The sequence below is a fragment of the Schistocerca gregaria genome, chromosome 4 (genome assembly GCF_023897955.1).
Source record: "Schistocerca gregaria isolate iqSchGreg1 chromosome 4, iqSchGreg1.2, whole genome shotgun sequence".
NCBI lineage: Eukaryota > Metazoa > Arthropoda > Insecta > Orthoptera > Acrididae > Schistocerca > Schistocerca gregaria.
In genome coordinates this window covers 525,401,034-525,473,122 of record NC_064923.1, presented here as the reverse complement: position 1 = coordinate 525,473,122, position 72,089 = coordinate 525,401,034, and the positions used below count along the sequence as shown (strand labels likewise).

The window sequence follows — 72,089 nt, the reverse complement described above, 5'->3', positions numbered from 1 at the left end:
GGAAAGTGCTACACCTTCCTCCCTCCGAAAATGGTGGGAAGTTGAACTTCCAACATGATAATAATAAGGTAAGAGAGACTTGTCTTTATTATTTAACCAATTTCAAGCATTTGTGTGTTGTTCACGGTGTCTGGAATCCAACTGGCTTAGTTCATATCTGTGCCACCAGAGGATGCCACCGTGACATCAGATCATGACACAAGTACCGTCATTCAAGATGGCTGCACCTGGGGTATCCACCACAAGCTACAGAGCCCAACTGGCTTAGTTCATATCCGTGCCACCAGAGGGCGCCCTCCTGACATTGGGTCATGACGCAAGTACCAGTATTCAAGATGATGGCACCTACTGTGATTACCGAGAGCTCCAGAGCCCAACTGACTTAGTTCATATCGTGCTTCCGTGAAGTCACACGTGAAGACACAAGTTCATCCACTCTCTCTTGCAGGGCACCATTGGCACCCGGGTGGCCGATCGCTTACATCAAACACCCTCGGCTGCCACCTCCGTACACACACTGGACATAGTCTTTTGTAAATATGCTAACTAAACTAACACCCACATTGCACATCTAACCTATCAGTTACCTAAGACTTTAATTCCATTTCAATTTTAATCATATTCAATAAGTCAATTTACAGGTTCAATATTCAATGATCAAATGAGAAGTTCCACAATTTCCCACTATCAGTGCGGTGTTCATTCATGACCTAGCATGCCCCACCCCTAGAATGCTGCACTCCTATTAGTCACGTGATTCGACTTCATATAGGCAAGAAAGGGGTTCACTATACTTTCAGCTACCTAGTTTCAACTACTTCTCAAGGTCCAGACCGCTAACTCTTGTTAGGAACCGCCGCTGAGTTTGAATTCTGGCAGTAAAGAAAGGTCACTTGCGCTATCGCCACAAACCCAAGAAAACTGTTGCAAACATAGCCCACCACCACTAACCTAAGCCTCCAGGGAGCAACCTCTTCCTAGGAGTTGCTGGTAAAAGGACTCAGCCTGCACTAGGCTGATGGAGAGAGGAAGGAGTGTACTTAATTTATTTGCAAGCAATTTACTTAGGGACATGCGAACCACTTGTAAATAATGCAATACATTTACATCCAATTAGCCAAATAACTCCTAAACTGTCAAAATAATAATCCATCTAAAAGATTCTGCTTGCTAGTCGTCAGCTCTCGAAGTCACACACCAGTCTTAATTTAAACAATTAGAGGTAGCACCATCACCAAGTGTATTCGCCACTGAGTCCATAGCCCAACTGATTTAGTTCATATCGATGCCACTAGTGGACGCTGTAGTGATGTCAGGTGATGACACAAGTACCGTAATCTAAGATGACGCCACCTAGCGCCTTCATACGAGCCCCAGACCCCAACTGGATTAGTACATTTCGTCGCCACCAGAGGACGCCACCGTGACACCAGCTGATAGCGCAAGTACAGTTGTCCATGATGGCGGCAAACAGTGTGTTCTCCATAAGGTCAAGTACTCAATACAACCAGCAGAGGAAGCTGTCGTCCGTTTCCTGACGTAAACTAAGATGGTTAGGGAAAGTGGTAACAATAGGACTCAGCCTGCTCTGGGCTGCTGGGGAGAGTAATAATTAACTGCACTCTATTTATTTTGAAACAACTTATTTAACGATAGACTATATCTATCACACTGATGCAAAAGATCCACCCTGATGTGCCTGGGGCCATGTTGCACAGCCCACAGACATGCAACCAACTCGTAATTTCCGTACACAATAGCAAACTGCTGCTAAATAATTCTTCACGCGGACATGTAGACACGCTCAGTACTCGTGAATTGTCAAAATAGCGCATAGCACGGCCTACAGAGCCGCTTGCGAATAATGCAGTCAAAGCTCGCTAGCACCGTCCAACCCCCTGTCCACTAGAGTAAACAGGAGGTGGCGATAAGTGACGCATCAGTCAGATGTCGTACCACGCACAGGCGCCTGCTCAGGATCCGCAAGCATGAGGTGGCGGCACCCTCATTGATACATAACACCTGAGAAATTCCTAACCTCTAGACACCAATGATGATTTGATCGCACGTACGGTCGATGTAGCCGTCAGCTGTCAACGCACTCACAGACCTCCATTTAGGTTCGCGCGTGCCATAAACCCGACGAAGTGAGGCAGCCGCAGCTTGGGTCTCGCACGTTCCGTCACAGTCCCTGAGCCTGTATGGTCGAACACCAGTGAAAGTTGCATGCCTCTATACAGTCATCATTATACTGTCACAGTATTCTAAAGCACGTTCACGACAGTCTCATATTCAAGGCATCTCTACTTGTCTTTACTAATGAAGGCAGAATAGATCAGAGTGTGTTGACACACGTACCCGTCTCAGCGTGACTGACACATCGCCATCTAAAACATTCTCAATGTTATTCTTACGTCACATGGCTCTGTGGAAACAGAAAATATCAGCCATGTCCAGCTCTCCGTAATTTTATAGTGCTTAAGAAATAGTTAATGCTCGCTTTCTTGTTGTCTCAGCTTGTATGCGCCAAAATTCCTACCCTAACAGAACCTGTTTACCTAACTATCGCCGAATCCAGTCTTCCTCTCGGACATAACGTGATAGCCTTCCTGCTCGCAACATACGCAAATGTTCCCACCACTCCTATATGCCACCACAATCAATCGAACATTCTCATTTGCTCTTATCGAATTACCTGTCGAATTACTAACGCTTTCGGTATCAAAGCACTATCTATCTTTTCTTTCTGGGGCTTTCTGTCGTTATTTTGCAAAGATTGCTATATTACACCGACAGTTCCCTCGGTCTATACACCCCCAACCTGTTCTTTCTTTCTACAGACGCTACACTCAGTGGTAATAAACTATTTTACACTGATCACTATTTTGCACCGACAGCTAAACATCACAAATTTGTCTACGGTTCATCAAATACATACGATACTTGCAAGAATATTGGAGCGTCAAACTGATCTCCAACCAGGGAATATATCACTGAATACCGTGTCGATCTAGTAAACATGCAGTTCGTATCCCACAACATACCAAATCACCTCCTTTATATCAGTGAACCGAATTCACTCTCAGAACAGATGTGCAAAGACAGGTAGGTATCAGTAATACATGTGAATTGACTACCGTATTTGGTGCTTTTGAGGAGTACAGAGATTGTTTCACTTCTAAACTTACTTGAATCTGCATTATATGATAACAGAGTATGGAGGGGTTGATTGACTGAGAAAGAGCTGTAATGAGGTACGATTTAAAGGTTGAATAATTCATCTAGAGAAGGAGAAGTTGGTGCAGGTCAATTTTTTTCCCCAGTGTTCTATCCGGATGCATGAGACACGTGACATAGCCTGCGTTCTACTCGTATACAGCTACATGTTCCATATGCGGTTTATAGCAGTGTCTACTTGAGATTGTTAATGGTAAACCTCTCGGTCATGAGAGGACTTCCATCTCATGTGTGATGAAACTTGACGCATTCCTCTAAAATAATTTTGATTTTATGTGATCCCCCTGTCGCAGCTTGGGTGTAAAATCGAGACTTCAGGGTCGTAACTAACTTAGCGGTAAGAGCTTATGATGCGCTGCAATCCGTGTGTACACATTTGCCCGACTGATGTGCTGTTTACAGAGTTTGTGAGGGAATGGCTCGTAATTTTCACATGTCGGACGCTGCTGCTATGCATTTATCTGTTTCCTTGTAGGATGTATCCCCCGCTACTAAATATCATTTTATACAATTCGATAGCACAGTTCAGCGTAGAGAAATCGATAAGAAAGATTTGTGTCTGATAGGTCTGAGAAGTATGCGATCTAACATTATAACCAGTTTTTAAGTGCAGAACGTTGTAATCTTAGCAGTGCCTTTGTTTATGTTCTCTCTTAGGAATACCTTCCAGGTGCGGATCCTGGACTCAAGAACAATACTTTGGAGTTGATTTACATAAAAATGCGTCGAGCACCATCCATATGTGGCTCCATCGCGTTTAAAAATCAATCGTTTGTTGCTCTCCTTAACTGTCTGCTATTGTACGACCGCACTTTGGAATCTGTTACTATACAGACATGGTCGCATCTCGAGAAATCTCGTGCGGTTGGACGGGTTAGGACTCAGAAAGCTAAATTTATTCATGAGATGTGGAGCGTAGAGGTCTTCTTCTGGTCGGTTGCAGATTAATTCGCTAACTGTGCTGCCGGGCTGATTGGTCAATGACAGTGTGAAGATGGTCTTTTACCCTAAGACAGCGAGAATGCTCTGTGACTCCCATACGCTGAGATATAGATCGTATATTAAACACTATGCTCAAGCTGATAGAAATATGTAGAGCGCTGTCTCATATACGTTGATCATGTATGGGTTCAGGAATTAAGAGTTAATGGACGAACTGCTTAGTCATCTATCGATGTTCGCAATGATACTCACAACGTGGAGAGGGCGTGGTTTAGCTATGATACTGAAATTGGGGGAAATATGCTGTCACATCATTGGCCTGTGCTGAATTTAGTGTAAAATTCTTCGTGCTATCAGGTCTGTTGCTTAATATGACAGTACATCAGCGGTGTCTTTTCCATCACATTCGTGCACTGGTTGCCACATAATGATTGAGTGACATCGCTTGTTTGAGTTGGGGAAGAAGTTTTGTGGATGGGCGACAACTTCTGGAGGTTGCTACCAGCTAAACAGCGATCGCGTACATGAGTGCAAAATTGGGAATAACTCGAAATTGAATGAGGAGCCGTCATCTATTCCATCACTGTGATATATGAGTTTAAATGTAGATGTCTTCAGTCACTTTCGGATGGTAGTTTGGAAATTCTCCACAACGCTGCCAAACTCTTCTAATTTCCTTATATTGTAAATGTGTTTTATTTAAAAATGATCCAGTGTTATGCTCTCTGCCATAAGAATATGATTTACACCATGTGATGTCTAGTTTTCTGCGGGAGGTCGTTGATCAGAGCGTCTTAATGTCAGTTTAGAATCTGACAGAAACCTCAAACTCGTGGCAGAAAACGAAATGTTTGGTAATGTACTAAAGCGTGTCAGAAAGCAGTGTTTGGATCAGGACCAGAGGGAGCGTCTCATACGACAAATCGCTTAGAGTATGGGTGGTGAAAGTTTAAAGTGCTCTCTGTGGTGTTTGTATATTTAATATGATCGTGTACACATAGGTAGCTGCAGTTTGAGGTGTCGGAGTTGGTGAACCGTTAGGAATGCCTGGATGGCTGCACGCTACGCTATTCTGGCGAAGCATTGTGAAATCTCTTTCTTTGCACTAGAGGCCTACCATAGCTATACGTCATTGCGCCCGCATGGACGCTTAGGTGACTTGTAAATAGGATGAGCTTTTATTGTTCGTAATTTTTCTATGTTGGAGTGGGTATAGAATAACGAAAATAGCATGTTAGGGATCTGTAGTACTTGTATCTAGTTTGGGTACGTACCACATTGCTCGCATTTCCACCTAATGCTGAAAACACGGTCCTGTTGCAGTAACTCAGATCGATCTGTTTCTACACAGGTTGCAGAAGGTGTTGGATATGTCTTTCAGTGACTTAAATTGGTTCAAGCACTTGTGGAAAGCGGTAGAAATGGATGCTACTGCAAGATGTGTAGGGTGTGATTAAAACGGGGTTGTAATTTTACTATAACAGACAGGTTCGAGGAAGGTGACTCGTTTAGAGATATAATAATGTCATGTGCTTAGGGCCTCCCGTCGGGTAGACCGTTTGCCTGGTGCAAGTCTTTCGATTTGACGCCACTTCGGCGACTTGCGTGTCGGTGGGGAGGAAATGATGATGATTAGGGCAACACAACACCCAGTCCTTGAGAGGAGGAAATCTCTCACCCAGCTGGGAATAGAACCCGGGCCCTTAGGATTGACATTCTGTTGTGCTGACCACTCAGCTACCCGGGGCGGACGTTTAGAGATATGAGAGTGCATGAAATATGATTGACTTATGGGTGTGAGCATATGCAAGTATGTGTTTGAATGGACGTAATTTCTGATATATAGCGTAAGGACAGAGATCTGAGAAGTTAGTGTATATTTTTCTTCTTAGGACCTCAATCGGCACATCATCTGCTACTACTGTGTCACCGCCTATTACTCAGCAGATATATTGTGGAACATCTGATATGATCTAGAGACAGAATGAGTTGCAAAAACTAATGAATCATGTAGTTGGGTGCGGTGTGATGGAGTGGCAAATAGCGCTTGTATACCATGTTTGTTAGCCGAATGACTTTCAAAGTTCATTGAGTTTATCGCGAGGTTGCATACACACATTTCTACGATCTCCGTCATGGTATTGGTCCAGAAAACACGATTTCATTCGGAGGTAATGTTGTACCTCTATTCGTAAAGCGGTTATAGGTTTTAACATGGATACTGGGGTGCACCTGTAGAACGAAGAGCGCTTGTGACAGTAACATGCAGTAGTTGTTGGGATTGGGATTTTTTTCTTTAACATCTGCTCGATTACGTCTATGACACGGTGGTATGACTCACAGGTAGAACGTAAGAGACATGCACACCCATCGTTGATTTTCGGTCAGTATTATTTGGTGTTGTATGCATCCAGTTATTGATGAGGTAATATTATACTTAGTATTAGTGCTGGGTGTGTGATATGTTCGCATTTGAGCATCAGGTTTATAACGTATATGTGTTAGTGTAAGGGAAATGTCTATGTGCAATTCTAGGGAGGGTATGGACTTGACTTGGAGTACTGTGATAGAGAAGGGAAGAGTATGTCTAGTCGTAAGGAAGGTACAGGTATTTCCAGAGCCACAGCGGTCAACAGAGTGTATTTCCAATACTCCGATCATTGCTGAATACTGTTCAGTTGAGGCCACTATCGTAATATTTAATTGTAAGTATGATGATAGAAGAAATATGTGAGGGGTTTTATAGAATGTGTCCATCTTTGCAATGTCTGTGGTGGTATTGATTCACATTCCCATGTTAATGGTAGCAGTATTCCGAATGCAGAGGCCTGTTGGAGTGTAGGAATGTATCAGAGTTAACTCTGCCATCTTCTAGACCACCAAATAGCGAACTAATACTTAATATGTGCTGGGCGGCTTTCATGATCAGTTGTAACTTTGAGAAGATGTTGCATTTGCAGTGGAGTGTTATTGACTCCCATGTAAATTGTTCAGTTGACTGGTTCTGCACATTTGGTGTATTTATTTAGTTGAGGGAAAATCGATTGTGGTGTGTTGGACACACGTTTGCCTGTTCTCTAGAGGTGGGAAAAACCATTGTTGGTTTGTAAACAATATTGATCATCTGGAATCTGTTACATCACTGACCTCTGTATTCGAGAGTGCAATATCAGTTTACTCTACTTTCTTCTAGTTAGTCAAACGTGTGATCAAATCGTCATTGGTGTCTAGCGCTTAGGAATTTCTCAGGTGTTATGTATGATTGAGGGTGCTGCCACCTCATGCTTGCGGATGCTGTGCAGGGGCCTGTGCGTGGTACGACATCTGACGGATGCGTCACTTATCGCCACCTCCTGTTTACTCTAGTGGACAGGGGGTTGGACGGTGCTAGCGAGCTTTGACTGCATTATTCGCAAGCGGCTCTGTAGGCCGTGCTATGCGCTATTTTGACAGTTCACGAGTACTGAGCGTGTCTACTTGTCAGTGTGAAGAATTATTTAGCAGCAGTTTGCTATTGTGTACGGAAATTACGAGTTGGTTGCATTTCTGTGGGCCGTGCAACATGGCCCCAGGCACATTAGGGTGGATCTTCTGTATCAATGGGATAGATATAGTCTATCGTTAAATAAGTTGTTTCAAAATAAATAGAGTGCAGTTAGTTACTACTCTCCCCAGCAGCCCAGAGCAGGCTGAGTCCTATTGCTACCACTTTCCCTAACTATCTTGGTTTACGTCAGGAAACGGACGACAGCTGCCTCTTCTGGTGGTACTGAGTACTAGACTTCATGCAGAACACACTTTTAGCCGCCATCATGGATAACTGTACTTGCGCTATCAGCTGGTGTCATGGTGGCGACCTCTGGCGGCGACGAAATTTACTAATCCAGTTGGGGTATGGGGCTCTTGGTGATGGCACTAGGTGGTGCCATCGTAGATTACGACACTTGTGTCGTCACCTGACGTCACTGCAGCGTCTTCTAGTTGCATCGATATGAACTAAGTCAGTTGGGCTATAGACTCAGTGACGAATACACTTGGTGGTGGTGCTGACTCTAATTGTTTAAATAAAGACTGGTGTATGATTTTGAGAGTTGACTAGCAAGCAGATTGTTTTAGATGGATTATTATATTGAAAATTTAGGAGTTGTTTGTCTATGTATTGCATTATTTATGAGTGGTTTGCAGTCTGTAGGCTGTACAATAGGCTATTTTTGACGGTTTACAATTAGCATGAGTGTGTGTAGAGCCTTATTAGATGAGTTATGTAGGGGTAGTTTGCAGGTCTGTATGCTGTGGGGCATGTCAGAGCTTGTTCTGTGATACATATACTCCATCCCTAAGTAAATTGCTCTCAAATAAATAAATAGCGCAGGCTGAGTCCTTTTACCAGCAATCCCTAGGAAGAGGTTGCACCCTAGAGGCTTAGGTTAGTGGTGGTGAGCTTCGTTTGCAACAGTTTTCTTAGGTTGGTGGGGATAGCGCAAGTGACCTTTCTTTATTGCCAGAATTCAAACTCGGTGGCGGTTCCTAGGAAGAGGTAGTGGTCTGGACCTTCAGACGTAGTTGAAACTAGGTAGTTGAAAGTATAGTGAACCCCTTTTCTTGCCTATATGAAGTCGAATCACGTGACTAATAGGAGTGCAGCATTCTAGGGGTGGGGCGTGCTAGGTCATGAATGAACACCGCGCCGATAGTGGGAAAATACGGAAGTTCTCATTTAATCATTGAATATTGAACTTGTAAATTGACTTATTGAATATGATTAAAATTGAAATGGAATTAAGTTCTGAGGTAATTGATAGGTTAGATGTGCAATTTGGGTGTTACTTTAGTTAGCATATTTACATAAGACTATGTCTGGCATGAGTATAAAGGTGGAGGCTTGAGGCTGCGATGTAAGTGGTCAGTCGGGGGCTGCTGATACAGCATGTGTCCTGTTATAACACGCGTGTTCAAGAGAGCAGATGATCTTGTGTCATCACGCAATTTTATGGTAGCGCCCTCTGGTGGGCACGATATTAACTAAGTCAGTTGGGCTCTGGAGCTCGCGGTGATCACAGTGGGTGCCTTCATCTTGAATACCGGTATGTGTGTCATGATCTGACGTCAGGGTGGTGCTGTCTGGTGGCAGCCATATGTAGTTGGCTATGGACCTCGTTGGTGGACAGAGTGGGTGGAGCCATCTTGAATGACGGTACTTGTGTCATCAGCTGACGTCACGGTGGCGCTCTCTGGTGGCGATGATATGAAGTTACGTCAGTGGAAGTCCAGACCCAGTTGTTAACACACATGCTTGAAACTGGTTAAATAATAAAGACAAGTCCATTTTCCGCGCCATTTACCTAGGTGTGACGCATTAACATATTGGAATTTGGACTTCCCGCCATTTTCTGGGGGGAGGGGGGTTAGGTTATTGGAGGTAGCCCAATTGACCCTCTTCCCACCAAAATTCAAACTTCCCGCCAAAATCCGCCATCTTGATTGATGTCACTGGGGGTGTGTCTGTGATGTCAAGGCCGACATCTTGGATACATCTGGCAACAGTTGAATGTGGGGCCATGTTCTTGTTGCCACTCTACTTACTACAACTGATACTATTCTTGGCGTCTGCTGAAACGTATAGTTATCGTGGAAATATACGTTATTGGAAAGTATGCTCGGATGAAAAAGTGTTAATAAATGATGTAGTTCAGTTCTGTCAATAAATACATAAAGGCTTTGCTAATGCCGTTAGAAAGAGCTATGGTGGGAGCAGTCGCTGCAGTACAATATTGTTCAGCCCTTACATGGATTAAAGGTATTGTGTACACTTATTATGCATTAACTAGCTACACAGACCCCAATGCTTTACATGTTAACTACTAGATTAAAACCAAATTTGATTTTTCCATACTAGTCTGTAAAATTATGTAATAGCAAATCTAATTCTGTGTTTATTCGTCTGTATTCAGTCGTGCATTTCATTTTTATTACTAACGCTTTCCTGTAGTGTCACATTTTAATATTGAACGTATTTTCTTTTTATCTGCTACACATTCAACTTATTAGATCGTAAAACGACAGTTTAATTTTAATTTTGATCCCATCTCTGTAAAAGTGCGCATTAATTTCTAATGTATGACACGTTTGCTTCAATTTTTAGATCGTAACACAACTCATTTTAGACGATTTCGTGTAAAAGAACGTCTCCTACAAGCTCTGCTGAATTTTTAGGCCATAAAAGAAAAGTTTTTTCCTTGTGTTCGTTTCTGTAGTCTTTCGACAGTAGACTGTGTTAGCACAATGCAGTTTTAAATTTGTTTTATCCCCTGCGGTACACCAAGTAGAGTTCAGGAACATATTACATTTTGATTGAGCGAGACCAGACAACTGACGCGTCCTTCAGAACAACGAATAGCAGAGTATGGAAACAGTTCGCAGTTCTCCATCACAAAACGGCAACTGTGAAGTGGTCGGGTTATAGTTAGTATTTAAAGCAAGTTTTTTTTAAGGGGGGGAGCGCATATAATATGGTGTGCTTAGGGGTACAAAATTTTTAAATCCGCCACTGCCCCCACATACATTGTTCGAAATAACCACAATAGGAAGTCGGAGAAATCAGAGGTAATGTAGAGGCTTACCGAGAACCATTCTTCCCATGCACAATCCGCGAGTGGAACGTGAAAGGCGGATCAATTAGTGACACCTGGCCACACACCGTTGGTTGCCGTCACAGTAGCTCCGATATCAGTGGATTCCACAGACGACCGATCTTTTCAGATCAGTACGCCACTACATGCCCAGTCACACTATAGCCGGTCCCATCTTCTGGACGTACAGGCCGACTTCGGACGAAAATCGGTGAAATTCAAATCAGTTTGTTTTCTTCGGTCAAACTGACTGACGTTCTGGCTCACGAAATATGGAGCGTGAGAAACTGATAAATTTAGTCGAAGAAATATTGAGTTTGTGGCATCCTGAAGATGAAAATATCATAATCGGGATATAGTTTGGAATGTATGGACTGAAATCACAGATTTATTTGAAATTTCAAATAGGCAAAATCTTTTAGGTCTAGATTATAACCTCAAAAATTAATTTGCTCAAGTGAAGAGGGTGGCATATCTTATATGCTTATTATTGTGTTTAGGAATCATGCATACTCGGTTTGATAGACAAACAATCAAACAACTCATGTTAATGAGTTTTATTACAAGACAAATAAAAATACTTCACTTTGATTGTGTCGCAAGCAAAGGGCGACATACAAAATAATCTGTCTTCTTCACAACAGACGAACACAAGTCTGTGTTACGTAGAGATAGCTAATGATAGAGGCTACGATGCGTCAGCTAACGAAGTGGCTGACGTTGAAGCTGCTATTGAAAGTGGGCTGTCACCAGTCCGGCGCGGCGCTTATGTCCCCTTCACCTAGGGGCGCTGCTGTCTCGTTTTCGTCTTGGAGGGAGGTCGCTCAGCGTGCGATTGGCTGACCTCTTCTCACAGCTCTCTCTTCTCTGTAATTCCTGACTGGCGTGCCGGCACTAACTTTACGCCGTAACACTTGTAGCCACTGTACTGGAGTTTTTGTTTTTTTATTTGGTTGTCATTAGTTGTCTACAAATTATTATTGCTGCTTACTGACATTTTATCCCAGTAGGATAGTGATATTGTTGATATGAAGTGGCTTGCAAATGTAGTGTACGGTATGTATTTCCACTTTTAATTGCTTTATGTTTGCAGAGTACCTTATGCCACGCTTTGTGCTTGTCTTTCACCCGTGTGCTAAATGACAGTCACTGAAGGTTAACTGACATACTTCAGCACAACTTTAAATGCATACAGCTAAACAGTGTATTTATAACTTGCATTTCAAGGTCACCACGAATTATCTCGAGTATGTACTGAATCTTTCTCCCGTCATCTCATATATTCGTAAAACTTGTCTGGTTATTCTGATAACTGAGGACAGAGATTTCAGTACTTGCCATGTTCCTTACGAGATAGGAAAGCATTTTTAGCTGTGACATTATAACCTGGAAAACTAGTTTGTTCAAGTGACAAGCATCGCTTATCTTTTGCTTTAAGTTACTGTAGTGGATCTTTCTGGATTGTGGTAGGTGGACATCAGCTGTCTGTACATTATTGCTACTGCTTATTAGCGTTGTTTCCATGGCAGTAGGGTGGTGATGCTGTTACGTGAAGTGGTTTGCATATGTGGTTTATGTATGTGTTCCCACTTTTCAGTGCTCTGGCTGTTCAGACTATCTTACACTAAACTTTGTTTGTGTTTCACACGTATACTGAATGACAGTCATTGAAGATTATTTTACGTATGCCTGACTTTAAATAAATTCATCAAAACAGATATCAAGTAGCCCCTACTTCTAGAGGTGTGATTCGAGATCTATTGAAAAATCCAATTCTCAAAATAAAGGTGCAGTTCTGGTTCAAGTAAAACGAAAAGTGACAGTCTGGTAATTGACATCTGTTGATTACATCCTTCTAATAATAGGCCCATACCACGTTCTGAAAAGTACACTTTCAAAGTTTTCGTATGATATATTACATGTTACTTACGATGTTCGAAATGCTAATTTAAAATCTAATATTTTCACCCTTGCACCTCAAATACCTGTTCTATGAAATCTTTAATTTTTGCTAAGACGGATTTTGAAGCCGTGCAAGTGCACTAAAAGACACTGTAATATTGATTTTCATTATTAAAAGCAACACTAAGTCCGAAATAATAGTGCCACCAGGAATGTTGTCACTTCCATTCTCAAATCCACTGGGTAAGTGTTCAGACAGCAGTGAAGTGTACTAGAACCTGATTATCTGAATATCCAGCCAGTACTGCATTAATCTTCACCATTTCTAGAATAAGGTGAGCTGCTGTGAAACCACAGATATATCTTTCATTAATTAGGTAATACTTGCTTCCTTACATACAAGTTTTGTTCATGCATCATAGAACAGAAATATGTACTAAACGCGCAAACAACGTTGACAATTGGCGCGGTGGCTGCTGGGAGCCACCGTAAAGGCATTAATACTTGCACCACGTGAATTAACCATTATGTGCTCATAACCTCATTGGCAAAAACTTTACAGACCGAAGTCGCACATCCTGCCACGGTAGCATAATACGCCAAACGCTGAACAATGTGTTTTGGAGAGATCATTAGTGCAGTGTATCAATGAAACTACATATTTTCGTAACACACGGGTGTAAATATGAGAAACATTAATTACGGCCTGTTAGTTTCTAAGGGGGTGGATCATTCTGACACTAATTGCCGGGGAGAGAAGGAAAGTGGCGTCACAAAGTTAAAGCGTTTTTTAATTTTTGTGTCATGGTGTTTTCCCTTCATATCATATATTTGTAAAACTTGTCTGTTAATTCCAGTAATTGAGGACAGAGTGTACATAACTCGCCACGTTCATTTCGAGCCATATACAACTCATTTACATGCATCTTATAATAGCGAAAGCCGCACTGTACTTCAAACATAAAATAGATTCTAACATAACCTAACATAACCTCCACGACCCATCAAAAACTGACAAATGAGGTCGGAAGCACTGCGACCAGGCTGTCGACTGATGTTATCGAATGACCTCTGGCGATAGCCTCTGACGACCTTTATCGGAGCCACTCTGACCGCAGCCTTAGGTGGCTTGCGGAGTGTGATGTAAATGTACGTTTGGGTTATTAAGTCGGTCTCGGGCGAACCATTGCTATAAGCGGTGTAAAATTAAAAAAGAAAACTTGGAAAAATTAATTTACCATTATCTGACTGCTATCAATAATGTTTCTACGCTGTGGGTGTCAGTAACCGCCAAAGAGTAGTAAATTATAAAACAGACTAAATAATGGTACCAGCTTCACGCAGCAATGGAAAAAAATAAAAACTACGGCCGCCCACCAACAGCAGGAGGTCATCCGTGTAGGCTATCACCTCTAGCATATCTTCACAGTGTTGCATGCAGTCCAATAATGGTTCCATGTGGATGTCCCAAAACAAGGGGCCCAACACAGAAGCCTGGGGGCACCCCTTTGTTGCTGATTTTCTAATTCTCCCTCTAGGGGATGATAGCCAGACCTCCAGATCCTCGCAATAACTCCTCCAACAACCAGAAACCATATAGTGGCCCTGGACACTCCTTCTCTCATAAACAGGAGAAGAGCGAAGGCTATCACAAGTGGTTAAAAGCGCCACTGATGTCCATCATGATGCCAACCATGTACCTGTGTGGGACTGAGTCATAGGCCTTGGCTGCGAGGGCGATTGTGTCAGCCGCCGACCACCCAGGCCTGAAGCTGAACTGCCTGTCACTCATCCCACACAGCACTCGATATGCAGCCAGTCTATCAGCCAGCGATTTCTCGAATAGTTTTCCGAAGATGTCTAACAAACATTTCTGTCTGTATGACTTGGTCACACATGGATCTTTTTCAAGTCCTTTCTTTATTATGACCACGTTTGCTGTTTTCACGATTTTAGGAAATTTTTGCAATCTGGGGCACTCGTTTTATAGTTTGGTAAGCGATGTTACCAACTGAGTTACAAGGAACTGCACTACCTCTGCAACAATGCCGTCAGGTCCAGGAGCTTTTCCACTCTTTAAAGATTTCATTTGTTAGCTGTTCTTATTTGGCATTGGCTGTCACCAGGCAACAGGGACTGGATGAGGACCTCAGCGGTTTCCTGCCAGGATTCTGTCATCCTGTCCCCAAGCCTGACTGTGGATAAAACCATTGGACAGCGGATCTTCTCACTCACCAACTTAATACAGCACTCCCCATGGGTCAGTAGTTAGTTGATTTATAACATACCAATCCCAACTTCGAACTCTAACCACCCAAAGCTCCTTTTGGGATGTTTCCTTTAATCCTTTATATCGTTGCAACCACCATTGCCTTTGCCACCAGACAACAGCGCGATGGTTGTGCCTCCTTATTCTTCTGATAGACTGGCGCATATGCTCCATTTCGGCAGAATATGGTGATGGAGAGGGCGCTATGGCCCTTCTTCTGATTGGTACGGCTACTTTCACTGCTCTGGTAATGGCCCCCCCCCCTCCATCTCTTTTGCGTACCTATCCATATTTATATTTTGGTATTGGTCAGTTCTGGTAATGTAGAAATGTCCCACTCCCTTACTAGGTGCTCCCAGTCTGTTCTGTTGTAATTCAATTGCACCCTCCATCCCATGTCCCAGTGGCACTCTTTGTCGCCTATCGTAAATGTGATCAAATTGTGGTCACTTGTGGTGGCATTATCTTCTACTTTGTCACGATGCTTATAGCATTGGGTGTGGTGCGTTTTCCATCGGTGTTTGTACCTTGCCCCCTACCTGCTGTATAGGTGGGAGAGTTACCAGGCTTGTTGGCCACCGCAAGTTGCAAAGCCATAATTTTTTCTTCCGCCTTGCCTCCTTTTGCGTCTCTTGTGCCACTGAACCATAAGGGCGATTTTGCATTTATGTCAGCAGCTACTATCACTTTGCCGACCGATGTGGCCGAGCGGTTCTAGGCGCTGCAGTCTGGGACTGCGTGACCGCTACGGTGCAGGTTCGAATCCTGCCTCGGGCATGGATGTGTGTGATGTCCTTAGGTTAGTTAGGTTTAAGTAGTTCTAAGTTCTAGGGGACTGATGACCTTAGATGTTAAGTCCCATAGTGCTCAGAGCCATTTGAACCATTTGAACTAGCACTTTTCGGCCTCGCAACGCCGAGATTCCCCGAGTGAGATAGTTCAGATGATGATCAATGTCATCTCCATACGGAAAGTACATGTTGAAGAGAGACATTACTCCCGCGGGAGACTGTATCGCCCCGACGTTGCAGTGACTGTTTGACAGCTGCGAGAGAACTGTTCACCACAGTGGTCTGTTCTCTCGGCTCATCTTCGCTACTGACTAGCTGCCATGTCGCGGCTGCAAAGACTATTCGCTCAGCTTGGGAGTACGGCTCCTGAAGGCAGAGAACATTTAGTCTCTTCTCCTCCACCACCTTGCGCAGCTCCTGCACCACGAGTCTGCTATTGTGTGTATTTAGTTGTTCAATAGTTACTGTTAATATGGAAAGTAGGTACGTATTTGACCTTCTGGCCAGTTCTTTCGCCAATTGAACACAATGCGACCATTTGCCAATACTGATTGTACGCAACTTTTCATCTAGAGGAAATTCTTTAACTCTTCTGTCGAATACTTTCTTGACCAGATCTTGCAGGGCTCCGAAGTCGGTGGAGAGATTCAAGAACATAAGCTGTATTCTGTCTGTAGCCTCCATCACCGAGAAGGTGATTTCTCTACCACATTTATGCCCCACCCGGACCACATGTCGCAACTCAGTGGTCAGGGTATTCGGCTGCTACAGCCTTGCCAGTTGCATAACATGTTCAAAGTTTGGGTATACTCTAACAACTCTAACAGGGTCCATGGGTGCTATTCTAACCGGAGAGGATTCGTGCACAGATGGAAGTACACTAGTGCTTGTTATTGTATTTTTATGGATTGCATGTTGTTCCTCTCTGCGCATTTCACTCTTCTGCGTAGCCACTGGTCGGGCCACTACCACAGGATCCCCTTGCCGCCCTTAGTCTTCAGTTGGCCTATATCCCCGGCTTTGAGAGGAGGAAGCTTCAGCCAGTGTGGGCAGCTCCATTTGTATTCCAATGTCAACCATTTCTGTTTTTCGGGTGCCTGAAAGCATCCTCAAAAATTCTTTGAATTTGCTTGCCCTCGTGTCCCTCCTCCTTCTGCTCGGGGATTTTCTCTTTGGCGTCCTGTTCCCGTTTATGGTCTCAGCCATAATAGATTCTTGAAATTAATCTCTGTTAAAGCATCCTGTAGGAGGACAGTTCCGCCCAGTGACACCGCATGATCTGTTTCCCCTTTCGTTGAATGCCATGCATACCCCTACTGCATTGCAATCTTTTCTTGTGCGGTTTCCTGCACCGCACTTGGAGCAAGCCGACCCCATGGTACAGCGCTTGAGAATGTGGTCCAGGTCCTCACAGTTGCGGCAACGAGGTACCACAAGTGTACGTTGACCACATGAAAGTCTATGTACAGCTTGCCCATTTTTGTTATTTTCTTCCACATAGCTCCAGCGACCTCAGAAACATGATGGACAACATCACGTTCCTCAGGTGCTGTTTTGAATCTCGGCTTAAAGCTCTTTCTGAATTCCTCATCCTCCTTGTCTTCAAAGTTATGTCTTTTTATCATTTCATGCAGTTCCTCCTCTTTCATTATAGAGGGTACATCATATAATATCACAAGAGGATTTCGCGTTCCAGCTGGTTCACATCTTACCACCTTACATAACTTTTGGTTACTTAACGGATTTTCTTTGTCTTCCTCCGTTGACATGTCTACGATTACATTTTTTTCCTGGTTTAACCTTGTTAATTTTAATTTTGTCTTTTACTGGGTTCACTACTGTTGTAAAAATCTCTTGGACCTTTTTATGTCTTGCCCAGGCAGAGGTCTGAGGAAGACCGCCTTGTCTGGCCGCTTGGTAGCTCTTACAATTGTATCTTTTGTAGTTTGTGGCTTCGGTGGCGCTTGCGGGTCTTTATCAGTTGCTTGTGCAGTCTCTTGTTTTCTTTCTCAGGTTCTTCAACACGGCCTTCGAGTTTGGCATTGGCATTGCCAATGGCCCATGCTGCCATCTCACTTTTGATAGTCATTAGAACAGCTTGACTTATCTTCCCGTTTTTAACATTCTGCTGCAGGAGCAGTCTAATTTTGGCTTGCCTATTAGTAACTTTTTCGTCTGTGACCTGTCCTAGCTCGTCCTGTGAGGAGGGATCAGACATCATAGATGCGCGTAAAGGCGCACCCGTATCACTCGTTTCTAAGTCAGCCATCATGTAGTTTGAAGAGTGGAAAACGGTGGGAGCCTGTCTGTTGTCCCCTACCGGCTGCTCTGGCGTGGGCGGGAGGGGGAGGAGGACTGCTACTGCTCGCCCACCGACCTCTCCCCCAGGCAAGGGCACTCCTCAGCTGCTGGGTTCAGCACGTCGTCGCCAACATCCCCTCGACAGCCCCGTCACCGACAATTTCACCCAGCGCTCCTCGACAAGTACACTCCGCACTCCGGAGAGGTGGATGCACCCCTCGTCCTTTGTCACCTACCAGCCCGAGCTTCCATCTCTCGGCCAAGGACCCACTCCTACTCAGGTGGTGGGCCGGTGATCCAGTCGTTCACTGTCTGAACCCAGCTAACCTGGCCCAGGCGATGTCACCACCTCCTGGGTTTGGCAGGACACTCCCCAGTTACCCACGGGCGCGGCGAAGCATCCTTGCCTACTCGCGCCGAGATCCCACGCCGAGCTTGATGTCTGGCCCCACGAGAAGGCGGAAAGAGCCATTCTATTTGGAAAGGAGAGGCTATGTATGATGCATCACTCCCCCATTGAGGCCTGTGCCGGTACGCCCGGCCAAGAAGCGATACGCCCTGGTGCGAGATGCTGTGCACCAAGCGCACCACACAAGCGACCGAGGAGATGCGAGCTTGCTCCCACGCTCAACTCATCCGACCTCACGCCAGACTTGTGGACTCCTTGCCTTTGGTCCACTGTTCCGCTCCTCCAGTAGCCGGTACTGAATTCCCTGGAATTCGAAACTGGGTGGCGGTTCAGAAGTTGTTTGCCAATTACATGGAATTTTTTTCCAAAAATCATTAATAAAAGGATTTTCCCATTTGTCACTCTTCTCCCATCTCACTGCAGTTATCTGAAATTAATAGTTTCCTAGTTTATTCTTGAAATTAACATTTTAGACCAGAGGGAAGTAAAAAAAAAAAGGTATATAACTGGACCGTTACGAACTTACGTAAGTCGCTGATGACTAGATGCTACAAAATTGTGAGAATATTGACTGCTATGTTTCAGCTACTGTTTCAAGTAGTCAGCCATTTTCTGTGGCTTAAGATCAGGTGATTTAGACTGTCAGTCGAAGAGTGACAGCGTTCCTGAGTGTTTGCTGTAAAAGCCGCTCCCACTGTTTATTGCCTATGTAAAAACCGGCATATAATTCTTTGGCGAGTCTAACTTTCGCCCTATAACAGGGACTCTTCGAAGCCGCGAGCTTTCTATTGAGCAAATACAGTACTGTTATTCTCAGAGTACCCCTGAGAGCCAAATATTCAGGACTTCAGTCCCAGACGTATTAAATGGAATTCAGCCCTAGCTTCTATTACAAAGAATAACGCACAACGGAAATATAGCGGCGGACTTCACTGTTTACACGTACTAAATTTTGGAAATTTGTGGTAAGGACTTATGGGACTGCTGAGGTCACCGGTCCCTAAGCTTAGTCTCTACTTAAACTAACTTACTCTAAGGACAGCACACACATTCGTGCCCGAGGGAGGACTCGAACCTCCCACAGGGGGAGCCGCGCTGACCGTGACAAGACGCCTCAGAACGTGCGGCTACCCCGCGCAGCCTGTACTAAATATTTCCTAGGAACTCCCTCTTACAGGATACATGATGTTAAAGATCATAGGAGGAGGGAAGGCTTGCTGGTATGCACGTTGTGGCGAAGTTAATGTAGTTATACAGGTGAGAGCTTTTCACTCTCATACAGCTTTTGCGAGTAATACATGTAGTGTAAGCAGCGCAGTCAGTTTGCTCGCCGATAGTGTTCGTGAGTGGCGCAAGATATCAGACAGCCGCGCTGTCCAAGTTTAGACCTCTTGTGTAATAGCACCCTCCATCTCTAGGAAGGTATTCCCCGAAGCTATCTGACAAGAAAAACCGTACCGGCCTTGTCATCCGATCAGAGAGTACTCGCCGAGCGCTGAGCGGCCATACTGCGTCCGAGATTTGTACCGTATTTCCCAGTTTGTACATTGCCACATCTTAGTAACATATTTTGCCTTACTTATGACACATTAAATACAAGTACCAACTGAACTTCGTGTTTTGAGTCTTATATGTGGCCGCGGCATGTTTGTGAGCGAAGAAACGAACTGCATCAGCAGTTATCCTATTTCAGAAGTTCTAGACTTGAACAATGCTACGCAGCAAATAACTTATGAAAACATCACAGACATACCATATAAAATTAACAAACGAAAGTAAAAAATGTGTCACGAAAGAGACTCCGTCTCACGTTCAAATGGTTAAAATGGCTCTGAGCACTATGGGACTTAACATCTGTGGTCATCAGTCCCCTAGAACTTAGAACTACTTAAACCTAACTAACCTGAGGACATCAATACATCCATGCCCGAGGCAGGATTCGAACCTGCGACCGTAGCGGTCACGCGGTTCCAGACTGAAGCGCCTAGAGCCCCACGGCCACACCGGCCGGCTCATCTCACGTTAATCCCAAAAAATAATAAGAGACTAGCACACTGCCACCACCTATGACCTTCGGGTTTTTAGTCAAACGCCCTGCCACCTGTTTTCCTTTTCCTTTTTTTTTTTTTTTTTTTTAACGAACTCTCAAACATCGGTGATCCGACCTAGAATCGACCCCACGACCTGTCCGTTTTCTGGAATGCGTTTTACTGATTTTTTTTTGCCATGGTTTTTTTCCTGCTGCTTCACCAAACTACCCCTCAGATGCCATATAAACGAAACAATACAACCAATATCGAGAAAAGGAATGAAAGGGTGAGACTCCATCGAGCAATCCACTGACTGCAGAGGCTCAATGCGAAATAAAATTTCTTTTTCCATACATAACAGAACACAATCGGTGAAACAGCTTTCCAAAGACAGGAGCGAGAAATGATAAGGTTCATATATCCCGATAGGGCGCCTCGACATCCACCCTCCCACACACACTAACGCACCAGCAACAACAAAATACTGTACAAAATGAACAATTAAACAAATCGGCTATTAGTCTTCGACTTCGGAAAGGAGGAGGAATGCAGCCGCAGGATAATGTAGGTGGTGTGAGCAGTGACAGCAGTTCTGACGGGGAAAGTGAGCTGATTACGCAGCCAGAGACAGTTCGCCAGGTAACAACTGCAGGGAAATCTATGCAGAAGGTGTCCAAGGAACCACAAAGACAACATGTAGCCATGACTGTAAATCTATTTCGGCGTAGACATTCAGCAGTAGATAATAGGTTGTTAATCATTCTGTACCAAGAGGAAACCACTTCCATCGTGTGAATCAGGAAACTGATGTTGGTCCATACAATCTTCCAACCAACAACTGGTGATAACAGTTCAACGGGATTGGAACAGAACACTCCATTCCCACGAGGGAGCAGGAATTGTGTCTAAACTTACTGGCAGATTAAAACTGTGAGCCGTTCTCAGACTCGGACTCGGGACCTTTGTCTTTCGCACGCGAGTGCTCTACCGAAATTTTTTTTACAGGATTTTTTTTGTTTGTTTGCAGGAAACTGCTCTACCACCATTTTTTACATTTAAACAGGAACAACAGAAAAAACTACCTTTTTGTTGGTATTACAAAATGAGATTAAGCTGAAAGGATAACTATAAACCAGACTGGCTTAAAATTAACATTGTGTAAGTAGTAAGTTTTGGAAAGGTAATCATACTTCGGAAATGAAAAACACAATAAAATTACGTTAAAAAGAAATACTTCTCTAACTACGCTTCAAATTTCAATGAATATCTTTCACAAATTAAAGCGAATCCTGGTTCACATATAACATTTAAGTGAAGTTAAATTTCTGTAACAACCACCGCATTGTCATATCACAAATAATATTTCTGTATTGCTTGAAAGTTGAACATTATTCATACATTACATAAAGAAAGAAAGTATGATGTTTCTACCGATTCTTATCTTCCGTTCATTCTTTCTTCGCATCGATAATTTAACTTCTTCTTCCCTGGACGTTCCAGCTATGCGGGGGCTCTTGAAACATACTCCATAGGAAGTTCGAGAAATATTATCTGTATTTCGGATTGTTCACAATCTTTAGATGTCATTCCTGTAAAAAGGTCCAGAAGTCCATTACATTCCTTGGGCCACCTCTGAACAAATAGAGCACCGTTTGGCCTCGAAGCCACGTTAAACCTTTCGTTTTGCTACGTGGGTAGTATGTCCCGCCCAGGAAGAATGTAATCCCTGGTTCAGTGTTGTGTTGTCCCATTCGAAGAAAGAAAGCGATTATTTGTATCACCAAACGCCACACTTCTCCCGAGGGGCCGCATATGAGGCGGTGCTCATCGTTGTCCAGAGTTTGGCACTGAGGGTACAATGGTGAATCTGTCATGTGAAACGCATGGAGTGTGGATCGGGTAACATTTTTACCATTAACTGTTAGGTACCACGTTGCACGTGTCTCTGTGTCTAAGGACACATGCTGTATCGATCGCCATACTACTTTCCTATTGATGTGTGAATGCTTCCTCTCAATAGGATTGCTATGTCCTCCGGTCGTTAGTATCCGATATAGTTCACGCGCTGTGGCAGGTGTGGTTTCTGGGAGAGCCTTTTGAATGTAGCTGTACTCTATAAAAAAAGTGCGTATGTGCTGGAGTGACTAGGGAATGTGCTGGACCGCCACTCGCGCCATACGAGAAACTGGTGCTAATTCTCCTATTAACATTCCTGTCAGACAAGTCTGATGTTGTCTCCAGAGTTGTGCTGATATATATATAGTGTCACCGCTCGATCACGAACATGCGCAAGACTAAGTCCACCCCTATTAAGAGGGCGGGAAAGGGCGTCGTATCTTAGACCTGTACTCACAAAGGAACCGAACGCCGCTAGTGTTCGTCGTGCTATCGTCACCAGCATTGGGAGTACTTGAGCAAAATGCGGAGTTTGTGACGCCAGGTAGGTGTTAACATACGTGATCCGCTGGATCATGTCTAATGCCCGTGTGATGTTCTCTCTAACGCCCGTCCGGGCTGACTGTAGTAGTCTCTCATAGTTGTACGCTGCTGTGCCACATATGTCGTTGGTAAAAAGGCATTTCAAGGTATCCATGAGCCGTAAGGGTGCTACACATTCTTCTGTTAGTCCAACATTAATATTCATAGCTACAGACTTTCCATATTTATACGGCTGCCAGTGGCAGTTCTGTATTCGCGCATCTAATCTAAGGCCACACTCACATCGTTTTCACTCTGCACTATCAGCAGCAGGTCGTCCGCATGTGACTTGCACGTAAATGTGTATCCTCGAGAAGTCAGTCCTGTCAAGCGGTGTCATAGGCCGCAAAGTAACGGGTCGAGAGCCAGTGCATATAATGTCGTTGATGGGAAATCCTTGTCTGACCGAACACGCTACAACTAGAGACTTTGCCGTACGTCCACTGAGGAGCAGTTTGGAGGAGGCTTTGCTGAGTAGCCGCATCACGACAGCGATAAATAGTCGTGGAAATCGCATGTGTGTCAGGACTTCTGCAAGACAGTTATGGCTAACTCTATAAAAGGCTCGATCAAAATCTATTGACGCCAGCTGCTGCACGGAGGCGGCACGTCTTTGCTAGGGCGATCAGATCGCGATATTCAACAAGCGCCGTCTGGATGTTGTTATCTCCGCCGAGCGAAGTTTGGTCGAGTGACAGTACTGGGCGGCGCAATACTCTGCTAAGAACCTGGTGAATATTTTAAAGTCGCAGATAAGGAGCGTCAGTGGTCGGTCGTTCCGTAACCGTGTACCAACCGAGGGTTTGTGTATCGGGATAACCAGCCCCACCACAAAAGCCAGCGGTAGGGGCACGTCAGGAGACATTAATTCGCGGCAGATAGTAGTCCATCGTGGTGCGATCACATAGCTAAAGGCCCTGTAGAATTCCAGAGGGAGGCCACCTGGTCCCAGCTATTTGTTCCCCGCTCCCCTACCAATGGCTTCCGTGACTTCCTCCTCTGTAATCTCCACCATCAGTTGCGCTTCCGCCTCTGGTTCAATGGTGCCGAAAATCACATGCGTAACTTCGTTCATGACCGCCATATTGGTATCCACGGCGGTGTAAAGTTGAGTGTAATGTTCTATAAAGGCATTGCCTATTTCTTGTTGCAAGTTAGATGTCTGCCATCATCCGTGTCCACGGCATGTACTAGAGCTCTTCGTCGTCTTTTGTTTTCATTGATGATGTGATACACCGATGTGCGTTCTCATGTAACCCGATCCAGGGTCCGCGCCCTGACCACCGTACCTTCGAGGTGCCGTCGCATGATGGATGTAATTTTGGGCTTTGCTCGTTTTACCGCCTCTTTCCGCTCCGGAGAAGTCATTTGTTCTGCGCATTCACGTAGAACCGTGAAATAGAAGTCCATCGTCTGACATCGCCACACTGCCTGCTCAGACCATATGTCATCACTGCATGGCTGAGCGCTGGTTTGGCGCAATCCATCCACCAACTTAGGGTCTTGGGATACGACCGAAGGCGTTGTTCCCAAAATCTTCAAACATCTTCAGTGACGTCTTGACAAGCTGGGTCCCGCAGTTGGGCGACGTTCACTTCCCAAGGACTGCTGCTACGCCACACTTGCTGCCGCCGAAGGGAGATGCTGTATGCTAAGTATAGGCTGTAGGCCACAGCTCTGCTTCCAGGACGTCAGCGTTAAGATTGTGTTGACATATATTCGGTCGAGACGGCTAGAAGAATGGCTCGTTGTATAGGTATATCCAGGACGGAGGCCATAGACATGCTCCCAGATGTCAACCAGATTTATTATTTTATTTTATTATTTATTGCCAAATTATAGACCTGTTACCTGACGTTTTAAAACAGGTCGTACATCTTACAATTTTCGTGCATACTCTGCACCAACATTCGTAATTCCGGGCACGGGGTATATCGAGGAAATTGGTCTTTCGGTGCAAGTACACAATTAAAATCGCCGCCCAGGATTAATCGATCGTGTAGATTTTGGAAGAGCGCAGCAATTTCGTCTGCGGGAACGCTCTCGCCTCCTGTCTGTACCGGAAGGTGCATAGATGTTGATGAGTCAAACTTCGAGTACTGTCATTGCTAATCCCCGTACCGACGGTAGGTACTGTACATCCTCTGCCCTGATGCCTTATTTAAGAGTATTGTTATGCCGCTGCCAGTTTTGGAAGCGTGTGATATGTAGGATACGTGCCCGTACTTGACAGGAAATTCATCGACGTATACTTCTTGTAGGAGGACGATGTCGATGTCCGCTGCTTGTAGCATGTCGTTGAGTAAGGACATCTTTATCTGCGACAGTATATTATTGATACTGATATAAGCAAGCCGATATGCTTGTCTTCGTTCCGTCGCATGTAAACCTAGGTAGAGGTTGGTTTCACTACCGCAATCAAGGCTGATAGTTTTTTATGTATATTATATCCAACAGACATCAATAACGAGAGAGGGGTCATTTGTTCTTCTTTCCTAGGCAGTTTAATACATTGTTTTTCAGCTGTAACACTTCCAAGCAGTGTATGGCTTCATCTCTGTGCCCCACCATTACTTTGTTTCCCTACCATGACTTTGAGATCTGTGTTAGGTGCTGAACCGAAATTGCATACTTTGATCCATTGGCTCTTACAAAAATCTGAACAGTGTATGGTGCAAACCATGCTGCTCCCGCAGCACACAGCATGGTAGAAATAAAACACAGAGGCAATGTTTCTCATTGACAGAAATATGGAAGACACCACAACACATGGAAACTGGATGATTTTGCAGCGTTTTCGAGTGTTTCCAAACAGCTATCCGGAGGTGGTGATCTACACTGTCAATCTCATTTCCAACAGTGACTGGATAGAAGACGTACTGGTGTTTCTTTACAACGAGCATTGTTTCCTCATTTTCCAATCATGCACAACATTACTGTTCCGGTGTTGATCATTGCAGGAAGGTGCTGTTCACAACATGCGGGAAGTAGCAAAAATAAAGAGGTACTGTTATCTTTTTAATGAAAAAAAATGTGGGGGGACTTGAAGTATTTGGAAACAGGATGAGCGCAGCATTGAGGAATGCTTCCAAACAACTGTCTGAAGGTGATAACTTCTACATTTAACCGCATGCTCCACAGTGACAAGTGGCAGATATCCAATAATCCGCCATCGTTCTTTCCAACTCAATCAACTGGTGTCATTCAATCATTATGTGGCAATCAACAGTCCAACAGTGGACAGATGGAATGGGAAAGACACCATAGATATGAGACATTGTTCTGTAATCTATAGTGCAGGTGAAAGCGCAATCAATTTTAGCAATTTTACCAGATGTTCTGCTTTTTCAATGCCCACCAATGACACAGCAGAATGCTTACCAGCTTCTGTATCGTCGCTAAATCACCACTTCACTACTATGCAAGTACCATATACTAGATTCCGAATATAGATAGATGACTGTCCAGTCTGTTTGCCAATATACACCATAGTATACCAGACAGCGTCCTATAACCTTGCAATTCGGTTATCTACAAATTTCCAGTACATCGATAATAGTGCAGAATTTACGATTACGATGAGACATCTTTGCCTGTGTGGATGGGCATCACAGAGTATTCTCACATTCGTAGGATGAAGTCAGAGACTGACCCCCCCCCCCCCCCCAATATTGTACTTGACCAATCCCCCCAGCAACACGCTAGCCAGTTTAATCTGCAACTGACCAGGAGTTTGAAGGTCCTATACTCACTACATTCCACGGCCTCTGAAGGAACAGAGTGAGCTGAGTCCGTAACTGCTGTTCAGCGAATACTGCTCCACGCCAAACTAATCCACAGCATCCATCCAAGTGCGTGAGATCTCTCCAGATGTGTGTATGTCGAGGAGGGTAACACCCCTTATCGTGTATAGTAGACATGAGAGTGTTGTGGTGATATTACGGACTGTTGAGAAGAAACGTGTGGTGTATACAGGATGAAACTACAGACAGATGGAGTTAGAAACATTCTGAAGTATTATTCCACTGTCTAGAGGCAGTACCAGTGAGGTACCAGCATGAGAGAAATGATTATAGAGCATAAACACACACATACATATGGCTACGCGGTTCTGCACCTAAAATGCCATGTTGTTAAAGCTATATGGTTTCTGAAGTTTAGTCATGCGGAATGCAATGCTCTTAATACTCGACTGCAGGAAACATTTGTCCAACATCAGCCACAGAACCACCCTGCAAGTGTCTTACTCCAATCACTAAGGTGACAAATTCTAAAATAATAAAACTACTTCCTTCCACACTATTCTGGTGTCATAGGAAGGAGTCATCAGTGTATATCCGCAACTCGAGCTGCTTATAAACCAACTAGAACGAAGTCAGGAGACTGCTGTTCTGTCTCTTAGGAAATTAATGGATTTTATGTCTTTTGAAGCTGGAAACATACATACCGTCAGTCACTATTCCCACTTCAGTCATATTTATTATTAGTCGTAGTATCAGTTTTGACAGATGCAGCTATGTCTCACCAGGAAACAGAGCGAGGAAAAAACATCAATATTTTCGATAGTTGATACCCCCACCACGCTGCACGAAAGCGCACACGAAGAAGCAGCGAGTTATTACGAGGGACTAAGCACCACCATCAGTAGACAAAGGAGACGTAACAGTCTGATTGCTGTTTACAGTAGCGTCACCACGCCTCTCTCAGCATTCCTGTTACACAAAGAGGTCCTGGTCTGAAGCAAGTGTGGTTAGACACTGGACTCGCATTCGGGAGGACGACGGTTCAATCCCGCGTCCGGCCATCCTGATTTAGGTTTTCCGTGATTTCCCTAAATCACTCCAGGAAAATGCCGGGATGGCTCCTTTCAAAGGGCACGGCCGACTCCCTTCCCCGTCCTTCCTTAATCCGATGAGACCGATGTCTAGTCTCCTTCCCCAAACAACCCAACCCAATTCTGATGTGGGGTAGTTTTGTTCATGTGGAGGATGACATAGCAAACGTTAGTTAGGTTTAAGTAGTTTTAAGTCCAGGGGACCGATGACCTCAGATGTTAAGTCCCATAGTGCTTAGTGCCATCTGAACCATTTTATTAAAGGTGATATGTTTGGTAACAGTCCACTCTCCTACAGAACACTTTAGGAAAAGGCTTAAGTCTGATAAAGGCACTGACTCTGTAATACTTAAGGAATAACATTGATTCTGAGAACCAATCATAATTCGATAATATCTATATTCGACTGCATGTGTGAGAATATAGTTCTGCATTGGGTGGCGTAAGTTTCGCCTGCTTTAGTATAGCGCCTCTATGTAATACTGATATCACCTTTGTTGAAGTATGTGCTATGAAAACCCACGTAGTTTACAGGGGGAGAGCGAGGGTTAAAACTGAATGCAGACAGAGCATAATTTTTAAGCGTTTCTCAGTCTTGAGTGTCCGAGAAACCCCAACCCACCTCAGTTCCCCGCATTTCATGGTAACTTTTTCTAACTTTATGTACTTTGTCAGTTTATGTAATTTTGCAAGTTTTTCGCGATTTTATATATTTCATCGTATTTCCTTCACTTTTGCGTATTTCCCATCAATTTTTCGTAACTATACCACGTAGTTCTCGATTTTACCGATTTTATGTTATTTTTCACATTTTTTTGATAGCTTTCCGTATGTATGTTGTCATATTGCTGGCACACCCATACGTTGTTTGATTTTGTCCGAAGATATTTGCGTCCTATACACAAGCCTAGTAAAAAGTCCTAAGAATTCCTCTCTTCCTGATGATCTACATGCATGCATTTTGAATAGGTAGATCATGAAATGTATAGAATCATTCGCCTCGTACTAGATGAGGCTCAATGAGTGGCGCAGATTGGAAACTCGAAGTCTGGGAACAAATCCGTGTACTGCTACGACACATCTGCTGACTCATGCAGCGATGCACTTGCTGAAAACTCCAAGTCTGGGCACACTTATACACGTTCATTTGACTTGGACTCTACCGTGCAGGGATCTGCAACAGAGAGCTGACATGGGTATAGAGTTGATTTCTGCTACTGCTCTGATATTTCTTCCCATAAGTATATGCGTATATTGCTTACCAGATGAGCTTCGCTACTTTTGTTTACACCTTCCAACTGTAATTCGCCCCTACAATCCTTCAGGACATCTACAAACTGTAGATCAGTGGTTTTTTTTTGTCTTACTAGTAAGATATTCGTTAGCTGACCGTGTGTCGAGTGCACTTAATGCCCTGGAACGTGAGAATTTCCCTTCTCCGTACATACAGAGTGCACATCCCAGGCAACGTAATTTATAGACGAACAGTTGGCAAGTTATGCATTCGAACCGCAACCATCCGCCGCTGACATATGTATAGAGACTATGCATGGTTGCACATTACCAATGGCTAAGACTTGATTTCAACCACTTGTCTGTTATTTTCGACAGTGCAACAGCCCCGCAAATAGCGAAAACCTCTTCGCAAAATGGTTCTGTAGGTGATGCAAGCACATTTAAATTCATCCTGCTACAGAGTATATCTTCTTCGATGCAAGTTATATTACCGATATTTCGTAACAATATTGTCTAGATTCTCCAGTAGTAACAACAAACCAAAGCAACCTTCTGCGCTTATCGTACTTCCCGGCACATGATCATCTCAGTTCGGTTATTTTGTGTGCCAGGTGTCCGCTGGAAGGATGGTAACAGTCCTTCGTGAGTATTAGTCATATGTACAAGGTAGAGCATCACATTACTCGAACAGTATAGTATAGCACTGTACTCGAATTTACCCAGCCACTCACAACCAAATATTCTACAGACGCAATGCATTTGCTCTATTTTCCGTATGTCGATGCGTTTATCAGACTTAAGCTATTCCCTAGAGTGTTCTGTAGGAGAGTCGACTAATGCCAAAATATCACCTGTAATAGTGTGAGGAGGGTGTATTTGGGAGATGTGTTAGGATGAAATTGTTAATTATCCTACACATGAGCACATACGGCCAGAACTTCTCTGCGCAGGAGGAATACTACCAGAGCCGTGGTGATGCTACTGAAAGCAATCAGACTGTTACATCTACTTTGGATACTGATCGTGGTGCCTATTCCCTCGTAATAAGGCGCTGCTTCTTCGTGTGCGTTTTCGTGCAGAAGGGTGTGAGTATTAACTCAGTGTCTCAGCTACCGAAAATACGAGTATTCGTGTCGTTTTCTCCTCGCATCTATTTCCTCTTGAGACAAAACCGATACTACTACTAATAATACACTACTGGCCATTAAAATTACTACACCAAGCATAAATGCAGGTGATAAACGGGTATTCATTGGACAAATATATTATACTAGAACTGACATGTGATTACATTTTCACGCAATCTGGGTACATAGATCCTGAGAAATCAGTACCCAGAACAACCACCTCTGGCCGTAATAAAGGCCTTGATACGCCTCGGCATTGAGTCAAACAGAACTTGGATTTCGTGTGCAGGTACATATGCCCATGCAGCTTCAACACGATACCACAGTTCATCAAGAGTAGTGACTAGCGTATTGTGACCAGCCAGTTGCTCGGCCACCATTGACCAGACGTTTTCAATTGGTGAGAGATACGATACCACAGTTCATCAAGAGTGTTGACTGGTATATCGTGACGACCAGTTGCTCGGCCACCATTGATCAGACGTTTTCAATTGGCGAGAAATCTGGAGAATGTGCTGGCCAGGGCAGCTGTCGAACATATTCTGTATCCAGAAAGACCCGTACAGGACCTGCAACATGCGGTCGTGCATTATCCTGCTGAATTGTAGGGTTTCGCAGGGATCGAATGAAGGATAGAGCAACGGGTCGTAACACATCTGAAATGTAACGTCCACTGTTCAAAGTGCCGTCACTGCCAACGAGAGGTGACGTGTAACCAATGGCACCCCATAGCATCATGCCGGATGATACTTCAGTATGGCGATGACGAATACACGCTTCCAATGGGTGTTCACCGCGGATGTCGCCAAACACGGATGCGACCATCATGATGCTGTAAACAGAACCTGGATTCATCCGAAAAAAATACGTTTTGCCATTCGTGCACCCAGGTTCGTCGTTGAGTACACCATCGCAGGCGCTCCTGTCTGTGATACAGCGTCAAGGGCAACCGCAGCCATGGCAACCGAGCTGATAATCCATGCTGCTGCAAACGTCGTCGAACTCTTCGTGCAGATGGTTGTTGTCTTGCAAACATCCCCATCTGTTGATTCTGGGATCGAGACGTGGCTGCACGATTCGTAACAGCCATGCGGATAAGATGCCTGTCATCTCGACTGCTAGTGATACGAGGCCGTTGGCATCCAGCACGGCATTCCGTATTACCCTCCTGAACCCACCGATTCCATATTCTGCTATTAGTGATTGGATCTCGACCAACGCGAGCAGCAATGTAACGTTACGATGAACCGCAAGCGCGATAGGCTACAATCCGACCTCTATCAAAGTCGGAAACGTGATGGTACGCATTTCTCGTCCTTACACCAGGCATCACAACAACGTATCACCAGGCAAGCCGGTCAAGTGCTGTTTGTGTATGAGAAATCGGTTGGAAACTTTCCTCGTGTCAGCACGTTGTAGGTGTCGCCACCGGCACCAACCTTGTGTGAATGCTCTGAAAAGCTAATCATTTGCATATCACAGCATCTTCTTCCTGTCGGTTAAATTTCGCGTCTGTAGCACGTCATCTTCGTGGTGTAACAATTTTAATGGCCAGTAGTGTAATAAACACGAGTGACGGGGGAAGTGTGATTGATGGTTTGTACGTTTCCGTAAGACATAAAATCCATTAATTTCGTAAGAGACAGAAGAGCAGTCTCCTGACTTCGTTCTAGTTGGTTGAGTTTCGGACATACAGGGTGGTCCATTGATGGTGACCGGGCCAAATATCTCACGAAGTAAGCATCAAACGAAAAAACTACAAAATACGAAACTTGTCTAGCTTGAAGGGGGAATCCAGATATTACTGACCCGCTAGATGGCGCTTTCATAGGCCAAACAGATATCAACTGCGTTTTTTAAATAGTAACCTCCATTTTTATTACATAATCGTGTAGTACATAAAGAAATATGAATGTATTAATTGGACCACTTTTTTCGCTTTGTGACAGATGGCTCTATAATAGTCAGAAATGTATAAGTACGTGGTATCACTTAACATTCCGCCAGTGCGACCGGTATTTGCTTCGTGATTCATTGCCCGTGTTAAAATGGACCGTTTACCAATTGCGGAAAAGGTCGATATCGTGTTGATGTATGGCTCTTGTGATCAAAATGCCCAACGGGCGTGTGCTATGTATGCTGCTCGGTATCCTGGACGACATCATCCAAGTGTCCGGACCGTTCGCCGGATAGTTACGTCATTTAAGTAAACAGGAAGTGTTCAGACACATGTGAAACGTCAACCACGACCTGCAACGAATGATGATGCCCAAGTAGGTGTTTTACGAGCTGTCGCGGCTAATCCGCACATCAGTAGCAAACAAATTGCGCGAGAATCGGGAATCTCAAAAACGTCGGTGCTGAGAATTCTACGTCAACATCGATTGCACCCGTACCATATTTCTGTGCACCAGGAATTGCATGGCGAATACTTTGTACATCGTGTACAGTTCTGCCACTGGGCACAAGAGAAATTACGGGACGATGACAGATTTTTTGCACGCGTTCTATTTAACGACGAAGCGTCACTCACCAACAGCGGTAACGTAAACAGGCATAATATGCACTATTGGGCAACAAAAAATCCAAGATAGCTGCGACAAGTGGACCATCAGCGACCTTGGCGGATTAATGTATAGTGTGGCATTATGGGAAGAAGGGTAATTGGCCCCCAGTTTATCGATGGCAATCTAAATCGTGCAGTGTATGCTGATTTCCTACGTAATGTTCTACCGATGTTACTACAAGATGTTTCACTGTATGAAAGAATGGCGATGTACTTCCAACATGATGGATGTCCGGCACATAGCTTGCGTGCGGTTGAAGCGGTATTGAATAGCATATTTCATGACAGGTGGATTGGTCGTCGAAGCACCATACCATGGCCCGCACGTTCACCGCATCTGATGTCCCCGGATTTCTTTCTGTGGGGAAAGTTCAAGGATATTTACTATCGTGATCCACCGACAACGCCTGACAACATGCGCAGCGCATTGTCAATGCATGTGCGAACATTACGGAAGGCGAACTACTCACTGTTGACAGGAATGTCGTTACACGTATTGCCAAATGCATTGAGGTTGATGGACATCATTTTGAGCATTTATTGCATTAATGTGGTATTTATAGGTAATCATGTTGTAACATCATGCGTTCTCAGAAATGATAAGTTCATAAAGGTACATGTATCACATTGGAACAACCGAAATAAAATTTTGAAACGTACCTACGTTCTGTATTTTAATTTAAGAAACCTATCTGTTACCAACTGTTCGTCTAAAATTGTGAGCCATATGTTTGTGACAATTACAGAGCCAACTATCACAAAGCGAAAAAAGTGGTCCAACTAAAACATTAATATTTCTTTACGTACTACACGAATATGTAATAAAAATGGGGGTTCCTATTTTAAAAAAACGCAGTTGATATCCGTTTGACCTATGGCAGCGCCATCTAGCGGGCCAACCATAGCGCCATCTGGTTTCCCCCTTGAAGCTAGACAAGTTTCGTTCTTTGTAGTTTTTTCGTTTGACGCGTATTTCGTGAGATATTTGGCCCGGTCACGATCGATGGACCACCCTGTACACTGACGACTCTTTCCTAGGACACCAGATTAGTGTGGAAGGAAGTAGTTTTATTATTTTAGTGTTTGTTACCATAGTGATTGGAATAAGACACTTGCAGGGTGGTTCCATAGCTAATGTTGGACAAATGCTTCCTGCATTACAGTATTAAGAGCGTTGCATTCCGAATGACTAATACTTCAGAAACCATGTAGCTTTAACAACATGGCATTTTAGTTCCATAACCGTGTAGCCATATATGTGTATGCTCTACGATCAGTTCTCTCACACTCATATACCTCACTGGTACTGCCTCTAGACAGTGGAATAATACTTCAGAATTGATAGCGCAGTTGATTTACGTGAAATGTTTCGAAGTCCATCTGTCTGGATCTCCATCATGTATACGCAACACGATTCTTCTTAACTATTTGTTATATCATGACAACACTCTCATGTCAACTATACACCGGTAAGGGATGTTACCATCCTCGATGTGCACTCATCTGTAGAGATCTTATGCACTTGGATGGATTTGCCGTGGTTTATTTTGGCACGGAGCAGTCTTCGCTGAACAGTAGTTTTCGACACATCCCACTTTGTTGCTTCATAAGACATGGAATGAGTGGTTATGGGACCTTCATACTTCCGGTCACTTGCAGATTAAACTGGCCAGCGTGCTGCTGGGGGGGGGGGGGGGGCAAAGACAATATGGTGTGGGGGCGGCGGGGATGTATCAATCTCTGACTTTATCCTACGAATGTGAGAATACTCTGTGATGCCCATCCACACAGGCAAAGATGGCTCGTCGTAATCGTAAATTCTGCACTATTATCGATTTGCTGGAAATATGTAGATAACCGAATTGCAAGGGTATAGGACGCTGTCTGATATACTTTGGTGTATATTGCTCAATGGACATACTGCACAGCCATCTATCTATGTTCGGAATCTAGTATATGGTACTTCTATATTAGAAACGATACAGAACCTGGGAAGCATTCTGCTGAATCATTTGGTGGCGTTAAAATTACGGAAAAAAAGGGTAAAAGCTAAAATTGATCGCTCTATCAACTGCGGTGTGTATTAGAGTACATTGTCCCGTATCATTGGTTTCCTTCCCGTGCCATCTGTCTACTGGTGCGCTGTTGGTTACCACATAATGATTGACTGACACCACTCGGCAAAGATGGAGTGAGCCTTGATAGAACAATGGATGTCTGTTACCTGTCACTGTGGAGCATGGGATTAAATGTAGAGGTTATCACATTCAGACAGTTGTTTCTAAGCGTCCCTCAGTGCTTCAGACTCGTCCTATTTCCGTATGCTGAGATGCCGTCCACATATTTTTTTCAGCAATAAGATAACAGCACCACTTTTTATTTCTGCTACCTCGCCTATGTTGTGAACAGCACGCTTCAGCGACAGTCAACACCGGAACAGTAATCATATGCATGTTTGCAATATGGGGAAACAATGCTCCTCGAAAAGGAACATCGAGACATCTCCTACGCCGGCACTGTGGAAGATGAGATTAACTGCATACTGTGCCGCAAACACATCCATTTACGGTATGTTGTGATGTCTTCCACATTTTTGCTAATGAGAAATATCGCCTCTGTGTTTTATTTCTACCATCCTGTGTGTTGTGGGAGCTGCATAGTGTACACCCTATGATGTCCAGACACCTGTAAGAACCAACGGATCGGAACGTATAATATCGGTGTAGCACCTGCTACTGCTGAAAGAACACCACAGAACCCCTCTCTTGTGACTGATGTATGCTGAATGTGGTCATCCTGCAGTACGGGTGACAAACCTTTACATAGGTCTGTGCAAGCGATTTCGACCACTAATCACCTGCTCCAATGGAGCAATATGTGTATATGTAATATGCTCGATGTCGACAAGCAGACAGTATATGTTTTCCGATATATCGGAAAAAAGAGACGCGGTAAAATCTTGTTGGAGGTTCTATTACTAAGAGTGGTATGACTGGTTAAAGTTCGGATGCAGTAGTTCATTGTTTTACTCTTGACGTTACAAAATAACGATGAGGAATGCCCTCAAATGTATTAAATGACTATATAGATGCTGATCTGTATCGGTATTTCATATGTCAGAAATGAACGTAATGCCCTCATGCATGACAATTTGTAATCTGAACACACGGAAAGCCCTCAAGCTGCACCGATTTTTCTCGTAAAACGAACAGAAATCAGCTATATCTATTCTCGTGGAATCATGACTGTATTATTTCATAACGATTGCGTTTTTAAAAAATAGATGTTACCCCAAGTCCTGTGTTATTTCATACACTATTTGACCAAAACTATCCGGACAGCCCCAAAAACATACCCTTTTCATATGAGGTGCATTGTGCTGCCACCTACTGCAAAGTACTCCAAATGAGCGACATCAGTAGTCACTAGACATCGTGAGAGAGCAGAATGGAGCGCTCCGCGGAACTCACGGACTTCGAACGTGGTCAGGTGATTGGGTGTCACTTGCGTCATTCGTCTGTACGTGAGATTTCCACGCTCCTAAACAGCCCTAGGTCATCTGTTTCCGATGTGATAGTGAAGTGGAAACGTAAGGGACGCGTACAGCACAAAAGCTTGCAGGCCGACGTCGTCTGTTGACTGACAGAGACCGCCTAGAGGGTCGTAATGTGTAACAGGCAGACATCTATCCTGACCATCAGACAGGAATTCCAAACTGCATCATGATCCACTGCAAGTACTATTTGGCGGGAGGTGAGAAAATTTGGATTTCATGGTTGAGCGGCTGCTCATAAGCCACACATCAAGCTGGTAAATGCCAAACGACGCCTCGCTTGGTGTAAGGAACGTAAACAGTGGACGATTGAACAGCAGAAAAACGTTGTGTGGAGTGATGAATCACGTACACAATGTAGCGATCCGATGGCACGGTGTGGGTACGGCGAATGCGCGGTGAACGTCATCCGCCAGCAAGTGTAGTGCCAACAGTAAAATTCGGAGTCAGTGTTGTTATGGTGTGGCCGTGTTTTTCATGGAGCGGGTTTGCACCCCTTGTTTTTTTGAGTGTTACTATCACAGCACAGACCTACATTGATGTTTTAAGCAGCTTTTTGCTTCCCACTGTTAAGGAGCAATTCGGGGATGGCGATTGCATCTTTCAACACGATCGTTCACCTGCTCATAATACACGGACTGTGGCGGAGTGGTTACACGATAATAACATCCCTGTAACGGACTGGCCTGCTTAGAGTCCAGACCTGCATCCTATAGAACACGTTTGGGACATTTTAGAATGGCAGGCCTCACCGACCGACACCGATACCTCTCCTCAGTGCAACACTCCGTAAAGAATGGGTTGCCATTCCCCAAGAAATCTTCTAGCACCTGATTGAACATATGCCTGCGAGAGTGGAAGCTATCATCAAGGCTAAGGGTGGGCCAACACCATACTGAATTCCAGCATTACCGATGGAGGGCGCCACGAACTTGAAAGTCGTTTTCAGCTAGGTGTCCGGATACTTTTGATCACGTAGTGTATGTACTTCATAACCTCTCTTTATAAAGTAGACACCACTTGAATTATGTCTCTTTGTAGAACCTACAAATGATAGTATTTTTCCCTACATGTGAGTATATTGCATGAAACATGCAGTTCCGTGATGATAAAATTGCTTATGAAAATAGAATGTAAGAATCCGCTGCTGTTGCGAATGATTGTCTACTGGGTGACAGAAAGTTCACATACATGTCGCTAGAGGCGAGTTACGGAGCAAATAAAATGTCAAATGTCATAATGCTTACGGTACTTGTTTTCGATGTATCTGAGGAATCGTATAGGGTTCTCTACCACGTGACGTTAAGAGGCAGGCTCTCACGATTTGTTTCGTAAACGCCAGTGCGATTTAGCGTCGCATTGGTAAAACGGGTACCAGTATAGTGCACTAAACAGCAACGTCCACTTGAATTATAGCTTGTTGTTATGGAATGTAAAATAGTGTGAACAAATGACATGAAATGCTGTATTCTGTAATGTTATTTCATGTGTCTGAAATGTTTGTAATACACACATGCATGACAGTTTATTTACAGACACTCATTTGAACGTGATGGACACTCTCAAGCTATATAATTTTGTCCATCAAACTCACAGAAGTCATTCCGACTTCTGCAGTTTGGTCATCTGTACTGTGGCTGTTGTTTTCCTTATTCCACTTTGTTGGATGTCGCGAAATAAAGGGGGGGAGTGATGCGAATTTTGTCCAGCATTCAAACATAAAAATTATACCGAGTTTGCTCATAACACAAAAAGAAAATGATCTACACTCGTAGAAAGAGGTCATTTATTATCATCGCAGTTGTGTTTTCTTTTTTGTTTTATGGATGCTTGATTATAGGAGGTGCATTGACGCTAAATACAACTGCTAAGTTTTTTTATTCTCAGAATGGCGTGCTCCCATGGGCGGAGCTACTGGAGGCGTGGGGGCCTATTTCATAGACAAACAACCCGCGGTCAGGATAGCCGTCTTTTATCTCACTCTGTTCTGAGAGACAGCAGCGTTGTTGCGTACTGTGTATGTGTAGCTTTTGTCGGCGTCGATAGCGCTGACTGCCTAGCCACGTGCTCATCGGTGACGCCGCCAGCAGATCGGCGGCAAGCTGCTCTGACCTCAGTTGGCCGAAGGCTCTGCTCCCAGCAACGGACGTTTGGGAAAGCGATCTGGAAAGTTATCTGGAATTTCGTTGTTGTTCCAGGGGCCAAGTTTTTCTGAGAAATGCGTTTAAAAAATTGCATGAAGCGTCCTGTTCTTGTCTTTTATCTATCCGTGACTGATCTCCACAGATTGGAGACAATGTATCAATGCCGCCAGAAGGATCCCTTGTGGCCCGTTAATGACAAGACGGAATAGGGTTCTATCCCTACCTATTGTGGTGAGAGAGGGATGAGGGGCGATGGGGGGGGGGGGGGGGAGTAAGACAGGCTGCAAGATGGCTAGTTTGAGACCACCCATCGAGGAGGACACACTTGCAACTGTCCCTGTCTCTCCTGGTGCAGTCTTCTGGTATCGGTTTTTACAATAGTTGTGTTATAATACGATTTTCCTACTGCCCAGTACGTGTGTCGCATTATGATCCGTTGTTTACCTGTTCTGTTTTTTTTTTTTTTTTCACGGCAATTTCTATGTGTCATTAGAACAGGGAAGCATTTTCCATGAGTTATGGTAGCTTGTATTGGCCTTCCTGAATTTCGAGCATATAGATTAAAGGGTGATTGTGGAGCAGTGCTACAGGAGCTGTCTTTAGCGAACTCTGACGTCAGACAGCGACAGTCAGTCCTCAGATGCATGCTTATATGTTATAAAGTTTTTAAAATCCTCACTGTACAGCACAAGTATCTCGTCAATTGAACACAATTCCCACCAAATTAAAGATAATACCCTTCACTCCAGCCTTTTTCCCGCCAGCTTCTAGGTGAAGGGATCATCCTATGTAGAGTGCGAGTAGTCTTGTGATTCTTTTTCCCAGCAGGATAAAACCAGTTGTATGACATCGTCAATCTTTGAGCTGTATTACGATTTTAGGCACTCGTTGTTTGCTTCTATGCATTGTTGTTGTTGTTGTGGTCTTCAGTCCTGAGACTGGTTTGATGCAGCTCTCCATGCTACTCTATCCTGTGCAAGTTTCTTCATCTCCCAGTACCTAATGCAACCTACATCCTTCTGAATCTGCTGGGTGTATTCATCTCTTGGTCTCCCTCTACGATTTTTACCATCCACGCTGCCCTCCAATGCTAAATTGGCGATCCCTTGATGCCTCAGAACATGTCCTACCAATCGATCCCTTCTTCTAGTCAAGTTGTGCCACAAACTCCTCTTCTCACCAATTCCATTCAATACCTCCTCATTAGTTATGTGATCTACCCATCTAATCTTCAGCATTCTTTTGTAGCACCACATTTTGAAAGCTTCTATTCTCTTCTTGTCCAAACTACTTATCGTCTATGTTTCACTTCCATACATGGCTACACTCCATAAAAATACTTTCAGAAACGACTTCCTGACACTTAAATCTATACTCGATGTTAACAAATTTCTCTTCTTCAGAAACGCTTTCCTTGCCATTGCTAGTTTACATTTTATATCCTTTCTACTTCGACCATCATCAGTTGTTTTTCTCCCCAAATAGCAAAATTCATTTACTACTTTAAGTGTCTCATTTCCTAATCTAATACCCTCAGCATCTCCCGACTTAATTCGACTACATTTCATTATCCTCGTTTTGCTTTTGTTGATGCTTTCCGGGTGGGAGGTGGGGTGGTACCTCAGCACACCCCTGGATCAGTGAAATTCCCCCCAAAATTCGAAATTCCTGCCAAAATTCGAAATTCGTGGCAGTAGGGTAGCTGGGAGAAGGCGATGGGTGGTGAAGGGGAGGGGGTGGACCAAAGTGCCGGCTGAGGAAAAGCACATGACGTCATTAGGGCTTGTTGGGTTCGAGGGGTATAGTAATTAATTGATTGATTTAATTAATTTGCTTATAAATTTGATATCTAAACTGCACCCAGAGCCCCAGTGCCATCCCACTGACCGCTTCGCCTGAGCAATTCGGTGACCGATGGACAGGACTGGAACCTGGGTAGTGTAAGAGTAATGGTAGTGAGGACGGTCCTGAACTCACAAGGGGCGGCAAGCATTGTCCTCCCACATGACTGCTTAGGGCTAATGTCCAGCCAAAGGGCACTGTGTGCAGGAATCAGTTGCCTCTTTCATGTGTTCTTGCCGCTTGTAGAAAGCGAGTGTCTTAGGAAAGAAACTATAGCCTCATAGCAAAACTCACTGAATTTCCCGAACACAGTTGGTTAAAAAAAGTGTGGATTATGTGAAGATGTGCGACTTCAGATTACAGTGTTGAGATGAATGCTTTTTGGTAGTAGTAGGAGTTTCATAATGTCATTACAGGCTGAAAAAGACGCATTATTTTTGGCGGGATTCTCTGTAGGAAAGAACTCTCCTGACTGAACTGTGATGGTTCATAATTCAGGCTTTGGCGACTGGCACCTAGTGTCTGCATCGAACTAGGATTAGGATGACGCGGTGTCGTGTTCGACCTGGCGTAGCAGAACGGAGAGACTGTCACTTCTCGGAGTCCTCCAAAAGTGCTGACAACTCCGTCTTCACGGAGGGGCCAGCCCATCTCCCGTGCACTGCTCAGTCAGCTCGGTCGTATTTACGATGAGTATAAATTGCAGCGCCGCCAGAGTAGATTAATTTGATTTCACACATGTGGAATCTAGGACGATCGCCTGTGTCATCTCTTTTTGCACTGGTAATGAATGATTGGACATCTGGGTTTTAGTCACCAACTTCCAATCGCTCTTCCGGTCGAGAATTAGAGAGTTAAAAAGTTATCAGTTATCTTTGAACTTTGGGAGAGAGTAATACTTAAGAGAGCAAGTAGTAATTTATGTGATAGGGAAGTGACACTGCCTTCCATTTAATCCTCATGTAAATCTGGATGGATGCAATTGTGCCAGGATTTTGGTTGGATATGAGATCTTTAAAAAGCACGAGCACCGGCGCGGACATCCTAAAAGCCGTCGAAGAAGCTGTCGATTCAGGTGGCTTAAACTAGGAACGTTTGGTGTCAGTGACAACAAACGGAACACCTTCAATGAAAGGAGAACAAATGGGATTTGTTGGATTACTAAGAAAAAAGGTACAGCGTACAGAAGAGTCATTGTACAGCACCCACTGCATTTTGCACCAAGAAGTACTCTGTGCAAAAGCAGCAAAACTGGGGGACGTCATGCAAGTGGTTATTCGGGCAGTTAATTATTTCAGATCCCAGGGGCTTACACATAGGGAGTTTCACACATATTTAGCTGAAACTGGGGAAGAGTACGGTGACATACAATACCACAGTGAAGTCCTCTGGCTTAGCCACGATAATGTACTCAAAAGATTTTTTGAGCTGAGAATACAAATAAATCAGTTTTTAAAGGCCAAAGGAAGTTACGACCCCAATTTAGAAGATCCAGAGTGGGTTGTCGAGCTTCCATTTTTAGTGGACATTACAGGACACATGAATGCATTGAACACAAGTTTGCAAGGAGAAAAATCAGCTAATTTGTGAAATGGCTGAAAAGGTGCAAGCTTTCACTTAGCAAGCTTAGCTGTGGGAACGACACCTCTCGTCAGGGAACACAATGCATTTCCCTACACTGTCTACTGTGCGAGAACAGAATTGCAAAGAATATGTTTCCCTACTTAGTACAATAAAACAAGAATTTCTCAAGCGATTTGGGGATATATCATATTTATCTCAAGCTTATGAATTGTTCTCGAGACCTTTTGCTGTTTCTGTAGATGATATTCATCCCAATTTACAAATGGAATTAATAGATCTACAGTGTAATTCTCGTCTGAGACACAAGTTCCTTTTGGCAAAAGGTGTAATAGGCTTATCACGACTTTCCACAGCAAGTTTTTCCTCGTCTCCATCGTGAAGCCGCGAAGATAATGTCAATGTTTGGCTCGGCATACGTTTGTGAGAGATTTTTGGTAGGAAAATTAATAATTCTCGGATTAGAGCAAACATCAGTGATGATAATTGACGTAACTGCGTTTGTCTGTATGTAGAAATTTGGTTCCAGACACTAAACGTATTGTAAACTCCGCCTGTCGTAATTACATAAAGCGTATCTTAGGTAATAAGTACTCTTTCAAACCATGATTAAAAAAATGGCTCTGAGCACTATGGGACTTAACTTCTGAGGTCATCAGTCACCCAGAACTTAGAACTACTTAAACCTAACTAACCTAAGGACATCACATACATCCATGCCCGAGGCAGGATTCGAACCTGCGACCGTAGCGGTCGCGAGGTTCCAGAGTGTAGCGCCTAGAACCGCTCGGCCACCATGGCCTGCCAAACCATGATTCTTTTCAACCACTTTCACTAGCCTTATTCCGTCATTGAATAAAGCAAGCTCGGAAACAAAACAAGTTACAGGCGAAGGAGCGGAGAGACGGTATGGTGGGGAGGGGAGAGAAGCGGGTGACCAGCTTGCCCCTGTGTGCACGCAGAAGACCTATTAACTGCACGTGTGCAAGTGAACCGCACGCGTGCAGGATTCCTGCCCGCCCCTGTATATCTGTTGATCACTTAAGTGTGATTACGAATAAATGTGAATATAGAATTTAATCATTGTTTCTGTTCGACCCCTTCACTTACCTTAAGTTGTACGCTTTTAATCTTGTCCAGAAAGATATTAGCAGTCAGACGAAAATCATAATTAACATACTACTTCGTCAGATAGCGTTAGTCAGAGTGAAGTTTTGTGCAAATCACCCACTTGAAGAGCTATAACTAGGCCCATAATTTTCGCGTTATCCATTTAACTTTGCGCACAAAAATTTAGAAGTTAGTTCTTAAAGAGGTTGGCTGCCCACAACTAGTTTTCGAGAATTAAGAAATATTGTACGCCATGGGGTTTTGCGACGTAAGAGGTATGAGCACTTCTTAATCTTCGATACTGTGAAACACATCTCATGTACTGAACAAGCTCACATAGCTCTTAAGGTACGCATTTTGGACCCTATGTTTACTGTACGCTTTTTCCTTCCTTTGGTCCATACTATCTCCTCCCAAAATATGGAAAGCAAAGAGCTTGCAATAGAAGAGATTTGTTTCACAGCATCGAAGATGAATAAAAGCTCTCAGATCGTAAGGTATGCATTTTAGAATCAATTTTAACTAGACATTTTTTGTTTCGAATGATCTTTCGTGTCACGTCTCCGAACACTGACCATTCCTCCTCGGACATCCTGTATGTAGGGGAGAGCGCTGTCTCTTGGAACACTTTTCAGGCTTTGTCTTACAGCCAGCACTGCAACAGAAGTTTAATGTATATTAAGCGACTTTAAAATGATCGTATTCGGTTTATGTGTGCTGCAGTCCTTTCCTGAAATTACAGACATTTCTCCAGAAAAGTAAGGTGTTTCCAAATGTGAAACCAACTTACAATTTAGACCTGTATCCGACGATAAGTATTAAATTTAGAAGTGTTGCAACCTAGAAAATCTTTCCTATACTATACTTAAAGGTCTGTGTGTTGCGGTATTAATCTACTACATACCAGTATCAGTAAGTGAAGTTAAGTCAAGATGAAGTATTATCAAAAACCAGTTACAAGTTAAAAGAAACTGAAATAGTGGCTACTTGCACGTAATACGAAATTCCATTTTGAGACAGGGAAACTTATTAAGACGTTAAAGAAACGCATTTCGTTTGCATGCACGACTGGCAAAGTATGGCGTAACAGTCCACACGTTATGTAACTAGTTTTACAATTAAACATAACTACTCATCATAAAATTCTGTAATTGCCGAATTGCCCTCAAAATAGCTCCGATATATTATACAGCACTTAAATAAAAAAATTCGTAACTCAAACGCATCACAAAACGCAACCTCAAGTCTCACAACAACAACAACAGTAGAATATGACGGGAACTTCTTATGGCGGTCGTTAGTGTGGTTCCTTCGTGTGATTCTAAACTAGGTCACTAGATTGAAACACGAACCAGCAAACATCAGCAGTTCCTTGGTGCATTTTCCTGCATGTACAACACTCTCCCATACCTGTATTTTACTCACACATTGTCGTTTGGATACTTGCCCGTTCACCTAAAATTTAACATTTTTACTAAAATAACAAATTTTACGTTCTGCTTGAGCTGAATTCTGGCAAGTTTCCTCAACGGAAGTTGCTATGCAGGGAACCTATTGTGACCCGCAAATAGCAGATAGGAATTCAAATGGCGGAAATTATAGCTCTGTCGTCTCACTTAGGGTGTTGCACAGGAGCCGTAACGCAACTGTAACAGTTTTTAGGTGCTACTGCCAAGCCTCGCAGAATTGCACACATTAGAAATTTTTTGTATTCTTTGTGATTCTTATTAAAAGTAATTTTGTAGGGGACGCGTCTCCTTCTGCACACCTGTGCCACACCTTGTTGCCTGCAGTGCAGTGAGTTTTTCCGCTGGATTCAGCACAGTACTCCTTTTTTTTATTTTTTAAACAAGCCGCGCCTGACCTCGGCCGTATTGATCTGCAGCCGAATAGTTTGTTTGCCTCCGCGTATACAAACAGAACTCAACTCAGCTTCCCTCCCGCTGGCTTGTTTTGAGGGCCCTGCTCTAGATTTTAGCCTGTAAGATATTTTTCCCCCAAACAAAAATATCGGCAGGAAGTATGGAAATACCGTTAAATTCTGATGAACTCAACTGACATAGGCAAGCAAGACAAATGTTTGAACAAACCGTGGATGCTTCATCTCTGCTCTCCTGTAGCCGCCTTCAGTTCAGTGCAGTCCAAACTGCCACAGGCAACGCCTTTCGGCCACCCACGTCCGCCTACACAGCAGACATATTTACAGTATATTTCTTGCGTTTTGCTAGCAGCTAGATCCTACGCCACCTTTCTTTTTCCGAATGTTAGTTACTGGCCATTCCTTAAAAGCATCGGCGAGGGAACGTCAGCAAGTACCGATGCATGTCTGAACGGGGGCTATGTGCAGTTTTTTGTCTTAGCGAATGACTGTTGTCTTTAAAGATAACAATTTTATCCAAGCACTTGTATTGAAAATAATGTAACATACTGTGAAAAGTGCGGAGACCAAAGCTGCCACGGAATATACGGAATCCTAAATGTGAGGATCATCTGGTTAGATTCTTCTGTATTTAGTTGCTGTTGTTGTATTAGTGTTGGTATGCTGTCTATGGAGGGGTGTAGCCACCGTTGGAAAGATGTAACAGTTCAGTCAGAGTTGCCATTTGACATAGGCCATTACGATCCACGTTTAAATCTCTTCAGCTTAATTACGGTGTACTGTACTTCTGTGTTGAAGCAGGCCTACAAGGCGACCTACTTGAGGAGCCGTACTGAAACAAAGCTGAAAAGGTCTGAGGATGAACCAAACGGTCGAAACGGGTAATCGCCTATATTAAATGACATCTGTTGTGAGGGATATATTTTGGCCCTCCTTTTGGTAGTCAGGTAACAGTGTTTCGGTATTCTGGTGACACTATTTCAATTAGTCAGTGTCTCGTAGGGAGCAACACAAAGTTGTATTTATTTCATTTATTATCTTTTCTTAATTACCTTCCGTTATGTTATGATCGATGTGCGCTATCATGTAATGAGAAAGTGTTATCTAAATTAATGATGTTGTTATTGTGGTCTTAAGTCCTGAGACTGGTTTGATGCATCTCTCCATGCTACTCTATCCTGTGCAAGCTTCTTCATCTCCCAATACCTACTGCCAACTACATCCTTCTGAATCTGCTTAGTGTATTCATCTCTGGATCCCCCTCTACGATTTTTACCCTCCACGTTGCAATCCACAACTAAATTGGTAACCCCTCGATGCCTCAGAACATGTCCTACCAACCGGTCCCTTCTTCTAGTCAAGTTGTGCCACAAACTCCTCTTCTCCCCAATTCTATTCAATACCTCCTCATTAGTTATGTGATCTACCCATCTAATCTTCAGGATTCTTCTGTAGCACCACATTTTGAAAGCTTCTATTCTCTTCTTGTCCAAACTACTTATCGTCTATGTTTCACTTCCATACATGGCTACACTCCATAAAAGTACTTTCAGAAACGACTTCCTGACACTTAAATCTATACTCGATGTTAACAAATTTCTCTTCTTCAGAAAAGCTTTCCTTGCCATTGCCAGTTTACATTTTATATCCTTTCTACTTCGACCATCATCAGTTATTTTTCTCCCCAAATAGCAAAATTCCTTTACTACTTTAAGTGTCTCATTTCCTAATCTAATTCCCGCAGCATCACCCGAATTAATTTGACTACATTCCATGCTTTTGTCGATGTTCATCTTATATCCTCCTTTCAAGACACTGTCCATTCCGTTCAGTTGCTCTTCCAGGCCCTTTGCTGTCTCTGACAGAATTACAATGTCATTGGCGAACCTCAAAGTTTTTATTTCTTCTCTATGCCTCTTAATTCCTAATCCGAATTTTTCTTTTGTTTCCTTTACTGCTTGTTCAATATACAGATTGAATAACATAGGGGATAGGCTAAACCCTGTCTTACTCCCTTCCCAACCACTGCTTCCCTTTCATGTCCCTCGACTCTTATAACTGTCATCTGGTTTCTGTACAAATTGTAAATATCCTTTCGCTCCCTGTATTTTATCCCTGCCATCTTTAGAATTTGAAAGAGAGTATTCCAGTCAACATTGTTCATAAGCTTTCTCGAAGTCTACAAATGCTAGAAACGTAGGTTTGCCTTTCCTTAATCTTTCTTCTAAGATAAGTCGTAGGGTCAGTAATGCCTCACGTGTTCCAATATTTCTACGAAATCCAAACCGATCTTCTCCGAGGTCGGCTTCTACCAGTTTTTCAATTCGGCTGTAAAGAATTCGCGTTAGTATTTTGCAGCTGTGACTTATTAATCTGATAGTTCGGTAATTTTCACATCTGTCCACACCTGATTTCTTTGGGATTGGAATTATTATATTCTTCTTGAAGTCTGAGGGTATTTCTCCTGTCTCATACATCTTGCTCATCAGATGGTAGAGTTTTGTTAGGACTGGTTCTCCCAAGGCTGTCAGTAGTTCTAATGGAATGTTGTTTACTCCCGGGACTTTGTTTCGACGCAGGTCTTTCAATGCTCTGTCGAACTCTTCACGCAGTATCATATCTCCCAATCCATCTTCATCTACATCCTCTTCCATTTCCAAAACATTGTCCTCAAGTACATCGCCCTTGTATAAACTTTCTATATACTCCTTCCACCTTTCCGCCTTCCCTTCTTTGCTTAGAACTGGGTTCCCTTATGCTCTCCCTGAAACTCTCTACAACCTCTGGTTCTCTCAGTTTATCTAGATCCCATCTCCATAAATTCCCTCCTTTTTGCAGTTTCTTCAGTTTTAATCTACAGTTCATAACCAATAGATTGTGGTCAGAGCCCACATCTGCCCCTGGAAATGTCTTACAATTTAAAATCTGGTTCCTAAATCTCTGTCTTACCATTATATAATCTATATGATACCTTTTAGTATCTCCAGGGTTATTCCATGTATACAGTCTTCTTTTATGATTCTCGAACCAAGTGTTAGCTATGATTAGGTGTGCTCTGTGCAAAATTCTACCAGTCGGCTTCCTCTTTCGTTCCTTACTCCCAATCCATATTCACCTACTATGTTTCCTTCTCTCTCTTTTCCTACTGAAGAATTCCAGTCACCTACCACTATTAAATTTTCGTCTCCCTTTACTATCTGAATAATTTCTTTTATTTCTTCATGCATTTTTCAATGTCTTCGTCATCTGCAGAGGTAGTTGGCATATAAACTTGTACTACTGTGGTAGACGTGGGCTTCGTATCTATCTTGGCCACAATAATGCGTTCACCATGCTGTTTGTAGTAGCTTACCGCATTCCTATTTTCCTATTCATTATTAAATCTACTCCTGCATTACCCCTATTTGATTTGTGTATAACCTTGTAGTCACCTGACCAGAAGTCTTGCTCCTCCTGCCACCGAACTTCACTAATTCCCGCTATATCTAACTTTAACCTATCCATTTCCCTTTTTAAATTTTGTAACCTACCTGCTCGATTAAGGGATCTGACATTCCACTCTCCGATCCGTAGAACGCCAGTTTTCTTTCTCCTGATAACGACGTCCTCTTGAGTAGTCCCCGCCCGGAGATCCGAATGGGGAACTACTTTACCTCCGGAATATTTTACCCAAGAGGACGCCATCATCATTTAACCAAACAGTAAAGCTGCATGCCCTCGGGAAAAATTACGGCTGTAGTTTCCCCTTGCTTTCAGCCGTTCGCAGTACCAGCACAGCAAGGTCGTTTTGGTTAGTGTTACAAGGCCAGGTCAGTCAATCATCCAGACCGTTGCCCCTGCAACTACGGAAAAGGCTTTGCCCCTCTTCAGGAACCACACGTTTGTCTGGCATCTCAACAGATACCCCTCCGTTGTGGTTGCACCTACGGTACGGCTATCTGTATCGCTGAGGCACGCAAGCCTCCCCACCAACGGCAAGGTTTATGGTTCATGGGGGGCTGTGACTTATTAAACTGATAGTTCAGTAATTTTCACATCTGTCAACACCTGCTTTCTTTGGGATTGGAATTATTATATTCTTCTTGAGATGGTAGAGTTTTGTCAGGACTGGCTCTCCCAAGGCTGTCAGTAGTTCTAATAGAAAGTTGTCTACTCCCGGGATTTTGTTTCGACTCAGGTCTTTTATGCTCTGTCAAACTCTTCACGCATATCATATCTCCCATTTTATTTTCATCTACATCCTCTTCCATTTCCATAATATTGCACTAAAGTACATCGCCCTTGTATAGACCCTCTATATACTCCTTCCACCTTTCTGCTTTGCCTTCTTAGCTTAGAACTCGGTTTCCATCTGAACTCTGGATAGTCATACAAGTGGTTCTCTTTCCTCCAATCCTGTGTGTATTGTCTATGTACTTGTGGAAGCTTTGGACCTGTAGAAAAAAATGACATCTGTGAAAAACTAGTGCGAAGGTAAAGGAGACAGTTGATGGGTGAGTTAGTTCAAGGCGGGACTGTTTTGCTAAGACAGAAAGTTCAAGTGTGTTGCGATTTTGAGGAAAGTCTCTTAGTTTGTGAAAAAGAGTTATTTTAGCAGTGTGTAAATAAGTAACAGTTTGGAGAATACTATTTCATCGTGATTTACACTGGGGAGTCAGTTAAGCGCAGTTTTCGCGATATAAAAGGCGAGTTAGAGTCTGTGATCTGGGTTGTTTCGTGTTACTGATGAGTGGAAATTTTACTGAACTCGTTCTGGACACCGAACTGTGAGTTACTTCGTACAGAACTGTGGACTTGTGTGGGCCAAGTCTCCAACCATTGGTTTTGTGTGGAATAATAAACTCACGACTAAACCTCTTAATACGTAATTAAGCTGCCGTCACTGCCAAAGTGCAGTATCTGTGTATCAGTTTCTAACCCAGTTAGATACAAAACTTCCTGGCAGATTAAAACTGTGTGCCCGACCGAGACTCGAACTCGGGACCTTTGCCTTTCGCGGGCAAGTGCTCTACCAACTGAGCTACCGAAACACGACTCACGCCCGGTACTCACAGCTTTACTTCTGCCAGTATCCGTCTCCTAACTTCCAAACTTTACAGAAGCTCTTCTGCGAAACATACAGAACTAGCACTCCTGAAAGAAAGGATACTGTGGAGACACGGCTTTGCCACAGCCTGGGGGATGTTTCCAGAATGAGATTTTCACTCTGCAGCGGAGTGTGCGCTGATATGAAACTTCCTGGCAGATTAAAACTGTGTGCCCAACCGAGACTCGAACTCGGGACCTTTGCCTTTCGCGGGCAAGTGCTCTACCAACTGAGCTACCGAAGCACGGCTCAGGCCCGGTACCCACAGCTTTACTTCTGCCAGTATCCGTCACCTAACTTCCAAACTTTACAGAAGCTCTTCTGCGAAACATGCAGAACTAGCACTCCTGAAAGAAAGGATACTGTGGAGATATGGCTTAGCCACAGCCTGGGGGATGTTTCCAGAATGAGATTTTCACTCTGCAGCGGAGTGTGCGCTGATATGAAACTTCCTGGCAGATCAAAACTGTGTGCCCGACCGAGACTCGAACTCGGGACCTTTGCCTTTCGCGAGTGAAAATCTCATTCTGGAAACATCCCCCAGGCTGTGGCTAAGCCATGTCTCCACAGTATCCTTTCTTTCAGGAGTGCTAGTTCTGCATGTTTCGCGGAAGACCTTCTGTAAAGTTTGGAAGTTAGGAGACGGATACTGGCAGAAGTAAAGCTGTGAGTACCGGGCGTGAGTCGTGCTTCGGTAGCTCAGTTGGTAGAGCACTTGCCCGCGAAAGGCAAAGGTCCCGAGTTCGAGTCTCGGTCGGGCACACAGTTTTAATCTGCCAGGAAGTTTCATTTCAGCGCACACTCCGCTGCAGAGTGAAAATCTCATTCCAGTTAGATACAGTCACCACATTCAGTCTGAAAAACAGTTAAAGTTTATTTCGTTTGTGAGTTCTACCGCCAACTGATGCGATGAGGCAGCTGTAAATTTTTGTTTCTGGTCTGATCATTATTTTAATAATTTTCAAAATTGCCACCGCCATCTTGCAACAGATCAGCGATCTTCGAGAACAGCAGAGCGTCGTATCCAGAGTACATCCTTCACGGCATTGTAGACGCAGGTTAGACAAGCGAATACATCTGTGACTTGAAGCCTGAGTCCCGTCTTTGTTTATATCACGTAACTACACAATCATTATCCTAATAACAGATAAAGTGAGACAAACTGCATAGACAGCGATGCCGGTAGTGACTGTTTTAAGTAATAAATAACGGTGTTAATACGAATGTCAGCTGCAGTAGCAGCATCTGATTTTCGCTCGCAGCGAAAACTTCACGATTAGGTGATATAGTCGGTGTTTACCTCAGCGTCGATGTTTTGAGTGCAATATTTTCCTCTCTCTTTGTGTCACTCTTTGATATTATGAGAATTTTTATTTCGTGAGGTAGCTAAAGTGGTAGGTTACGGTCTACAGTAATTTACTCAAATAAACCAAGTCAAGGCTAGGTCTTGTTGAGAAGCGTATCAGATGACTCCGTTCGATTGACCGATACCTTGGGCTGAAACTCCATTCGGAGGCGCTACCTTGGGTTGAAATTACATACGAAGGTGTCATTAACTTTCACGGCATTCGATTACGGATCAATATTACTATTAACCTAACTCCATTTAGGATGGAGATCGCCGGATGCCACTATTACGCTCAATAATATTGACACTTCTTCATTGCGACTGACCTGTACTTTTACATTACTCTGACAAAGCACGACAGCAAACTTACTCACTTCACTGTATAATCACTCCAGAAAACGCGTTTGAAAAACTCTTTCACACATCATCGCATCTTACTGTTAACTGACAGCAGTTATTCCTGCAACAGCAACTACAAGGTTCTTCCACAGTAATGTGACAACCGCCTATGTTCGAAGGGGCTGCAGTCGTTGACGATAAACGGAAACGGAGCGATTTACCTGACGTCCAAAAGAGCATGATCACTGAATTTCGGACCAGAGGTAGAAGCATTTCCCTAACTGCTAAGTTAGTAAACTGTTCGTGTGCCGCCGCAATGAAAGTATACCGTGCATGACACAAAGGTGTTATCCAAGAGTGATGGCGACGACAAATCGTAATCTCGCACCAGGCTCGGAACGACGGCAGATTGCTAGTGTATTGATGTTACCAGCTTGTTAGGTGTGTTGAAAGTAACAACGTGCAGGATGAAGATAGCACAACCACCTCAAGGGAACAAATTAGTGGCGAACGTATGATGCATTTGAAAAAGAATCTTCAGTGATGGAGATCCTCAAATCTTAAGACGGTTATCCAGACAAAAGTCGGAGCCAATGCGAGACACCGGATAGTGGCAACATCTCAGATAATATTGGTTTTCAATCAGAGTCTGACACCGGCTGTACAAGTGCGCATTTGTTGATCAAAAGCATTGCAGGAATACAGCCATAACCACTTTTTTTTCTCCCCTCTTTTCAGCGCGAGATGGCTACCCACCTTCTGAGTCGAAAGACTAGCAGTATAACTTCTTTTTTCCTCTATAGTTCATTTTATCCCCACCACATCGGAAGGGAGAGCAGGTCGCAGTAGTTATATTAATGCTCTTCACCCTAATGATATTAAAAACTTAAGCACAAAGATTTTTTACACTTAAAATTAATATAGTGAAAAAGGTTAACGTAGAATAAGTGATTTATTTGGTGACATTTCTAAATGACAAGATCTCAGTGGTGTGACTGGTACTACGGTGAGGTCAATGGTTGGCAAACCGTGGCTTGGGAGCCACAGGCGGCTCTTTGGTCCTTTTGTGGCTCTTGCACAAAATACCAAACGCGTGCGTGTACGCTCAGTGCGACTGAACCTTCACGGCCATGTCGCAGAAGTCAGTTTTCGGCCTGGAGGACTCTATTTTGAAGAAGTGAATGAAGGGAGGAAGGAACATGGGGTTTAATGTCCCGCCGGCATCGAGTCATTAGAGAAGGAGCATACGTTCGGACTGTGTCTAGGATGGGGAAGGAAATCAGCCGCGTCCTTTCAGAGGAACCGGCCCTGCGTTTGCTTGGCGTGATTTAGGGAAATCACCGATGTCCGAACGCTGGTCGTCCTCCCGAATGCTAGTCCAGTGTGCTAACCACTGCGGCATCTCGCTTGGTATTTTGAAGAAGTAGCGTTGGACGAGAGTGTAGATGAGACTGCCACGTTCACTCGCTGACATCTGCACTGTCTTCGCTGCTTATGACTGTATCTTCAAAAGGGGGTGGATAATGCTTCGAAGTCAGGCGCGAGAGAGAATTTTTAAAGTGCTGCAGTTCATGCAAATTGAAACAGTCGTACGAATATCCCTTTCGTTGAAGACTGGAGCTCTCTTGGATTTAGTAGCAGCTTTCTAACATGACTGCCGAACCAGAGCGGGTTCTTTCCATCCCTCACAATTTTGCTCGGCGCCTGCCTGTCTAAAGTATATTGTACAATGCTTTTGTACTTTGCCCATTGATACTCAAAATTGTTAGTGCTGGGGACTTAATTTTCATGTCGACCGACCAAGTAATCTGATATCTCTTCCTTGTTTTCGGCTAAGCGTTAAGATCTTCGTACTTTTTTTTGTATTCCTTTTTACAGCCGAAATCAGACATGTGTAACGGTCTTATGAGCATTTATTTCCTTCTCTGAGCCGAGACGAAACGTTCAAGTCTGTTCGCCAACAGCAGATTTAATATGATACCTTCTCACGTCGGTTCTCTGATTAAATGCTCAAGGTAATTTTCGATAAGGCATTTTGAACAAGTACTCACGATTTCCTGTCCCTACTACCTGCCTTAATCACTTGAGGCTCCCATTCTATATTTGGTAAGTTGAAATCATTATATAATACTATAACATTGTCAGGAAACTTACGCGAAATATACTCCAAATGTCCAATGAAATGTTCCGCCATTTCTGCTCCTGAGTCAGGGAATCCAAAAAGCACCCTATCACCACGTTTGATCCACCTTTTTACATTTATCTTCGCCTAAATTATTTCACATTCGGAATCTGTAGCTCCGATACCAACTTTCAGCGTATCCTTACGATATACATTTAAATCGGACTTCAGAATGTAATTGCTGCTAACATCTGGTTTCAGCTAGCTTTCTGTCCCTAGTACTATTTGAGTATTGTTACCGTTTAGAAGCGAGACTACTTATGGGATCTTCCTTTAAATGTTCCTGCAGTTAACTAACGCTATAAGACAAGCTCCTATCTCCTATCTTCGTTCTGCTGTGACGAATACTGTACTGTCTGGAAACGGAACGCGCCTTATCGGGTCTGTGAAAGAATTTCCCTATACTATAAAAATCCACATGTGCACGCTACACGTATTCCGCTAGCATGGAAGTCTCTTCCTGCTTGCATTGGACGCCTGACCTATTAATGGGGTTCATGTAGTTCTCCACACGACAGCAGAGGTCGAGAAAGCTGCATCAAACATCGTCACAGAAACGTCTGAGCCCCTGATCTAAGCCTTCAACTCGGCTCCAAACCTGAGGACCAGATAGGTCCTGGGAATGATGCTGCGAACGATATCTCTGCTTCCAGCCCACAAACGACGCTAGCTTTCTCCATCAAGGCAGCCAGCCAAATATAGGAACTGAGGACTGTCTCTGAACTCAGGCGACAGATATAATTCGTACCAAAATGAACCACGGTTTACAGGTGGGTGCAACCTAGAGCGCCTAGTCGCTGCTGGAAGAGCCTCCTTCACACCTCGGACGCTCGGCAAGCAAACAAAGATAGCACTGGCCTTCTTTCCCGACCTGGTCGCTATTTCCTTCGAGAGGCTCCGTCACCCACCTAACAATGGAGGTCTCAATGAAAGTGTTCCCACCCTCTGCGCTTGTTCGTACCTCTTAGTAAGATCGCGTACAGTTCCAATGAGCAAAGCTTATTTTTCTATACAAATAAAGTGAACCAAAACACCGATCCAAGAATTTCTGTTACTAATACTTACAGGATTACTCATAAGTACATTCGACTGCCCGAAAGACCTGCAGAAAATGACAAACATCAGTGGAAAGAGTACTTCTATCTCTCAAAGTTTCGATTCGTAATATGCGTCATGGCGTAGTTGCACTAGAGGCACACGTGCAGACAGTACATCGTCTCTGTGTAGTCCCTGGCGGTTTAGTGCCCTAAAGCACCAATCACACCACATCATCATACTGTGCCATCGAAAAAGTTCGCACTTACAGATAGGCAATGCAGCAAACAGGTTCGTAAAGCACGATGTTGCTGTTGCGCATGCAAGTATATCGCACACACATACCGATGTTTCCCGCATCACCAATTGGCCCATACTGACCACCTGTAATGCGAGTTAAAAACTTGAAGAGATTTTGTGTCCCCTGAATATGTACGTTTTCTGTGTCTTGTAATTGTCGCATAATCTTCTTCCGAAACCCCTCAGATACTTATCATTATGAATAACCTTGGATTCGTGTCTTAGTTCGTAGTTACGGATATACGAGGGCTATTCGGAAAGTACGTTCCGAATGGTCGCGAAATGGAAAACACTGTGAAAATCGGATGAAGCTTTGCATGGACGTGTTGGGCAGTACGCCCGCCGATCGCGTCACGTCGCTCTTTTAGGGTGTGAGCGCACTGTGAGCGCGTAAATATGCGTAGAAAATAGTGTCTCCCGCGAAGTACGAGGCCCCGGTGAGAAATTTATCCCGAAGCTATGCAGCCCACATAGCATAACTGTCATGCATATCCTCTTTCAAATCAATTCTCAGGAGCATTCTGCAGGGTCAATGAAGATGCTCCTGCAGCGTTTTCGATGGGAAGTGTTTGATCACCCACAATATAGCCCATAATTGGCTCCATCTGAGTTTCATCTCACCTCACGTGAATCAGTGGCTGTGAAGACAACATTTTGGCACGGTCAGCGAGCTGTAGACCAGTGTAGAGAATTGCCGGCACGCACCGGCAGCTGCCTTCTATGACAAGAATATTGAAAAGGTGGTACAACGCTATAACGAATGTCTAAGTCGGAGCGGCAACTATGCAGATTAGTTTGTAGAAGGTGTTGCTAACTGTTGCAAATAAAACATTTTTGATTTTCACAGTGGTTTCCATTTCGCGGCCGATCGGAACTTACTTTCCGAACACCCCTTGTATCATCAGGGTTTTTGCAGGTGAATCATTTACGAGGGAGAGTAAGCCGATAAAAATGGTAATAATTCCAATTCGATTTTGTGGAAATATCAGACAGGCACTAAAACTGAATATTCACTCTTGTATAGAGAAATCTTACAAAAGAATGTTTCCAGAAATTAAACTTGAAGAAGAATACAGGGTGAATACAGAGTGTCCCAGAAATACAAGGTGTCCCACTCAGACCTCCCTGATTCAAAGACCCAAGAAAAAAAAACCAGAGTAGATAAGGCAATGAAAAATGCACTACATTGTAGAGCATCTCAAATGCTTTATTTATTTATCATTAATACACCCCTACACGTGAACCATTCGTAGTACAAAGAACATCGAGTATATATTCAATTTCTTGCAACGTTCTTTGTAACATATCCTCTGTTATTGTTGCAATCGCATTAGTGATACGATGTTGCAGTGTAGGAATATTGTCCACTTTGGTCGCATACACGTGGTCCTTCACGAATCCCCACATGAAGAAATCCAACTGCGTAATGCCGAGTGAACGTGGTCGCCAGGCAATGGATCCTCCACGTCCGATCCACCAACTGGGAAATTTCCCATCCAGGAACTTGCAAACAGACGTTGACCAATGTGGCAGAGCTCCATCTTGTTGAAAAATGATGTTGGGTTGCAAGTCTTGTATCTGAGGGTACACAAACTGGTCCAACACGTCCAGATACATTGACCCATTCGCTGTTTGTTCCAAAAAGAAGAACGCTCCAACTATCCTGTCGTGCATTACCCGGCACCAGATGTCTAGTTTAGGACTATCACAAACATGTTCAAAGACAACGTGCGGATTTTGCAAACACCATGTCCGAACATTTTGGCTATTAACCCTTCCTGGTAGATGAAAAGTTGCCTCGTCCGGGAATAAACATCTTCCAGGAAGCTGGTATCCATATCAGTACCATCCCCCCCCCCCCCCCCCCCCCCCCCCAGGGGGCTCGCCACTCTTTGGTGGGTTAGTGATTCGCTACCACAGAGCCCCAGCCTTTGCAGCACTTTTTCCCTTCCGTGCTGTATGTCTTGCTATTTTTTTTCCCCTTCCTTGGAGAACATGTCTGGGGCATTATTGAGAATGTTCTGCATTCTGTCACTAACCTGCGAACAGTTTCAACTTTCTTTTTGGCTCCCTTTTCCTTTCTTTGTTTCCCTTCTCCTCCCGTTCCTCCACTTCGGCGTTTGAGGATCCTCTTTTTTCTCCTTCCTCCCTGAGTACTCTTGAATTCTGGCCAATGCATCTGACGCATAAAAGGTGACTGGGTAACGCTTAATTTCAAGCAACGGGTCGACAGGTAGGGTTCACACATACCCCCTGGTACAGGCCAGGCCCAGGGAGGGGTGATTGTCTCAGCTGTAACCTTCCCAAACTTTCAATGGGCTCCTCTGTCTGGTGCTCAGGAGGTGTGACCTGAGGTGGGAACAATCACCTAAGGTGGATGCGCCCTCTTGTGAAGGGGCCCCCAGTTGGAAGGAGCGCTCCATTGGAGATTTCCTCTCCATCGATGTCGAGGAAACGTAAACGTAATGAGGCTACTGATTCGAAGACCTTTCCCGATGCACCGCGGTTCCTTGCGGTATCACGTAATGAGGATGGCCAGTTCTTCACCACGGCCAATCCGTTTATTATTCAGAAAGGTGTTGATGCCATTGCTGGCCATGTGAAATCCTGCTCTCGTTTTTGAAATGGCAATTTGCTTTTGGAGACGGCTTCTGATTCTCAGGCACAACTACTTGCTGTCTCGCTTCTCCACAGCTATTCTGTTCATGTTGAGGCACACAGAACTTTGAATTCTTCCAATGGTGTAATTTCCACAAGGCTGCTTGACGGTCTAATCCAGGCTGAAATACAGTCTTACCTCTCTGATCATTGTGTCATTGCTATCAATCGTGTAAAGAAAAAGGTCGATTCCTCCTTGGTGCCCACCTGTGCGCTTTTCCTCACCTTTGATAGGGTGGTGCTGCCATCCAAGATTAAAGCAGGCTGTGAAATAATCAAAGTCCAGCCGTATATTCCGAATTCGATGCGCTGCTACCAGTGTCATTGGTTCAGTCACACTAGAACGTCTTGTCGACACCAAGCCAAATGCGTAACCTGTGGCAGGAATGCACGCACATGAGGACGAATGTCTGCCTTCTTCTCCCTGCTGTATCAACTGCAATGGTGGCCACACCGCCTCTTACCGGGATTGTTCCGCGTATCTAGATGAGTGGGCTGTTCAAGAGATTCAGGTAAAGGAAAAAGTGCCTCACCCAGTAGCTCACAAGTTGTTGGCTAGTCGCAAGCTGTTGCAGTTCACCTTTTCCTTTCCCATCTGGCTTTCTCGCTCTGTACCATTTATGTACCTCCATCCTTCAATGTCATCAGGGCAGATTTCCATCAGCTTATTGGGCAGCTATGTCCTCCATTTTTGCTAATCGGTGACTTAAAAATGCGTCATCCCCTTTGGGGTGCCCTCTTGGCTGACCTTCACCAACTCAACCTCTTCTGTCTTAACACTGGAACACCCACTTTCCTTTCTGACTCCTCGCACACCTATTCGTATTTGGACCTATCCTTTTGCACTGACAAGCCTGCCCATTGTCTTGAGTGGTCCATTCTTTCTGACACCTACTTGAGCGACCATTTCCAGTGTGATCTCCATCTCCTGACTCCTACCCCATCCTCATGCATGCCTAAATGGCAGCTTACTGAGACTGACTGGCAGCTTTACTCCTCCCTGGCTACCTCTGAAGAACAAGATTTCACCAGTTGTGATGACCAGGTGTTATCCTTACTGCTCCAGAACATTCCATTCCTCGCACTTCCTCTTCACCCTTGGCGGACTGAGGCATGCCACGACGCAATTCGCGCATGGAGACGTGCTCTCCGTGTTTTAAATCGGCACCCTACGCTGGAAAACTGCATTTATTGTAAACAGATGTGTGCGAAGTGTCGTCAAGTTCTTCAGGATAGCAAAAGCGCTAGTTGGATTTCATTCACTAGTTCTTATAACAGTTCCACATCTTCCCCTGTCATGTGGGCCAACCTCCCCATTTCAGACAGTAGGTGCCGATGTAATTGTGGATCCTGTTGCTATCTCCAACACCTTGGGCAACAATTTTGCAGAAGTTTCGAGCTTTTCCCACTATCATCCTGCCTTCATCCATCGGTAACGAGTGGAGGAGGCTTGGGCGATACCCTTCTCCGAATGGTTAGTGCTACAATGCCGCCTTCACTATGAGGTAGCTAGATCATGCTCTCAGTTCATCCTGGTCCTCCGCCCCAGGGCCAGACGCTCTCCACGTTCAGATGTTGCAGCCCTCCTCTCTTGTGGGCAAGAACTTTCTGCTTAATACATATAACTGTATCTGGGCTGAGGGCACATTTCCTGGACTCTGGCGTGAAGCCCCTGTCGTACTGATACCTGAGCCTGGTAAGGACAAAATTCTTCCTTCTAGCCTCCACACAATCTCTCTCACCAGCAGCGTTTGTAATGTGATGGGCCATATGATTGACGCCCAGCTGGTGTGGTGGCTCGAGTCTCGCCATTTACTCAAGAATGCACAGTGTGGATTTCTAACGTGGCGTTGTGCAGTTGACCATCTAGTTACTTTGTCCACCTATGTCATGAATGGTTTTCTGCGAAAATCCCAGCCTGTGGCCGTGTTTTTTGATTTGGAAAAGGTTTACGACACCTGCTGTGGAACTGGTATCTATGTACTGTTTACACGTGGGCTCCTGGGACACCTGCCCTGTTTCCTTTGGGCATTTTTACATGACCAAGTTGTCGAGGTGCGGGTGGGTTCTGCCTTGTTGGAGACCTTTATACAGGAAAATGGTGTGTCTCGGGGTTCTTCTTGATCGTCTTCACTCCTGGAGCATCGCCAATGGCTTTCGATTTTCCACTGACAAAACGGTCTGTATGAATTTCTGGCGGTGCAAATGGTTTCTCCCAACATCTCTACATCTTGGGCTTGTTGCCCTTCCGTTTGTTGACACCACGAAATTCCTGGTGCTCATGCTCGATAGGAAACTCTCTTGGTCATCCCATGTCTCTTACCTAGCAGCTCGCTGTACGCAGTCCCTCAATGTCCTGTGTGTCCTCAATGGCACTTCTTGGCGTGCCGATCGAACTGACCAGCCCTTGTCTAGTCGAAAATCGAATATGGGTGCTTTGTTTATGCATCTGCACGCCCATCCCTTTTACGCCGTCTCAACACTATCCATCATCATGGCATCCGTTTGGTTGCAGGTGACCTTTACACCAGATCGTTTGAGAGTCTGGAAGCTGAAGCTGCTGAACTACCACTCTCCTACCGCCATGACTTTCTCCTTAGCAGAAATGCACGCCATTTGTCTGCCATGCAAGGCCATCCCTCCTATGCCTCCTTCTTTGATGGTTCTTTAGATTATCAGTATGAGGCTTGTCCCTCTTCTCTGTTACCTCCTGGAGTCCGCTTTCGCCACTTGCTACGGTGGCTTAACTTCACGCTACCTGCATCTTTTACAGTGGGTGTGAACCCTTCACCATCTTGGCTTCGTGAAGCGGCTCATGTTAACTCTGGCCTTCATTCACTTCCTAAGGACACTACTCCAACCTCGGTCTATCGCCTTCAGTTTCACGACCTTCGCATGGAAATTAGAGATAGTACCTTTCTGTATGCTGATGGCTCTCGGACTGGTCGTGGGATCGGGTGTGCCTTCGTCATTGGCACCTGTGTCTTTTGATAGCAGCTTCAGGCATACTCCTCAGTATTTACAGCCGAGCCTCTTGCCTTGTACCAGGCCATGGAGTACATCCAGGGACACAGCCTTCCCAATTGTGTCCTCTGCTCAGACTCACTAAGCGCCCTCCAAAGTCTTTGTGTATTGTGCACCGCTAATCACTTAGTGTAGCGGGTCCAGGAAAACTGTCACTTTCTCACTCTTGGTGGATCAAATGCCATGTTTCTGTTGGTCCTTGGTCATGTCGGTCTGCAAGGAAACGAGGCTGCTGACACTGCTGCCAAGGCTGTAGTCCAATTACTTCAGCCTGGGAGTTCCTCTCTTCCCTCTGATGATCGCTGCATTGCCGTCTGTCAGGAGGAAGTGTCCCTTTGGCATCGCTAATTGCCCTCCCTTCACAGGAATAAGCTTCGGATTATTAAGCCTCTCCTGGCGTCTTGACGACCTTCTCTGGGCTCTCCCGCCAGGAAGAGATTATTTTAACTCGGCTGCGTTTTGAGCACTGCCTTTATGGCCATCGTCATTTGGTCAGTGGTGCTGCCCCACCAATTTGTACGCATTGCGCTCAAATTTTAACTGTCCGCCACTTCCTGCTGGAATGCCCTTTTTTACCAATCTATGTTCGAGCTTGGGTTTGACATCTGATTTATCAGCCATTTTAACGAATGACAGGCGGGCTGCCGACCACGTTTTGCTTTTTATCCGCCGAAGCAACATGGTGAAGGCCATTTAATTTTTAGTTTTGGGCCTCCATTTTGGAATGGTGTTTTTTCAGCCCTTTTTCCACGCGCCTTTTCTAGCTATCTCCTATTCTGTCCATTGGGACTGACATCTAGTCATTTCCATCCTCTCTGTGTTTGTGTTGTGTAGTATTGACTTCGGCGCATATGACCACAGTTGTTTTTTGCGCCCTAAATCAAAACAAACAAACGTATCAGTACACTGCAGCATATCCACAGCAAATTGTTGTCTGCGAGGTTTGTTGTTCGACGTCGGATGTTGCAGAATTTGCACTTTGTAAGCACACATACGAAGACGCTGGTGAACCACACGATGCAATGTTGATCGAGGTACATCAGGTTTCCTAGATGCGTGACGAATTGGCTTATGTGAGCTTATGAAAAACTTTTGCCTGATGTCCTCCCCTGTCTCTTCTAAAACTCTGTAATGTGCACCGCCAGAATGTTTTAGAACATTTCCTCTTGCCAGAAACTTCCTATGCCATTCCTTAATTGTTTTCACATCACGTGGATCACATTCATACACACGACGATAATTTCTTTGCACAGTAATCGACGATTTTGTTTCTGCAAACCAAACTACTGCTTGCATGCACTGCTGTGGAGTCGCCATTTTCACTTCAGGCGACCATGCTGCACTCTGGCGACGATACTTGTCACTTCTGACGAGGGAATATAAATTCTTTGAGACGCGCTACAATGTGGTGTATTTTTCACTGTCGTATATACTGTTGTTTTTCTCTCCTGGGTCCTTGAAATCGGGGAGGTTTGAATGGGACTCCCTGTTCAAAAATCGTTTAAATGGCTCTGAGCAGTATGGGATTAACATCGCAGGTCACCAGTCTCCTAGAACTTAGAACTACTTAAACCTAACTAACCTAAGGACATCACACACATCCATGCCCGAGGCAGGATTCGAACCTGGGACCGTAGCAGCAGCAGCGCGGTTCCGGACTGAAGTGCCTAGAACCGCTCGGTCACCGCGGCTGGCACCCTGTATTGCGACGGACTTGAAGGGGTTGTAGGGAGTACCTTGGGGAACAAATCGAGGATATGAACCTGTGTCTGGAAACGTCATCCAACGACGCTACAGAGCTCGCAGTTACAAGCGCCTACCACTATGCCATCCCTACGGCATCAAACATAACATTGTTTGCTGGTGGACCGTAGGCAATGTTGTTAGTTGTTCAGTGATTGTGACTTATTGCCATGATCACTAGCGGTGAAGATGGGACTATGTGCTGCATGGACAGGCATTGTCTCCTACGAATATAATGCTATGTTGCCTTAGTGAATGACTTAAACAACCAGACACGGGTTCCCATCTGCTGTTTATTTATCTCCTGCGTACCGAAAAAATTGGACGTTTTAGAGGGTTACAGTAGAAAAATACACTACTGGCCATTAAAACTGCTGCACCAAGAGAAACGCAGATGAAAAGGCATAGAATAGACACCATTGAATTGTTATGTTGGGGGAAACTTCTTACAGTTCCGTGGGCCGCAAAGAGAACGAGTAACTCAGTTAGCGCAAATAAAACCCTGGAAGGTGTGATACTAAAACAAAAAGTGACCTACTTTGGTTACGTCTTGAGAAGACATGATTTATTGGAAAAGAGTTAACGCTGGGGAATATCGAAGCCACAAGGAGAAGAGGGCGGCAAAGGATGAGATGAATAAATATAATGGCCGAAGTAATAGACTCCAACTTGGAAAGTCTGCAGGAGAAAGTATGAGGCAGTAGAAATTTGCATGCTTTAGTTCATGGGGCCACGGAGGGTCGGAAGCGACGAAACGACTGGAAAGAGATCTATTACTGTTTTCTCATCTTCTGACTTATCCCTGTTTTTGTCACTCTTCTTCTGATCCGTCACCTTCTGATTCTGATTTGTTTTCTTCTGTACTATCAGTCAGATTATCATGAACATGAACCAGGATGTTTGTTTCAACAGTCTTCTTCCAGTACGGACTGAACCTCCATCAGTAAAGAAGCAGAGTACGTGTAAGTAACGACCTGATTGATGGAGGCATGAGATTTCACGTTATCAAGGCATGAGAACCAGCACTGGTAGCACTAAGGCATCGTAGGCCGCAGACGAACGGATTCGATCCTACACGGACTGGGAATCGGAGTACGGGTACTTAAACTGGACGCCAACACTGTGCCCGCGCGCGCGCTGGGCCACGATTTGCCGCCGTGGTGCCCTCGCGTCGCGCGTGCGAAGACTGCGGACCGTCTCTCCGGGAGAGGGCTCTGGATGTTGACATCCTCTGTGATTCGTTTACGATGACATTATAGCCCCTTCTGTTTGCGCTTGCACTTTGCTAGCGAGGTATCATATACATTGGTGAGTTACTGCAACAACACGGAAGTGAAAACCTGAGGCCGGCCGGGGTGGCCGAGCGGTTCTAGGCACTACAAATGGAACTGCGCGACCGCTACGGTCGCAGGTTCGAATCCTATCTCGGGCATGGGTGTGTGTGATGTCCTTAGCTTAGTTAGGTTTAAGTAGTTCTAATTTTTAGCGGACTGATGACCTCAGAAGTTAAGTCCAATAGTGATCAGAGGTATTTGAACCATTTTTTTGAAAACCTGAAGATAACAAGCAGCTGTCTCGTTGGAATATTGTGCAGCTTTACCCACATTAGCCGACGCGACGCCCGTCAACCACTGAACTTTTGTACAATTGTTTGGAAGAGCGGGCAAAAGGCGGCAATAAAAATTCTCACAATTTGGCATCTCTGGTGTTTTTTTTAATTTTTTAAAATTTTATTATCAATGAGCTGATTCTGTTTTGTGTGGCTCATCTGAAGAAACTCCTCGCCGAACTGAGACCATTATTGAGGCTAGGAGCGGTATTACATTGTTATAACGCAATGTCTCTTCAGCATTAATAATTTTTGTCCTGCGTGCTTGGCATTATTCACTAATCTAAGAAAGAAAAAAGAAAGAAAAAAATATACATATACTCTCTTTCACGATTCGCGATAGTTCGTTGAACCTTGGGCCATACATAGAAAGAACTGTTACGATGTAGTACAAATACGGAAAGTAACTGAAAGAAATACGCAATGAGACGAGCTCAAAGACAATAATTGTACTGAAGTCACCGCAATGTATGACCGTTTCCTGGCCATTGCAAAAGGCGGGATATGGTTCTTAATAGGGAGGGGTGTGTGATCACCACGGACCACATTGCGTGGCCTGCCACGTGTTTCCATTGTAAGTAGGTCTTGTGGTAAGGCGTTCCATTCTTCCACCTGCGCGTTTGATAAATGCTTCCCGCTTGTTGGCACATGTGGTCGTGCTACAACACGTTTCCCCACCGCATCACACATGTGCTCGACTTGTTTTAAGTCGCGGGAACGAGCAAGCCAGTACACTCGTCTAACATTTCGTTCTTCGTTGAGGCTGCGCATTGTCATCCATAAAAATAAAGTCGGGTGCACTCCCGAACAGACGCACACGAGAAAGGAGTACAGTCTCTCAATAACGTTGGCCGGTTGAGTGTACTATGTTCAAAGATTCTGAGGTCAACATTATGTCTCCCCACACCGTAACACCTGGACCACCAAACAGTTCATGTTCAACAACGTTACACTACGTGCTCTGAACCGTCGCCATATGAGAGATGAATCTGCTCTCATCCAAGAAAAGCACGCGGCTGCACTTTACGCTGGTCCAGTCCCGACTCGCTTTGCACCTTCACAAACGGTGCCGCCGATGTGCGGGTACGGAACAGAACGTAGAGGCCGCCGGGCATAGAGACCACCCCCATGCAGTCGCCCTGCTACTGCGGAACTTGAGGTTCCGTGCCTTGCAGTCCAGTTAAATGTAGTTGCAGCTGCAACCACTGTTTGACGTGGGGCCCTTCTTCCCTGTTACACCATGTAGCTGTCATCTGCTGCTGTAGCTGACCAACGCTGGTCCTTTGGGCAGCACTGCTCCTCAGGCACGTGAAACAATGCTGTGAGCAATACCAAACTCGTCACACTTCGTCTTTCTTCCAGTTTTTCCATGATTCTTCCCCATGCTATAATGACGAACACCACCACAGTGCTGGCTAACGAACACATGCTGTCTTTTCCCGTTCCTTCAACTGCCTCGTTTTGACGGGCCAGACCCATTTGGCCCTACAGTCGTGCCGACCTGACACCATGTGAGTTCCTACTTTCTACTCACCACTGGGAGACTTGTGGTAATACGGTCACACACTTTATTCATTCCCAGCGAGTAATTCGTACGTTCTGTTACTTTATTTCGTCTTTAACATTTACATGCTGTCTATGTCAGTACTTAATGCCACGTGTGTTGACCTAGATCCGATCCTACAGGAGGCCAGTGCATTAACGTCTATGTAAACTAATCCCGCGGCAAGTACTCCAGAGTTTTGCTTATGGCTCTTGTCCCTCTTCCCGTCATGTAACTTTGAGGCAGGTCGGGGGGGAGTCTGCTAACGAACTTTGGCCCCCGCGGAAGGAGTTCAGCCGGCGACGGCAGCTCTGCTCCCCAGCACATACAAGCGCTGCTCCGCTTTATTGAATTTTAGATTCAATTTGAGAGTGAGTGCAATTTGTCTGTCGGCGCGCCGCACAGGTGATGGACTGCGGGGGAGCTTCCGGCGTCGCGGCGGCGGCGAGGCAGACGCGTGGGACGAGCCGGCACGGCACGGCCGATCAATAAGCCATTGTGTGCCCGCAGCCGCGGCCGCCGCAGACGCCATCTCCAGCCGCCATCTGATACAGCGCGCTGGCTCCGTCACCTGCCCCGTACGCGGCCAGTCGCCCGTGGCGACGTTATTGAGGACTTTTTGATAGCCCCAGCCCGAAAGGTATTCCAGTTTGAGAACTCTCAACGGAGGAGGTGAAACTTTGGTGTGTCCTGCTGCTGTTCACACTATTCTAGTAAAGCCTTTGACACTTTTGACTTCGATAATTTGTTTGCCAAACACAGCAACTTAAATTTCTCTCCTTGTGAAGCGCAATAGTTTCGCTAGTACCCGGAGTTTCCCAAAATTCCGCGTCCCGTACAAAGTCACAACAGAAGTGGTTAGGTTAGGTTAGGTTAGGTTAGGTTAGGTTAACGGTTAGGTATTAGGTCCCGTATTCATATATTGCACTGCCCAAACAAGAATTGCAACACCTCAAAGACAAGGCAATTTTGTTGACAAGTGAAGTGATTGTAGCTCATCATTGTAGGAGTTTACGATAAGAAATTCAGACCAAATGAAACACCTACGTCACACAAATACACAGCGCTCGCCGATCTCCCCTCCTCCTACGGCGGAACACAGGCGTGTATTCTCGTATGCAAACGATCATAAGGGTGTCCCAAATACCTTGCCGTTTTTCTTGCAGTTTGGCAATGGTTCTTGCACGCCCTGGAGAACGAGTAAGTTCCTGCTTCATTGGGTCCCAAACATGATCAATTGGTGAGAGATCTGGTGGGCAGTTGTTGTACAACACGACGATCACGTTGCGTCGTGACTGCCCTGTGTGAGCATGCATTGTCCTGCTGAAAAAGCACACCATCCTACCGTCGAATAAATGGCAGTAGCGCAAGGTTAAGAGTAGGTGCAATGTAGTAGGCTCTGCTTACTTTACCCTGCAGAAACACGAAGTGTGATCGTTAGCTGCAACTGATGGCTCCCCACACCTAGATGGCTCCCCACGCCATGAAGCCTGGGATGTGTCCTATGACTCCATTCTGCACTCTGGTATGCAGCAGGTCTACAACATACAACATCAATTGCATATAGATAGTACCTACTCTCACCACTGGAGACAACAAAGCGCCATTCCAATCTGCAGTCAGCTCTTTCGCGACGTCAGAGTAGTCATGTTTGGCAGTGTCATGGTGTCAGCGGTAGCCCGACCATAGGCACACGTGATCTTACGTGATGTTACTCCTGCTCGCCAGGCAAGTTGTTCTACACCACCAAGAGCACATTGCGTTGTAGCAGCCGTAAGAGGCTGTGCACTGTCGTGCTGGAAAATCACATCACCTTCCTATTGAAGGAATGGCAATAGAAAGTGGATAATAGCCGTGAAATGTAGCGCACTGATTACTTTACCCCTCAGAAATATCAAATGTAAAAGCGAGTTATGACTGAGTACTCCCACACCATGGAATCTGAGATAGGATCTGTGTGTAGTGAGCGAATGCACTCTGAAATAGGCGGCTCACCAGATCTACGCCATAAACATACAGACAGAGCGTACTCTCTTCACTGAAAACAGAGCGCCATTCCAGTCTGAAGTCAACTCTTTGGCGATAGTAGAATCGCGATGCTTGGCAGTGTCGTGGCGTCAGCGGTAGTGTGGCCAGAGGCCACACGCGATATTAGCTCTAATACAAGCAGACGGTTCTCAAATGGTTACTGGCGACACAGCAGGTGCAACATGTATCCAGATTTCGTTCCTGGATTATGATCGATTGGCCACCGCTGCTCGCACAATGCGTCAATCATGACTGGCGTCTGTACTATGCTGATGTGCAGAGCTTGGTCTACAGGTGTGGGAATATCCTATAGACCACCGTTGAAAGAAGTGACACTTCATCGGTACACTGTGCCCAACATGTGCATCAATCAGTCGCTGCATCCATCTACCTTCTCGCAGGCCCACAATGCCACCCTGTAGAAATGTCTGGGGCAGGGTTGTACCCTAGAAAGAATACCGCAAACACCGTTCCCCTCTCAACTCAGCACGGTTACTGCCTGTAGGCAGCAGGGTGCACGGAGAGGCCCCCTGGGCGCCATCTGATCGCCGATGAGCTTCACATATGAGTCACTACCATTACAATCCCTCAGTCTGCACATATTAAACATATCGACGTGTGACTGAAGTCAGTCCTTGAGGCTGTCGCAGTTTTTTCCATAGTGTGTTATACACTACCTGTCCAAAAAGTAAAGCACCCAGAAGACATGAAAAGATGTTAGTGGAACTTCGTACACGTGTACTGTATCGGCTAGTATTGATTGATCAAATGTAAAAGCGAGTTATGACTGAGTACTCCCACACCATGGAATCTGAGATAGGATCTGTGTGTAGTGAGCGAGTGCACTCTGAAATAGGCGGCTCACCAGATCTACGCCATAAACATGGTGTCATGGTGTCATGGTTACTGGCGACACAGCAGGTGCAACATGTATCCAGATTTCGTTCCTGGATTATGATCGATTGGCCACCGCTGCTCGCACAATGCGTCAATCATGACTGGCGTCTGTACTATGCTGATGTCCAGAGCTTGGTCTTTACTATTGATCAATGTTCCAGTTCTCTGTGACAGGTACAACAGCATTAGAGCGTTAGTGTTATTCGTGTTTGGTGTTGTTACCTAGCTAGTAGGGTACAAAAGGGCCATCAACAGAGCCAGATGTTGAGTGACCATTGTGAAGAACAGGGAGATGCAGCGTAATCCTGTGAGAGGTTCATCACTGTACGACAGCGTTTGGTAAGGCGCCTCGTTGTTCGTCTATATTAGGCCGGTTACTCGAATAGCACAATATTAACTTTTACCGGACCTTCTGATGTGGCAGTGGCCGTGTGTTGTCCTGTATGGAAAAATGACGGCATACTCGTGATCAGCGTTCCGGTGAACCACATCTAACGACCACAAGGGAGGACCGCTCCATTGTTCACGAAGTGTATCGTAACCTGTTCACATCTGCGCCTGTCATCTGAGAACAACATTCCTTATCATCCCGCAGTAGCGGCAGCCGCACTAGGGCTGCTGTTAACAACACGAAGGGCTGCGTCCAGTGCGATGCCGTGATCGGGAAGCATGGACTGTTGATGAGTGCCGTCATATTGTGTTCAGCGACGAATCGCGGTTCTGCACTATCCCAGGTGACCATCGTCGGCGAATATGGCGCGACCTGGGGAGAGGTTCTATACTTCTGAGGTTTTGGAGAGGCACAACGGTGTTACACCTGGCGTCATCGTATGGGAAGCCATCGTGTATGATTTCAGGTCACGGCTGGTAGTGACTGATGTAAATCTGAAGTCACAACAGTATGTCACGAACGTCTTTCTTCCTCACCTCTCTCGCGACGGTTCCGCGGTACTAGTTTTGAACAGCACGATGCTCGGCCACACAGGGCACGCTTCTCTACGAACCGTCTGCTTGATATAGAAGTATTTCCGTATTCAGCAAGATCCCCAGATCTGTCCCCAGCAGAAAGTACGTGGGACAAGCTTGGACGTCCACTTCGATCCAGTGCCAGGAGCCGGGATATCAAGGACGATTTGCAACAGTTGTAGGCCGCACTGCGCCAGGAGAGGATGCGATGGCCTAATGACAACCTTCCCAACTGAACCAATGCAGGAATCCAGGCCAGAGGGAGGGTAATGCCGTAATGCCGTTAAACAGCCTCGTACTACGATGTTTTTTGTAAATTTGACTCGATTTTGTAATCAGTATAAAAACATTACTTACCATCTCAACCCGTAAAATTTAATTTCGTTTTCTCCTACCCTTAAATGCTTCAATTTTCTTTTCGTTAGACATGTTGTTCATTTACTCCTGCTTAAAGTACTAATGAGTTTTGCTATTTGGGGAGCAAAATAACTGATGATTGTCGAAGTAGACAGGATATAAAAAGTAGACTGGCAATGGCAAGGAAAGCGTTTCTGAAGAAGAGTAATTTGTTAACATCGAGGATAGATTTAAGTGACAGGAAGTCGTTTCTGAAAGTATTTGTATGGAGTGCAGCCAAGTATGAAAGTGAAACGTGGGCGATAAATAGTTATGACCAGAAGAGAACAGAAGCTTCCGAAATGTGGTGCTACAGAAGAATGTTGAAGATTAGATGGGTAGATCACATAACTAATGAGGAGGTATTGAATAGAATTGGGGAGAAGAGAAATTTGTGGCTTAACTTGACTAGAAGAAGGGATCGGTTGGTAGGACATATTCTGAGGCATCAAGGGATCACAAATTTAGTGCTGGAGGGCAGCGTGGAGGGTAAAAATCGTAGAGGGAGACCAAGAGATGAATACACTAAACAGATTCAAAAGGATGTAGGTTGCAGTAGGTACTGGGAGATGAAGACGGTTTCACGGTATAGAGTAGCATGGAGAGCTACATGAAACCAGTCTCAGGGCTGAAAACCACAACAACAACAGTAAGACTCTGCTCACCTGACCAGAAATCTTCCCTTTCTGCAACTTGGTTTCACCAATTACTGATATATCTAATTTGAATGCACCCAGTCCTCTTTTCAAGTTCAAGAACCTGCTTAAACGATTAAAGGGTCTAAAATTACACTATCTGATCCGTGGAACGCCAACTTTTTTTTGTTCTTTTTACGAGAACGTTCTCGTGAATAGCCCTTACCCTGAGATGCGAGTGGAGAACTATTTTACCCCTGGAATATTTTATCCAGAAGCATGCCATCACTAAATCATACCGTAGAGACGTATATCCTTAGGGGTATTACGGTTGTCGTTTCCCCTTACTTTTATCTGTTTGCAGAAGAAACATAACAAGGTCATACTGGCTAATGTTACCAGTACGTTACCAAATCAGTCAAACATCCAGACTGTTGCCCCCAAAAATATTGCCCTGAAAATATTGCTGCCCTCTCTTCATGACCCTATTTCCTTACGCACTATGGCACATAGTACAGCGTGGTAGCCGGCAGGAGTGACCGAGCGGTTCTAGGCGATACAGTCGGGAACCGCGCTGCCACTACGGTCGCAGGTTCGAATCCTGCCTCGGGCATGGATGTTTGTGATGTCCTTAGGTTAGTTAGGTTTAAGTAGTTGTAAGTTCTAGGGGGCTGATGACCTTTGCACTTAAGTCCTGTAGTGCTCTGAGCCATTTGAACCATTTTGAACAGCGTGGTAGTTTATCTTGCAGGTGGTGCACAATATTCACGGAGATTACTCTTATGCGTATACTGCCGAAAAGTTATACTTGTCTCGACTGAAAGTTAGATCCTAACGAAAGACACTTCGTATCACACCTTAACTTATTACTAAAGTACTCGTTTGAACCATCAAACGATTTTACGCAAGTCAAAGTTTGTGAGCCCGATTTTGCACAGTAGGCGAGCGATAGGAGTATCGGTCGCTTTTCCTGAGACGACAACTGCGTTGTCCAAAACTACACGCAGTATGTCTCATATAGGACAACGGCAAGGTCCCGTGGGAATGTGGAAGGTAGGTGTAGCAGCGGGTATAGCTAGCACAGCCTCCCTACCACGTGATGCCTCATTCTCTACCAGTGGAGAATCATTGTCGTCATATCAAAATTAGGTGTCATAGAGATTAACAAACATTTGAGACTAGCAATGATAGTACTATGTTACTTAAATCTGACTATAATTTCATTAGTGATTTTGTGTGTGTTCCGAGACGAAACTTGAGAAACCAAGTACACAGTAATAATGCCTTAGTATCGAGGTACTGTCCATAGTTATTAATGAAAGTCATTGTAATTAATTCAGAAGTTGGTGATTTTAACGAGTGTGACCTATTCCGTTGTATGGGAGCTCTCTTCTGAGCTTGAACCGCCATTCGCGTAATGTACACCAGAGAGACGTCAAA

The 72,089-nt window shown here is 44.5% G+C and overlaps 2 non-coding genes across 2 annotated transcripts; one reads left to right on the top strand and one right to left on the bottom strand.

Annotated features, from left to right (window-relative positions):
• Window positions 1-49,815: 49,815 nt before the first annotated feature.
• Trnas-cga (transfer RNA serine (anticodon CGA)) lies at window positions 49,816-49,890 on the bottom strand. The gene has a single exon. It is a non-coding gene; the product is annotated as a tRNA-Ser (tRNA).
• A 743-nt stretch (window positions 49,891-50,633) lies between these two features.
• Trnas-cga (transfer RNA serine (anticodon CGA)) lies at window positions 50,634-50,708 on the top strand. The gene has a single exon. It is a non-coding gene; the product is annotated as a tRNA-Ser (tRNA).
• The last annotated feature ends 21,381 nt before the right edge of the window (window positions 50,709-72,089 follow it).